At 66.5% G+C, this 66103-nt stretch overlaps 4 protein-coding genes across 5 annotated transcripts; 1 reads left to right on the top strand and 3 right to left on the bottom strand.

Moving 5' to 3' along the window:
- Positions 1-8803: 8803 nt before the first annotated feature.
- On the bottom strand, positions 8804-18762 carry ADAM8 (ADAM metallopeptidase domain 8). Its single transcript, XM_054584907.1, has 24 exons — positions 18678-18762; positions 17787-17890; positions 16796-16872; positions 16607-16685; positions 16449-16525; positions 16002-16185; positions 15672-15734; positions 15522-15590; positions 15073-15242; positions 14871-14952; positions 14486-14631; positions 14211-14388; positions 13904-13993; positions 13572-13761; positions 13405-13489; positions 12955-13105; positions 12512-12589; positions 11960-12044; positions 11597-11711; positions 10979-11171; positions 10570-10635; positions 10325-10375; positions 9185-9262; positions 8804-8854 (listed from the first exon to the last, which is right to left on the bottom strand). The coding sequence occupies exons 1-24, from the start codon at positions 18760-18762 to the stop codon at positions 8804-8806; spliced, it is 2547 nt and encodes an 848-aa protein (XP_054440882.1).
- Positions 18763-20350: 1588 nt separating this feature from the next.
- On the bottom strand, positions 20351-36455 carry TUBGCP2 (tubulin gamma complex component 2). Its single transcript, XM_054584986.1, has 18 exons — positions 36395-36455; positions 34729-34914; positions 33543-33671; positions 32740-32916; positions 31361-31520; positions 30356-30563; positions 29986-30185; positions 29518-29707; positions 28843-28988; positions 27704-27884; positions 27317-27497; positions 24149-24321; positions 23783-23911; positions 23285-23405; positions 22711-22854; positions 22190-22307; positions 21465-21651; positions 20351-20899 (listed from the first exon to the last, which is right to left on the bottom strand). The coding sequence occupies exons 2-18, from the start codon at positions 34876-34878 to the stop codon at positions 20764-20766; spliced, it is 2730 nt and encodes a 909-aa protein (XP_054440961.1). The 5' UTR covers positions 34879-34914; positions 36395-36455; the 3' UTR covers positions 20351-20763.
- An 80-nt stretch (positions 36456-36535) lies between these two features.
- ZNF511 (zinc finger protein 511) lies at positions 36536-40321 on the top strand. Of its 2 annotated transcripts, XM_054584887.1 has the most exons (6): positions 36536-36697; positions 36909-36982; positions 37274-37475; positions 37611-37735; positions 39076-39225; positions 39882-40321. In XM_054584887.1, the coding sequence occupies exons 1-6, from the start codon at positions 36545-36547 to the stop codon at positions 39958-39960; spliced, it is 783 nt and encodes a 260-aa protein (XP_054440862.1). In that variant the 5' UTR covers positions 36536-36544; the 3' UTR covers positions 39961-40321. The 2 variants fall into 2 exon arrangements, with proteins under 2 accessions (XP_054440862.1, XP_054440870.1); XM_054584895.1 differs by lacking the exon at positions 39076-39225.
- Positions 40322-46249: 5928 nt separating this feature from the next.
- VENTX (VENT homeobox) lies at positions 46250-47485 on the bottom strand. The gene is made up of 2 exons (XM_054584875.1): positions 47272-47485; positions 46250-46662 (listed from the first exon to the last, which is right to left on the bottom strand). Exons 1-2 carry the CDS (start codon positions 47483-47485, stop codon positions 46250-46252), a joined length of 627 nt encoding a protein of 208 aa, XP_054440850.1.
- Between the last annotated feature and the right edge of the window lie 18618 nt (positions 47486-66103).

Genomic DNA, 66103 nt, shown 5'->3' with positions numbered 1-66103 from the left:
GGGAGACAAAGACCTCTGAGAACGGGGGGGAGGGCTGGGGGGGCTGGGCCTGGGGCCCCCAGCCTCCCTGGGATGAGGCCCCAGCCAGGGCTCTGGGCCAGTGGTTCCGATCTTCCTGGGGGTGTGAGCTGGCCCTGAGGCGGTGGGTCCGCCTCAACCCCTAGGTCTGACCCTGGAGGAGCGTCTCTCTCCCGAGTGCAGGTCCTCCAGGCGCCCGAGAGGCGGGCGCGGCGAACCGCCCCGCAGGCCGGTGGGGCGGGAGCGGGGGCTGCCCAGGCTGGCGCAGCGCGGTCCGGCTTCCCCAGCCGCAGAAGAGCGAGGCGCTGCTAAGTCGGGAATCACAAACGATAGATACAGGGAGGAAAGGACCCCTCTGCCCCCTGTTAACCGTTCGGTTTCCCGTCCACCTGTTCCCGGCGCCCTTTCACCCCTGTCCACACAGGCCTGAGTGGCCGGGCGGCCCGCGAGGCTGTGACAGGGCCGCATGGGGCGCCCTCTGCGGCGGCTGCTCCGCGGGCCCGCGGGCCTGCGAAGCATCAGGTGCTGCCCATTCTTAGAAGAGGCGTGATTTTTACACTGGCCACACGGGGTCGCCCTTGGGCCAGGCTGCCGGGGCTCTGAGGGCCAGGCAGGTGCCGCTGGGCCCACCCTGGCCAGGCAGCAGTGGCCACCCTGCGGCACTTTCCTTCCCCATTTCTCAAATGAGGAAGTGGGTTCCGGAAACCCAGGCTTGCCCCAGACCTTGGGTCAGCGGGGGGGGGGGGAGGCTGCTGGCTCGCACGCTTGGCTCGGGGCGGGGGGATGTGCGTATCTGATCACTGTCTCCGTCCACGCCTGTGTGCACCCTGATGTCCCCTTCAAGAGTTGCTCAGTTATGAAATATTAAACACGGGGCAAAAACACCCCCCTCCCCTCTGAAGAGCCGCCTCCCCACCCGCTGTCTGGGCTGTGCGGTCGGTGCGGGGCCGCCAGGCCCGGGGGCGGGGGTGGGGGCGTCGCTGTGGGGTGGGTGCCAGGGAGGAGGGCAGGAGAGGGCTTCTCCGTTCCCCTGGGACCCCATCAGCTTGGCTGTGGGGCAAACCAGCTGCCTTTTCAAAAAACCAATCACCTTCCCAAGTTGTCACGGCTTTTGATACGCTCCCCTGGGGAGGCTCAGCGCTGCGGTGCCCTGGGGTGTGGAGCGCCAGCCCCCGGTGAAGCAAACACACGCTCCCCGGGTTATTAAACTCAATGACCAATTCCCTTTGTTCTGCTTTTTTATTAATAATTAGCTTTTATTAATAATCACCTATGGTAACACAGGCACCTTATGCTCAGCACCTGTCCCCAGGTTCCCGCCAGGGCCACACGTCCCCCCAGCAATTCCCACGCTCTGTCCCCTTCAGGGCCTGGGGGGCAGGTGCTGGGTGGAGGAGGGGGCGTGCGTCCCCCTAGGCCGCGGCTCCCGCCTCCTCCCTGCGGCCCCGGGGCTCCCTGCCGTGCCTCAGCCCACCCTGGGCACCCCCAGAGCACACAGGCACACCCAGCAGCTGCTGCTCCGCAACAGGCTTGCTGTGACCCTCCTGCTTCCACACGGACGTGCACGTGTGTCTGCATGTCTGGGCCCTGGAGGCACCAGGGAGAGCACGAGCCGCCCCCACCGCGTCCTGCCTCCCTGCCTGCCTGGGGGCCGAAGCCGTCTGGGCCTGCCCTGACTCAGGCTCTGCTGTTTCCTGCCCCAGGCCCAGCGGCCACAGTGCGTGTGTGAGCTGTGAGCTGTGGGCGCCCCCTCCCGTGTCTCCGGGTGGGTCTTTCTGCTCTAGACTTGGACCAGCGGGTGCTGCCTGTAGCCTGGACCCCCACAACCAGCGGGCTCTGACCCCCTGCTGAGGCTGGCCCCCCCACGCCACCCACCCACTGAGCCAGTGGGAGCCCTCCTGACCCCCGAGGCTCCAGGCTGGACGACCGGGTCGTCTGCCTCCAACCCCCTCAGCGAGCACCTGGGGCCCGGGCAGCTCCGGCCAGGGCTGGGGAGGGCAGTGGCCGCTCTGGGGCCGCCGACACCTCTGACTCAGGGTGCACACGAGCTGTGTGACTCAGGCTGAAACCCCGACGGATGCTGACGGTGCTCCTGGTGCCGCCTCCCGTACTGTGCGGGGGCGGGGCGGCGCTCGGCCTGGAGCGTGGGGGATGGGCGCGGAGGCCAGGAGGCCGGGAACAGAGCCAAGGCTGGGTAGCCCTCAGCGCCCACTCTCAGCGTGGGAGCCAGAGGGAAGCCTGGACGCCAGGAGCGAGGGCCCCGCACCGGCCCTCGGCCAGCGGCCAGCCTCTGCATCCGGGGCAGCCTGGCCACCCCGGCACTGCCCTGGGGCCCCAGCCCAGGGCCAGGGCCGCGCTGCCGGGCACTGCCTGCCCACCCCCCGGGCAGGGCCCAAGGCAGCTCCTCCCTGGGGTCAGGGACCCCACGCAGACTGGGGGGCCCACTGGGCAGGCTCAGCTCCACACTGACCCCCAGAACCGCAGAGCACAGCAGGGAGTCCCGCCATCTCAAGGGATCGCAGTGAGGGCAGCCAGCTCCGCCCAAGGACGTCGCTTCCCCGTCCCCTGGGCCTGAGAGTCCCAGGCCGAGGGGACTTCCCGGGGGTGGGAGCAGGTTCCCCAGCAGGACTTCAGATTGGGGACCCACGGTGCTGCCAGCTGGGCCGGCGGGGACAGGGGGCAGTTCCGGGCTCACAGACACAGCGATGACAAGAGGTCCCTGCAGGGGCCCGCGTCTTCACTCCCCCGCAGCCGCTCCCCGGTGCCCCCCGGCCTTCGTTCAGGCGTCGCCCGGCCGGCCGCCCAGCTGGTCTGGCGGAAGTCCACGTGGGCTCGGACTCAGGGTCCGGCTGACTTGGCACCCTTACTCTTTGGCCTCTCGCTCACCGGGGCTCCAGCCTGGCCACCATCACCCACAAACCCCTCAAGAAAACACACGTGCCTGAGAGGCTTCAGCAGGGCCGGACGCCCTGGGCGGGCAGTTTGCAGTCCCCAGGCTGAGTGTCCGGTCAGCCCTATGGCAAGGCCGCACGGCCGGAAGTCGGACCCCTGGTCACAAGCAGGCTACCCCGAGGGGAGACGGACTCCGGCCGCGGCGAGTTCCTGCCGCCTGCGCAGGCCCTGCAGTTGGACAGTGTGAGCTAGGTCACTTCTGAGACTTAACCGTCAAGGAGACCTGAACGCGCAGACCATTTGTTGTAGAATTGTATGCGTGGAACCTTTATAATTTTATTGACCCATGTCAGCCCAGTAAAGTCAATTTTTAGAAAATGGCCCCAGCCGGGTTGCTCGGTTGGGCAGAGCATCATCCCGACGCGCCCGGGCGGCTGGCCCGCTCGCTGGTCAGGGCGCGTTCAAGCAGCAGCAAGCGACCGTGAGCACAGGTCAGCGGAGCAACAAGCCCACGTTCCTCTCTCTCTCTCCTTTTCCCCCTCTCTCTGAAATCAATAAGTTAAAAAAGGATGTTTTAAGATTTTATTTATGTTTAGACAGAGGGGCAGGGAAGGAGAGAGACACATCCCTGTGCGGCCGCCTCTCGCGCGTCCCCTGCTGGGGACCTGGCCGCCAACCCAGGCCTGGGCCCCGACCCGGATCCAGCGGGCGTCCCTGGGGTTCACAGGCCGGCTCTCAGTCCACGGAGCCGCACCAGCCAGGGCCAATAAGTAAAATGTTAAAAAATAAAATAGATCCAGTTTTATCAGGAAAAAACAAACGGAACGTTTTCGTGAAGGAGGACGGCCCAGCCTCCTCCTGCAGGGACGGCCGTGCACTCGCCTCCGCCCCAGACCCGCCACAGGCCCGCAGGCGAGAAAAGCAGACAAGGGGGGTTGAAGAGCTCATCTGCCCCCAACGCCACGGCCACAACGAGGTCAACAGCGTGACAGCCCACACTCCAGCCAAGGACAGGCCGCTGCCGCTGGCCGACAAAGGGACTCGGGGTCTCAGCCCGCACATCCCTGCCCTGAACCCTGCGGGGTGTGGGTCCACCCCTCCCGCATCTCGGCAACGAGCCGTGAAGGGTGGGGGCCGCCCACTGCGCAGCTTCCTCCTGGGCCAACACAACACAGGCCGCCCGCCCCGGCCCTCGGCGGCTGCCCCTGGCAGCCCCTGGGTGCCTGTCATCCCCCCTGAAACGTCCACGGCAGTGACAATCACTGAACAACAGGTAGAGTTGCTTTCCCCCCTGGATTTCAGAAACTGAATAGCCCCTGCTGGTGTGGCTCAGTGGACTGGGCGCCAGCCTGCGAATTGAAGGGTCGCCGGTTCGATCCCCAGTCAGGCCACAGGCCTGGGCCACAGGCCTGGGTCACAGGCCAGGTCCCCAGCTGGGGGCGCAGGAGAGGCAGCCACCCATGGATGTTTCTCTCTTTCTCCCTCCCTTCCCCTCTCTCTAGAAAAATTAGTAATATCTTTTAAAAAATTTGATAGCTGAGATTAATCCACTCTGTTGGCACAGGGCCCAGGGCCTGGGCATGGGAGGCTTTGACAAGCCTCGCGAGCCGAGTGCCGTGTCTCCTCATCACTTCCTCCCTGCAGTCCCTCGGCACAGGCAAACCGCAGGGTGACATCACTTTCCTGCTTTCTCAAGAAATAGATCATCAAGACCACAGCGCTCACCCGGGAACAACCCGCTCGTCCCAGTTCCTGCCCTTTGAGCTGAGCTGACGGGAGAGGTCTGGGCACCCGCTCCGTCCCCGCTGCCTCCACCGGAGCTGCAGCCTGGGCCCCGGGGCATGGCCCTCCTCTGGCAGCCAGCCAGCGAGCGGGCGGGGCGCTTCCTGAGCGCGGGGCTGCCGCAGACCCCAGCGAAGCAGCACAGTGTCAGGCACGCAGCTTCAGAGCCAGGCGTGGGCCCTCAGCCCCAGGCATGGGCCTTGGGGACTGTCCTCCCTCCTTTGCGGCCCCCCCGCCCCCGGCTTGGACCCCTGGCCCTGGGCCTGCTGTCCAGTGCTCCTGGGTGCCGGTGACTGCCTGCAGCCCCGGAACATGGGCCCTGGAGGTTGGGAGCTCGGGAGGCTGGGCTGTGAGTTCCTGGGGGGAGGGGCGCCCTAGACTGCTCTGTGCTTCTGGGTGTGTTTAGAATATTCCATAGTTGAATTGCTTTTCTATACTCAAACGAAATATGGGTTCTCCGTGGTCAGAGACTCTGTGAGCCCCACACCCGCATACCCCTGCTGGGCCCGAGCTCCGTGGAAGAGAAGGCAGCGCCTCCCTGTAACGCCTGCGACCAGCCCCTCTCCCCGGGACGCGGCTGTGGACGCGGAGCGGCCCCCGGGCGCCGGAGCTGCACCGTCTCCTGCAGAATGGCCAACGCCTGCTCCTTCTCTTCCAGCAGCTGCTGCAGCCCTGGGTCCGGGAGCCCCCAAGGCCCAGCAGCTGGGTCTTGACTGAAGAGCAAGTACCTGGCCACGAGCCGGTCGGGGCCGCAAAGGGAGGCTGGGCTGCGGTGACAGAGGGTTCGAGAGACAGGGCCCACCCTCTGTGCACACCGCGCCTGCAAAGGGCCTTCACCCCAGAGAGCACGGTGGGGGGGCTCGGGCCTGCGGGGCAGGTCCCGCCTCCGAGAGGAGCAGGCCTGCGGCAGCACCGGGGGCAGGTGGGGGGTGTGCAGAGCCCACACACCCGGGCCACCCGCCTGCGGCCCCCGTGCAGTGCTGCCTGGAGGCCTCCCAAAGCTGCCGGCCCCCGGGCCCTGTGCCCCTGAGCACGCCCCCTCCCTTGCGGCCCCTACAGGAGGCCATGTCCCGCGCCCCAGTGGGGGTGGGGTGGACTCAGGCCCCACCCGCAGCCCAACCAGCGTCCTGCAGAGATTTCAGAGGCAGGACCTGAGAGTCTGCCCCGCAGGGCTCCCACCGGACCCATCACAGAGGGGAGGGGTGCGGAGAGGGGGCGGGGCCTGTGCTGGGCTGGGAACAGCGGGTTTTCTCTGTCCCAGACAGGCGGGCGGGGGGGGGGGGGGGGACCGGGGGCTTCATCACCACCTATTTCCTGGTTTCACTGTCTCGTTGGCCCATCATGAGACCACGTCCCCACGTGACAGACAGTGGCTTCAAAGGCGGCACCTACAGCCACACCAGCCGTGCAGCTGCGCTGGGTGGGCCCTTGGGGACAGCGCCTGCCACCACCCTTTCCCTCCGCGTGCCCAGGATCGGCTCGACGGCCCCAGGCATGCTGGCCACCGGCGTTCGGCTGTCGGCCTCTGAGACACAGACACGCAGCTTGCAAACGACTTTCCTGAGGAGGAAGCGGAGGTGGGGGTGCACCCCGCAGAGCTGTGGGGCCTGGCCACCCTCGGCGGCCCTGCCCCGGCGGCGGAGGCCCGGGGGCCCTCCCACCGGGGCGCGGAGTCCTGCGGGCCCGTGCGGTCCGGCCTGGTGTTCCCGGCCTGGGCTACCATGTCCCTGATACGTGTCCCGGGGACACTGCCCGGCAGAAGGCGCCTTCCTGCCTGGGTAACCGCGCTCTGAGGGGGTCCTGCTGGCTCGCTGCCCCCCCCGCCCCCAAATCGGACCTCTCGCCCCAGCTATGCCTGCCGGCAGCCGCCGCCTCCCCTCAGAGCCCTCAGCCCCGAGGTGCCCTGGGCCCCAGGCTGGGAGCGGGGTCCTCCGCGTGGTCGCCCGGTGGCTGCGAGCGTTCTCCCCACCCAGCTGCGACCCTTCGGTTCTCACAAGGGCGCGGGACTCTGCTCCCTGCTCCCTGCTCCCTGCTGCGGCCCGTCCCAGCCGCAGGCCGCCCACGTCTCTGCTCTGCCAGTGGCCCGGGAGCCCCGGCTCGCCCTCGACGGCACCCTTCCCGCCGGCGCAGCCCCTCCCCTGCCTTCCCTCCGGGCTCTCAGCCCCTGGAGGCCGGGGTTCCCACCCCCGGGGTTGCTGTCGAGTGAGCGGGAGGCGCCGTCCGCCCGGGCTGGGCAGGTCTCAGTGAGCGGTGCTGCCCTCTCGGCGGGGAACCCCCAGGAGCCCCAGGCTGCTGGTGAGATTCCCACGCACAGGAGCAGGGATGGGCACTGACAGGGCGTCAGGGAAACCCAGCAGCCTGGGCGCCCAGGAAGGTGGGGGCAGCCCAGCCAGAGCGGCCTCAGAGGACTGGGCCCCCCACAGGGAGAGGCGGGGAGGCCGGGAGCCTGCCTGCTGAGGACGCTCCGGCTGCTGAGCGTCTGGTCCGTGTTGAAGGTGGGCACGTAGTTGTGCAGGTCCAACGGCCGGGGAGGGCGGCGCAGAAATGCTTTACAATCTCCTCCAGCAACACTGGGGGTGGGGTGAGGGTGCGCAAGGTGAGCCTGGTGCACCCGGCCAGGAACCTCTATTGTCTTCTATCATAGTCTCCATGGCCCCGAGGCGGGCCAGCACAGAGAACGGAGTGGGGGAGGGGCAACCGCCGCGGCCAGGGTGTGCGTGCCCCAGGGGCCGGGTTGTGGGAGGCGGGCTGGGGTCAGAGGTGCTGGAGGGAACCCCGAGTCTGCGCCGCCAGCCCCAGACAATGCCGGCGGAGGGGAGCTGTGGAGTGACGGTGCTGAAGGCACAGCGCGGCCTGCCCCGCTGCCACCCCCTCCTCCCGACCTCGGCGCCCCTACATTGCCTCTCCCTCTTTCTCGCGTCCTGCGCATCCCTCCCGGGGCGCCCCTCACGCCCTGCTCTGGGGCTCTCAGCACTTTGCTGGGAGCCTGGGAAGCTGGGACACTTCGAGACACCGGCCCTTGCCCAGCCGTCGCGTCCAGCCGGCCAGGTCCCTCTCCCTCGCCGCCCTCGCTCAAGTCCTGGGCCAGGTGGCGCCTGGGGCGGCTGAGCGGGGCGGCTGAGCGGGAGCGCGTCCCCAGGCGTGGAGGCCGCCGCGGCGGGGCCAGGGCGCAAGGTTCTGCGGCGCCCAGGCTGGCGCAGAACTGAGTGCTGGGGCCGTTGCCGGGAGACGGCGCCGGACGGGCTGGTGTTTCGCAGGTGCGGGTGGAGTTCCACCTGCAGCTGGGGCTGGGGCTGGGGCTGGGGCTGGGGCTGGGGCCCCACCGGTGCTCCTGGGGCGGGGCACCGGTCTGCTCGACTTAGGGGGTTTATGATGAAGTCGGAGAGCGAAGTACGTGTAAAGTGGCCGCCCTCGTACAGGGCACGTTTTATTTTAACAAGCATTAGACGCTTAAATCTTACAAACTGATTTCCACCTGTAGGACTTGTGCCAAACTCCATCCATCTAATAAAAATTTCCCGTCATTGAGAAGTCGATCAATAATTTAATAGTAAAAACCGGCTTTTTCTTCTTAAATATCAAGGAAACAAGAAAATAAGCTCCGGAGAGGTAGGGGCTTGCAGCCTGAGAGCGCTAACCTGCGGGCCGGCCGGCGGCCGGGCTGGGGGCGGGGGGGGCGGGTCTTCCTGAATGCGCGCGCACAAGGACGCACACGCCGGCCGCCCGCCTGCAGGGGCCGGGGGCAGCGGGCAGCGAGGGGTCCGCAGCGAGGCGCGGCAGGCCTGCAGGAGCCTCCCCCGCGCTGGGGGAGGCCATGGCCGTCGGGAGACGCGTGCACAGGCCATGGCGCTGACCCCTGCGCGTCGGCCCCTCTAAGTGTGGCCGACAAGGCGGGCGGTCAGGGACCGCAGAGCAGCCCCGACCCAGAGGCCCCGGGCGTGACCCCGGGGTGCTGCAGCGCGACCCTGGTTCGAGGAGGTGGCTCTTCTGCCGGGACTTCCCACAGTGGGCGGAGCCCGGACGGGCACGAAGGGCGTGGCACAGGGCTCTTGGAACAGGAACAATTGCACACAGATGCGAGAATGCGCCCAAGGCGCTGCGAGCTCGGCTGTCACCGCCTCTGGACAGGGGGCTTCAGAGCAACCTTTGGGCCAACAGCTCCCTTGGAGGAAGAAAAAAGAAACAAATACTGCTGAATGTTACTTCCTGTTACACTTCCAAACACTCAGAGTCTCAATCCCTCCGACGATAGGGCGGCCCGTGCACACGGCGGTAACAGCGGCAGCCCCAGCCCAGCTAACGTCGCGTGAAGGGCCGACTTCCGCCCTTGGTCGAGCAGGTGAAGACAAACTAACAGCCGGCCACCCCCCGAAAGCCGTCGGGCAGAGCACAGAGCGGGGCTTACAATCACCTGCAGCCACGCTCCTGTCCCCAGGCAGCGCCATCCCGGCCGCTGCCCGTGGGCACGGCCCTGGGGGAGGGGCTCGCTCACCTCAGTGGCTCCAGCGTTGGCCCCTTGAGCCCTGGGCTTGACCGGTGGCTTGGGGGGCACGCAGGTCGGCCTGACCACCTGGGAGGAAGCAGACACAGCGCCGGTGGGCGCCCCGCGTCCCGGCTCCGGCAGAGCTCCGTCCGGCCGAGGGCTTGCCCTGCCACAGGCTGCGGGCTGCTCTGTGGAGCTCTCCACGGAAAAGCCCCCCATCCTCCCTCCCCCGTGGCCGCCTGCAGAATGAAACCCACGCGGCCCCGCCACGCTACCCTCTCCCCGAGGCCCCGCACCACCTCAGCTTTACCGACAAAAAGCTTTTAAACTGCCAGGACATGGGTCCTGGAAATTCAAAACCAAGGGTTAACGAGACTCAGGACGGAGGTGGAAGGTTGACCCGGCCTGGCCTGGTCCCGCTCAGCCCTGCCCTGGCGCACGCTGTGGTGCCCCAGGCGCCTGGGTGGGGCCCGGGGTGCCCGGAAGGGCCCTGCTGGGGGCCGGTCCCTCGCCGCCTCTGCCTGGCTGCCTCCACCTCCTTTGGGCCAGAAAGTTCTCTGCCCGCCTGGCCCCCAACTGGCCTGTCAAAACCCCCTTTTAGACCATTTCTTGCAACTTTCAGTAAGTCAAAAGTCAGTGCTAAAAGAAGTTGAGGAGGAAAGCAGCAGAGGATGCCCTTCGAGCGAGGACCACAGCGAAGGTCGCAGCAGGGGGCCGATGTGGACCCGGTGGAAAAGGAGGGGGCGCACCTCGGAGCACCTCCGAGGCCGCAGGGAGAAACCCGCGGGCATCGCATCAGCGGTGACCGAGACCGGCGGGCAGGCGTCAGGAGCCCGCGGGGGGCCCGGGGGCAGAGCCTGCCCCGAGGGGCGACGGGGGGCGGGAGCGGGGCCCTGTTCTCCCCGCCTGCGGGAGTGGCCTGGGTTCAGGGCTGCAGTGGGCAGTGAGCAGGCCCAGGAGGAGGAGCCCACCAGGACCGACCCCGTGTTCCGCAGAAGGGACTCCGGGTGGCCCCGAAGGTGGCCGGGCCGGCAGGGGAGCACCCCACCCAGCCTGCGGGGTCTGGGTTGCAGGGGAAGCCCGGGGTCTGGCCTGAGGGAAGGGCACGGGCACAGCCAAGGGGTCTCCTGCGTGGCCAGGTCCTCTCACCTGCGTGGGCTTCAGCTCTGGGAGAGGCTTGGTGGGAGGAGCAGGTCGGAGCTGGAGGGAGGGGCACAGTCAGGAGCCGAGGCCCAGGGCGTGCGTCCTCCCCGGGCCTGCGATCGGCCGTCCGGGAGCGCGGTGGCTGCACCCCGAGGTCCCCAGCCCACCCAGTCTGGCGCCTGGGCCTTCCACCTCCCGGGACCCGACTTTTGCCCCGGAGGCTGCCTGGACCAGGCCGCAGCGCAGCTCACCTGTGCTGGGGGTCGCTGGGTGTACACGGGGACTGGGAAGGGCGGGTGGGACGTGGGGGCCGGAGGCTGCAGGGAGCGGGGTCGTGAGCCTGGACCACACCGGGCAGTGTCTCCAGGGGCGCCCCCCACACCCCCAGCTCGGGACCCCATGTCCCTGCCCCTCCCAGAGGGAGGACAAAGCTCGCCCCCCCAGCAGGGCCCCAGCCGGGCCACGCCCCCCACGCCCCCTTCCCTCGGCCGTGGGGACAGTCTGGGGTGTGGCCTGGACCTCAGAACTGTCCTCGGTCCCTGCCGAGGCCTCGAGCCTCAGACGCAGGTTCAGCCCCCAGCCCCGTCCCCGTGCACGGGGGCCCTCAGGCTCCCTCCTGCCCCGAACGGCCCCATGGCCGGGGGAGCGGCCGGTGCTTACGGGAGGCGGTGGCCGCTTCGAGGTCACCGCGGAAGCCGTGGGCCTGGGGGGCTGGCCGGGGCCGGTGTGCGTGGCGGCGACCGGCCCGGGGGGGCCCACGGTGGGAGCCGCAGCCCCGCCCTCCGCGGGCCGGCTGCCCTCCTCGGGGAACAGGGGGTTGGACCGCCCCAGGCTGGTCTTGGGCGCCACGTGCCTGCTGGGAAAGCCAGATGAGTCAGGCCTCTGGGCCTCAGGGTCCACCCAGGACTTTGGGGGCCCCCGAGTATGGGGTCCCCTGGCTTGGCCGGGGCACCCCAAAGCTGCAGTGCCTGCCAGCCCGCACACGGCATGCCCGTCACGCCATCCGAAAAGAGCAGCCTCGAGCGCACTGGGCAGTGCTGGCACGGGGTCGGGGCTCTCCCAGGGGCGCCGGCCGGGGGCGGGGGCGGTCACCCCGAGAGAGCTGAGGCCCACCGGGGCTCCCGCGGCGCCGCCTGGTCCGCGAAGCCCCGCGCCACCCGGCGAGAAGCCCGCTGCGGGCCCTCTTCCTCCTCCGGCGGCGCTGGGGCCGTTGCCCAACAGGGCGAGGAGGGGACGTGCCTCTTGCAGACACGGACGTTGTGCAACGCGTCCGCTCACCTCCGTCGCACGCGGCCCCCGGCCTTGCGGCGCACGGCCACAGCGGCCAGGGCGAGGCCCAGGGCCACCAGGAGCAGCACAGGCAGCAGCACGGCCAGCAGGAGGCTCCGGGACGCTGCGGGCACACGAGGCCGGGCGTCAGGCGGGCGCACCCCTCGCAGCGCCGTGCCCACCTGCGGGCCCTTCTGCGGGGACGGGGGGTCGGAGGTCCTGGGGCAGCAGGTCCAAATCTTTACGGGAACGATTCCCAGCGGCCTGGGCGCCCAGGGCCCCCTTCCCACCCCCGAGCCGGTGGCCCCCACGGTCCCGTCGTGGGACCCACCTGGCCGGGGGAGGGAGGGAGGCCCGGGGCGCCGGCCCTACCTGTGCGCACTTCTGCCAGCAGCTCCGAACAGTGCGGTGGGGCCCAGCCCGGGAGGCAGTGGCACTTCCCCTTGTGGTTGCACACCTGGGGGCAGCGGGCGTCAGGGGGCGCCCTGGGGACCCCGCCCGGGCCTGCGCGGGGCTCGGCCAGGGCCCCTGCCGACGGGCGGGCTCCTGCGTCCAGGGCCCCAGGGCTGCCACACAGGCCGGCGGCAGCCCCTCGCCCGGACCGGACGGCAGAGGGCTCTCTAAGCAGAGCAAGCGGGTGAGGGCGCGCGCTCTCAGGCGAGCGGAGCCCCAGCCCCTGGTTTCAAGCTCCCGGCGCCTCCCTCCGCCCTCCACGTCACAGACGCGTCACCAAGAACGGAGCCCTCCCTCCCCTCTCAGGACAGAGCAGCCCCCGCCCCCGTGTCCACAGGCACCACGGTGGCCGGGGCCTCGGGGCGCCCCTGGGGCCCACAGACGCCCGCCCGCTCCAGGCCCCCGCCCTCTGTACCCCGGGGCCCGGCCTGAGCAAGGCCCGCAAGCGCCCTTCACCCAAGGCCCGCATACCCCGTGGCCGCTGCACTGGGCGGAGCAGTTCTCAGATCGGTACACGTGGAGGCCCTGGCACTGCCCTCTCCAGCAAACCTGGGGGGCAGGGGCCTCATCAGGCACGGCCCCAACCCCGTCCCCCGCTGCCCCCAGCGCCGAAGCCGACGCGACACCTGCAGTGAGTGTTGGGGGCACCCGTGGCCGCCACAGCCAGGGCGGCCGTGTCGGCAGGTCCCACCCGTCCCGTCCCCAGGGGCGACCGGCCAGCGGGAAGGTCTTCGCGCCACGTTGGCCGAGAACGGGCCTTCCCGGCACCTCCGCACGCGCCGCCCGAGCTTCCGCGGAGGACAGCAGTCCGTCCGCCCGGCCCCCGCCACCCACGCCCTGCCTCAGACCCTGGGAGCCCACGGGCGGGACGCGCGGCCCCGGGCGCACGTCCGGGCTCGGGCCTGGTCACTCACCCTCCCGTCGCCGCACTGGGTGCCCTCGAGCACACGCTCGTACCCGGAGCCGCCGTCCAGGAAAAGGGCCTGACAAGCTCCTGAGATGGTGCAGTAGCTCCGCCCCGAAGGCACCTGCCCACCCTCACAGAACAGGACGTCGCACGGGGCCCTGTGGACAGAGGGCCTCGCTGTGGGGCCCGCTCGGCTGGGCCGCCCACCCCGCGCACGCCGGCGCGGGGGGCACCACGGGCGCTGCCGGGACACGGGGCCCGGGCCCTGGACGGGCCGTGGGGCCTACTGAGGGGGCATCCACACCCCCGCGCCAGTGGCCCACCCTCCCCGCCGTGAGGGCCTGGGGTCCGGGAGGCAGGGTGGGCCCCTGCTCCTCGGTGCAGAGGACTCCCGGGGGCGGCCCAGCGACGGGGGCGGCCCAGGAGCCAGGCGGCCCAGGGCTGGCCGGACGCTCACCTCTGGGCCCTGTGGAGGGCGGTGCCGCCGTTGCAGTCGGGCAGGAGGCTGTAGGCGTAGCACCTCTCCGCCGCGGTCCTGCTGCCTGCAGGCCAGCAGCAGGTCAGTCCTCGGCCCGGGGCTGGAGGCCGTCCTCGGGCCCACGGGCCGCTGGCCGCCCGCCTTACCTGGCCCCCACAGGTCCCGGCACCGCTGGGCCCGCGTGGGGCAGGCCCCATTGTAGCAGTAGCCGCCCCCGCAGGGCGTGCCGTTCTCCTGGAAGGCGTCCTCCGGGCAGGCCGGCTGGCGGCCGTCGCAGCGCTCCTCCAGGTCACAGGCGTCCTTCGGGGGGCGGCACAGCTGGCCCGCAGGCCGCACCTGGCCCACAGAGCGAAGTTCAGCGCGGGAACGGCCGGCTCCAAGCAGACGCGCGCCTGCGGCCGGTCTCCGCCGCCCCGGGGCCCTGCCGGCCGGCCAACGGGGGCGCGGCTGGGCTAGGGCGGGCGGGGTCCGGGCTCACCTTGCACTCGTGGCAGCAGGCGCCGTGGGCGCACTCGGCCCCCTCGGCCAGCCGGCAGGTGGTGGCGTTGCAGCAGCGGTTCTGACAGTCCTGGGGGCCGGGGCGCTGCTGAGGGTCTGGGTGGCCCGGGTCCCCCCGAGACCCGCCCTCGCTTGGGCTGGGGCTTTCCCAGGGGTTCCCCCCGGGTCGCTGTGGGTGTCAGAGGGCAAGGGTGTGTACCCGCCGTGGCCGTGGACACGCAGGGCGCCCGGTGGGCCCGCAGCGGACGTCCCGACCGGCGGCGCAGAGGGGGCGGCGCTGGGCCTACCTGGGGCTGGCCGCAGTCACATTGCTCCCCACGCTCCACAAACCCGTTCCCGCACTTGGGGCCGCCCACCAGGCGGTCGAGGTCCGGCGCGTTGGCCAGGCAGGTTGTTGGGAGCTTTTCCACGAACATCTGCAGGTCGGCCCGGCTGCAGTGGCTGAACATTTGGGGATACGGGGACCTGAGGGGAGAGGGGTCTTCAGGGGGCAGGCCGGCCGCACCCCAGGACGCCCGCGCCGCACGCGCCCGCCGTCCGGCGGAACCGGGCCTGCCCGCACCTGATGCTGGCCGCCATGACGCACTGGCGAGACGGGGCCGCGGGGCAGTAGCAGCCCTGGACGTTGTCGTCGTGGTTCATGCCCAGGTTGTGGCCCATCTCGTGGGCCATGGTGCACGCCACGCCGACGGAGTCCCCGCTGTGGTCCTGCAGGGCGAGGCGGTCCTGACGGGCGCCGCCCACTCGGCCCGAGCAAGGCCGGCGCCCCTTCCCGCCGACACTCCGCGAAGCACAGAGCGCCTTCCCGGAGAGGCGGCCGACCGGCTGCTGAGGGGCGCAGCCTGGGGACCGGCGGGCGGACCGGAGTCCCGAGGTCCCCGCCCCCCGCCCTCGCATGCGTCCCACCTCCAGCTCGGGCTGGTCCGGCCCGGGCCAGCCCTCCGCACCTGGTTCACAGCCCCTGAGTGCCGGGAGCACATGGTGGACACCTTGGCCAGCCCCACGGTCTGGCCGCTGAAGTCGACCCCACTGGGAACGAGAGCAGTGTCTGTGGTGGTTGCCCCCAAGATGGCCACGCCCCCGTGCCCCCCCCCACCCCTCCCACCCCGTCCCCAGCCCTTCCTGCTGCCACCGCCCCGCGCCACTCACGTGAGGAGCTGTGCGTTGTCGTGGGCGTGCCGGCCGACCAGGTGCTTCGTCCGCCAGGCCAGGAAGTTCTCCAGCGTGAGACTGGGGTTGGAGCTGACCACAATCTTGTCCCCGCCGTCCCAGATGTCCAGGCCCACGAGGACCACACGGAACCCGAGCTCCTGGTACAGCTGCAGGAAGATGGGGCCACGGGTCAGGCTCCCGAGCAGCGAGGCCAGGCGCCCGCCTGGAGAGGCAGGGCCCGGGCGGGGGAGGCGTGTCCGCTGACAGCGGGCCTGGCTGAGCGGCCGCCGCGCCGCTGGTGGCTCCGCGGCCCGTGCCCCCCGCCCCCGCCCCTCAACAACCGAGCTTCTCTCAGGCTGGGGGACTCCTGCTCCCGCAGGGACCTGTGTTGCTGGGAGTCCTGGAAGCCCCTGCTGGGGGCTCCCCCAGGGCGAAACGGCCCCCACCTTGTCCACGTGGTTCACCACTTCCAGCACCCGACTGCGCACAGCGTCTCTGCTCTTCAGCCGCTGGAACTGGAGGAGAGCAGCCGCTCAGCCAGACGCCCACGGGTGGCGCCCCACCCGCCCGCCCACCCGCCAGCCCTCAAGGAGCACCTCTGCGTAGTCTGCAACCACATACAGCTCCACGTAGCGGGGCTCTTGGGACCGCGGCCAGTTCTGTGCGATGGCAAGAAGCAGCCGGTCAGCGGCCCCAGCCACGGCCCTCCCGATCTTAGCCCGGTCTCCACACCGGCCACCTCTGGGGACCCCTCTCGCTCAGGGTCGGCGGCCTGTTCGCCAGTGCCAGCCGCCTGCGCGGCTGCTGGACAGAGCCAGGCCCACAGACCACAGGGCCGGCGGGCAGCACCTGCCCTCCGCTGTGGGCACCGGGAGCCGGGGGGCGCGCGGCCGCCAGGACAGGGGAGCGCGGGGCGGGGCCCTCACCCGGGGCCGGAAGGCTGCCGAGGTCCGCAGGCCCAGGAGGCTGTCCAGGCTGGCGTTGCTGACCCCGCAGGTCCCGGCCTCCGGCCGCAGGTGCTGGGCCTCATAGAGCGCGTGCGGCCCCTCCTCCCCGCCTCCATGCAGAGGCTCGATCAGCCGGACGGCGGAGCCCACCTGGAAGAAGCCCCTGTGGGCAGCGGGGCAGGGGGTCAGAGTCAACGCCCTGCCCCGTGCAAGCTGCCCAGGGAGGGGCGGGAGGCCTGGGAGGACAGGAGGCCCCTACTCTGCTCGGGGACGTGCTGGGGACAGTGTCCAGGGCCCTTGGGAGCCTCGTGCGTCAGGAGCCTGTGACTTGTAAGAGGAGCCTGGACACCCAGGCGCGGGTCTGGCCCTGCCCCCGGCACAGGTCGCTTCTCTGGCGGGCGGGGCCGTGCCGAGTGCCCCTCTCACCTGAGGCCGTCACAGGTGCTGAGGCTGGCGGCAGAGAGTGGGTGCCCCTCCACGTGGCCCTGGTAGAAGCAGTGGTCCTGCGGAGGGTGCGCGTGAGGGCCCTGTGGGCCTTGCTCCCGGGGCCCCACCTCCACCGTGGGAGGGCCACCCGGGCGTACCTGCCCCTGCAGCGGCTCGGTCACCTGGGAGCCGTTGGCAGCCGAGTAGGTCTCTGTGTACCGCGAGGCCAGCAGGTCCCTAGGAAAGAGCCGCCGTGGGGCCTGGGCCCGCCTGCCACCCCCCAGAGGAGGCCCCAGGAGCCGGGCGCCCGGGACACGGTGCTGGGGGCGGCCCCAGGCCCTGCTCACCTGTTCTTCCGCAGGTGCAGGGTGAAGTTCTGTCCTCGGGCCCCGATCACGTAGCTCACACTCTCCGGGTACAGGCTCTGAGCCAGTAGAGCAAAAGGGGTCCGGAGTCAAGGGCCCACCCCAGGCCTCCACCTGAAAGCCATTCAGGGGACCCTGGGGGGTGCCCGGCATCAGGCTGGCGAGGGCAGCAGGGGTCCCAGGCAGGCCTCAGGCCTCAGCTTCCCCACCTGTCCACACGAGGACGAGGACCAGGGCGCCTCTTCCCCAGGACGTGAGGGGACAGGGTGGTAGCCCACCAGGCAGCACAGGACGGGGGTGGGGAGCCCCCCCCCCAGGCGTCCTGCCCCCAAGAGGGCCGGCCCTCCCCTGCCCCTCACCAGGGACAGTGCGCACCTCGCCCTCCCAGTGGGGTGAGGGTCGGGGGTCAGGGGCTCGGGGCTCTTCCTGGACAAGGAGGCCGGGACGGGGCTCCCCCACACATGGCAGGCACAGCCTCCCTCTCTCTCTCTCTCTCTCTCACACACACACACACACACACCCTGCTCCAGGAGTGACCCCGCAGCTCCGGGAAATCCCAGCCCAACCCCAAAAGCCCCGGAAAGGTGCGTCTCTACCCCTGGCAGCCAGGGACCCGCCCGCCCTCCAGCCCAAGGAGGAACTCGGCTTCTCACGCCAAGTGAAACTGGGGAGTGGCCCGGGCCGGGGCGGGGCCTGGGCCCGCGGGGCTCAGGCAGCCACAGGGCGAGGCAGAGGCAGGAGAGCCAGGGCCTGGGGGGAGGCCGGGCCAAGCAGAGCGCGCCCCGTGGGCAGGGGCCCCTCAGGCGTCGGCCCCCAATTGGCCCAGAAGCCCACCTGGCGCTCGGGCCCGAGGGTGACCCCTTGCGCCCGGCCGGGCCACCCAGGAGCTACAACCCTTTAACAGCAGGGCTCTGCGGGGTCAGGGAGGGACTCCCCCACGCGGCTCCCAGGCCCCTTTCCCGCCAAGACTCACCGAGCCGGACGGCAGAGCTCGGCGGACCCGGGGTCCTGGCAGGCGCTGGGGCCGCACCTCCTCGTACTGCGCCACGTGGGGCAGGGGTCCGCGGCGGGCGGCCGCTGTGGGAGACGGTGGGCATGCAGAGCACCTGCCTCCTGAGCCAGGAGCGACCGCCCCAGGCGGGGCAGCGTGGGGCCTGGCATCGAAAGGACCACGGGCCGCCGCCCCAGGCCCCTGGACCCTCCCAGACGCCCCCACCCCGGTCGGACGGGAGCACACACACAGACCCGGGCGGGAGGCCGGCTGCCCTGCCCTTTCCGTCTCGGTGGCCTGGGGGCCCGGCCCACCCCTCTGGTGCCTGGAAGCTCCCACGTGCCCGATGCAGACGGCCGGGCAGGCCGAGTTTGGGCCCCGAAGGCCAGCTGCCCAGAGACCCTGCCCTCGGCCTTCTAATGTGTCTCTGGAATCAGGGCCTTGTGAACCTCCAGAGGAGGCGGCCCTGGGAGCCCCCGGGCCCTGACTCGGCTGCCTCCAGCCCCAGGCTGGGGCGCCTCAGAACCCCAGCCCAGGAGGCTCTGGGAGCCAGACCCGTCTGGTCAGCCAGCCCCCTGCTGAGCTCCAAGGCCCTGCTCCCCAGCAGCACCCCTGCCGTACTGGGGGTCCCAGCAGGAGTGGGCACTCACCCCAAGACTCGAGGATGACCTGCGCTCCCTCAGCCCCGGCCCCAGCCCCCGCTCCCCCTCAGTTCCCCCCTGAAGGTCAGTCTGTCCACCTCCAGGAGCCCCTGGCTGAGTGACCCCCCGGGACCAGCCCGGAGCACAGCTCGGGCGAGCGAGGTGCCCGCCCTCCCGGGGCAGCCGCCCGCGGTCCTGGCCGGAGCCCGCCCTGCACCCGCCCGGCACTCACCTTGCAGCCACAGTGCTCCGAGCAGCCAGAGCCCGAGGCGGCGCATGGCCCGCGCCGGGGCCGCAACCCGGGGCCCCGGGAGCATGGGTGGGCGTCTGGAACTTGGAGGCTGGGGTTCTGGGGGTTTGGGGTCCCGGGAGGGGGATCTGGGGACGGGAAGGGGGTGGGGCGCGGGTAGGGATCCTGGGTCTGAGGCCCTGGGACACAGATGGAGAAGATCTGGTGGTCGGGGCACGACGGTGGGGAGCCGGGCGTCGGGTCCGAGGGCGCGGACGGGAACCCAGGGACCAGGCGGCGCGCACGGGGCCGGGACCCAGGGTCTGTGCGGGCACCCGGCGGGGCTTCGCGCGCGGCAGGGCGGCCTCTGGCCGGGGCCCTGGGGCCCTGGGTTTTAAGGCTCCTTCCAGGCTGGCCCCGCCCCGGCCCCGCCCTCCCGCACGCCCGGCTGCCGGGGGCGGGGTCTCGGGCACCTGCGGGAGGCGCCCTGCCCTTCCATCCCGCCTGTCCGACCCTGTGGCTCCCGCGGCTGCCCGGTCCCCTGGGGGCCCCGGCCCAGTGCCCGCGGCCCCGCACACAGGCCTTTGCAGGCGTGGACCGGGTTAAGGCAGAGGGAGGGGGGCGAACCCGAGCTGTTCAGGCGAGGCTGGGCCTCGGCAGGGGAAGTGACTTGTGAAAGGCTCTCTGGAGGGAGGGGTGTCAGAAGGGCGAGCACCCTGACTTCCCAGGCCCTGGTCCTGGCCCACTGGCCCCGGAGGCTGCCCCGCTGGGGCACCTGGGGCTCTGGCCTCTTCACCTTCGCAGGGGCCCGAGCGTGGCCCCTCACAGTGGGCTTTTCCGGGGCTGGTCCAGGTGGGTCCGCCCCGGGAACCCAGCCTGCAGCTGAGCCCGGTGGGTGTGCCCCGCACTCTGGACACGCTCCCTGGGATGCTGAGCGACAGGCTGTGGTGTCCGCAGACCAGGAGACACGGTTCAGTGGCCCGTTATTTTGCCCTCGGGGCGCACCTGGCCGGTCCCTGCCCACCAGGGGCAGGTGCTGCCGCTGCCGTGGCAGGCACAGGGAGTTGGGGCCACCGGCTGGGCAGGAGGGCCTTGCCTGGAGCCAGCGGCTCGGTCTCCGCGCCGCACGGCGCCCTGACTGGCAGCCTGGGTGGCAGACGAGCCCGCGCGCTCACAGGGCGCAGCCTGCAGAGGAGGGGGCAGCCCTGGGCTCGCCCGGCCGTGGCTGTGGCCCAGCCTCACACACGCACGCCCTGTGGGTGACCTTGTCTCTGTGCCCGGTGGCCTCTGCGTCTCATTCCTTGTCTGCCATGGGGCGGCCTGCGGCAGGCAGCTTGGATTCCAAAGCGACACACGAGACCCCGCAGAGCACCCGGAGGGGCTCCCTGCAGAGCTGGGGCCGCGTGTCTGTGGGGTGGGGCCGGGGGGCCACACGCCCACCGCAGGCCCGAGGGGACGGAAGGCCCCGCCCCACCCTGCCCCAGGTGAGGAGCTGCTGCCCCCTAGTGCCAGGAGCGCGGCCCGGCCGGCGGCCCAGAGGGGTTCAGCCGACTCCAGGGAGCCCAGCCCCAGTCCTGCCCCCATGAGGCATCTTGGCAACTGTTTAAAAAATATTCTATTTATTTATTTTTTGAGAAAGGGAAGAAGAGGAAGAGAAACACCAGTGTGTGGTTGCCTCCCGCATGCCCCTATTGGGGACCTGGCCCGCACCCCAGGCCTGTGCCCTGACTGGGAACCAAACTGCCACCCTTGGGCTCGGAGGCCGGCGCTCAGTCCACTGAGCCCCCCACCAGCCAGGGCTTGGCAATTACCTTGATGTTGTTCAAATGCATTTTGTCTTTATTTGAAGCCAAAAAAACAACCCCCCGGGTGTGCCCCTGCCCTGCTCGAGTGCGCTCGCAGGTCGCACACGGTGGGCGCACCCTGAGCTGAGTGCAGGCGACACCCAGACTTTATGCTTAAACACAACAGCACACGCGACATGCTTGTTCCGGGAACATCTGATTCAAGACCCGGAACTCATCTAGCGGCACCGCACCCACTGGCCGCGCGTCCCTCTTCCGCCGTGGAGGCTGCGAGGCCCCAGGCCTCACTGCGCGGGGACGGCCACCCTGGGCGCTGGTGCCGGGGGCCCCCGCGGCACAGGCACTTGGGCGGCCACCTTCTGGCTCCTCTCTGCGGACAGGCGCTCCAGGCGCTCCGTGTAGAAGCCGTTGAAGTCGAGCCTGCAGGGTGAGGGCGGGGCTGGGGTTGCTCCTGCAGACGCCTGAGGTGGGGGCCGCCCCCTGCAGCGGCCGCCCAGGCCCCTTCCGCTCCCCACGGGGGAGGGGTGCCGCCAGCTCGCACACAGACACGTGCGGCCGCACTCACACCGGACCAGCCTCACCAGCTCAAGGCACATTGAGATTGGAACAAAAACACGTCGAGACTGAAAGCAAGACAACTGAGGCCTCCAGCCAGACACTCGAGGACCGAGGACCGTCGGCAGCAGAGGGCAGGTCCCCGGCCCAGCCCCCAGAGGCGGGGCTCTCGTCACCCAGCCCTGCCCCGCGGCAGGGGCCCGAGGGCGCCCCGGGCGGAGGGACTCGCCGAAGGCCCACCCTCCCCGGGCCACCCCGGCGCGGCCTCTCAGGAGCCGGGGGTGACACTGCCGCTGGGCGCACGGGTCAGGGGCGGGAGCGGCTCTCCCGGGGCCCTGGGCCCAGGGAGGCCAGCAGGGGCGGGGCCGACCTCAGCCCGAGGACGCGGCCGGACGCCCCCTGGGGCGCGCGCACCCGGGGCCAGGCGCACCTGGAGATGACGCTGGCCATGCCGTGCTCGCAGTCGCTGGTGCTGTAGAGGCTCAGGCGGGCCAGCAGGTCGAGGAGGTGCGCCGAGAAGTTCTTGTCGAACTTGCTGATGGTGGCCTCGAAGCTGGGGGCCAGCGGGGGCGCGTCCGTGGGCTCCGCCAGGTGCTGGAAGACAGGCCCCGCGTGCCCTCACCTCCCTCCTGCGTGTTCGCAGAGCGCGCACTTCGGGACGTTCCGAGGGACGAGGGGCGTGGCTCGGGCATGGGGCGCTCCCACGGCCGCAGGACAGCAGGGCAGCGCGGCACCCGGAGCCGGGCCTCCCCCCCACCCCGGGCTGCTCAGCGTCGGCGGCCTGTGCCCCGCCCTGGCGGCGCCTTCGAGAGGGCAGTGCGGAGACGCAGGACCGGGCGCCAGCTCCCCGACGGGCGGCTGAGGAGGGACTCTCACTGGACGGCCGAGCGCCAGGCCCTCCGGGGAGCCCCCAACTCCGCCCTAACCACCCCCCAGTCTGTGGGTACACCGGCCTCGCCTGGAGCACGGCCGCACTGGAGTTTGCGGGGGTTTTTAGCGGGGGGAGGGGTGGTTTCTAAGGCTGGCGTGTGGAACCTGATCCTAAGATGGCTGTCTTCCAGTCACGGGGAAGACAGAAATGAAGAGGTGGTAGCGGCTTTAGCTCCAGCGGTCAGGACCCGAACGCTGCCGGGCCCGCAGGGAAGGGGCGGCCACCCACCTTCCGGGCGCGCTCCTCCGCCCGCTCGGCCTCGGCGGGCGGCCGCTGCACGGCGCCGTGCTCCAGGGCCAGGCGGCCCAGATCGCCGTCCAGCTTCACGCTCTGTGTGAACCTCTTGGGGCCAGAAAACGCCGCCTTTATTACAACCGATTTGCTGCCAGCACCAACACCCCATGTGCCCGGGACGCTGGCAGGCTGGGGACCGCGGGCGCGCCCTTGGGAGGCTGCCTGGCTCTGGGCCTCCGGACTTCCGCCGGAAACAGGCGCTGTTCACGGGGTCCGCTTTGCAACCCATGGGGCTCCTGCGTGAGGGGCTGGCTCACGTGCTACGGACGCTCCACTCGGTCATCGGCCGCCACGTCCCGCGCCCCCAGCTCCCCCCCCTGCTCAGACGCCCCCGTGCCCTTGAGCCTGGCCACGCCCCACGCCACTCGTCCTACCCCGGCACGCACACCCTGTTCTACCGCTTGTGCCAAGTGCCCACGGCAGACGGACTCAGCCGGGGCTGCGGCCGCACCTGCATGCAGTTGGTGAACATGACGCACACAGACATGAGCTTGGAGAAGACCTTGAGCAGCTCGGGGTTGGTCAGCATGCAGTCCTTCAGGCAGGTGTCCAGGAAGCTCGTGTGGTGGCCCAGCACGTCGTCGATGTTGGAGGCCTGCGGAGCACGGTCTGAGCACGTGTGTGCCCGGGCCTCAGCACCGGCTTTGCACACTTCTGTTTTGTTTGTTTCTTACACGAACCCATGGTTTTTTGGGGGGAAACTTCAAAATACCACTAACAGGAATACTACTGAACATGCCCCCAAAGTCGAAGGTTTTGATTCCTAAAGGCAGGAAGCAAGAAGGAAGCCCGGCCACTGGCCACCTTCTGCTTCCGGGACCCGGTGAAGGGCGAGGAGCCTTATGGCGGAGAAGCCCCAGGAGGCCCAGGACCTGCCGGCGGGGCGGCCTGCGCGGCTCTCACGCTCCGGTGGAAGCAGGCGCCCCGACCCCAACCCCGAGCCGGCACCCTCCCCCGTGGAGACTCTACGCTGGGGGACACGTCCTGGCAGCTCCAGGGCTGCGGGTCATTAAGTTGGAACTCACAGATTTCAGGTTTTTCTCCAGGATGTGCCAGGTCGGCTCCATGACCTCAAACATCATGTAGTACTGAATGTTCTGAACGAAGTTAAGCATCCGCTGCCGCAGCGTGAAGGCACCGGCAAACCTGGGCGAGCAGGCGTCCAGGGACCCGCTGTGGAGCTGGCCCCTGCACAAGGCCTCCTGCCCCCCGGCCCCCCACGCCTGCAGGGGCACCTGCTCTGAACGGCATGTGTGACACGGTGCCGTGCGACACGGTGCCCGAGGCTCAGACCCAGGCGCAGGCCACGCCGGGGCCAGACCAGCAAGCAGCGCGCCTAGGCTCATGCCGGCGGGTACTGACCCTGGGAGCAGCTCCAGGTCCTCAGAGGGCCCCACCCAGAGAGGCGGCCGCCCGCAAGTTTGTGCGGTGGGGCCAGAGCGGCTGTGCTCATGGACGGCGACAGCCGTGCACACCCTGGGTGTGCGTCCTGGGACCGCTCCCTGCGGGGACACTGAACGTACCACCTGGCGGAATGCAGCGCGTGCTGCTTGGCGGCCTTGTTGCCGATCCAGACGTTGCAGAGCTGCCGCTCCACGTGCTTGCAGTAGAACATGTGTCGGAAGAGCATCTGGTAGCGTGTCAGGGCCTTCCTGCAGAAGGGGAGCACATGAGGGTCCCGCCGATGGCCCGCACAGCGCACGGGGCTCCGCTGGGACCGCGGACGGGCGGTTCGGCCACTGACACACAGTCCTGGGCTGGCCACCGCCACGGGGCGGCCCCCTAGCGCGCGCACGGCGGCAGAACGAGGCAATGGGCGGCGGGTCGGATCCCCCTCCCTGCCCCCCCGCACGCTGTCCCTGAAGCTGGTGTCTGGGCGAAGTGCGCACCTGTTAATGATCAGTGACAAGGGCCACTTGACCACGTAGTCAAAGGAGAAGGCCTCCAGGCCGCTCAGCGAGAGCTCGGTGGGGTCGGCCTGCACCATCGCCTTCTCCTGCTTGGTCTCAATGGCCAGAACCCGCAGAAGCTGCGTGATGAGGTCATGAGGCATCAGGTCGATCTGGGGGAGAAACAGGAGCATCAGCTGCGAGTCCTTCATCGGTGCCTATTGGTTTGGCCATAAGTCCGTTTAAATAAGAGCTTGTTCTGCAAAATGAAAGGCACTTTTTCATTTTCACCAATAGCTTTACTGGCTCAGGAACTGTGAGTACATCTGCTGTCTCCTGCATGGTATGATACTGATTGCTCTCAATTAATGTCTCTGTTTGACTCCTATCAACTTCGACTGGTCCACCCGACCGCAGAGCATCGTCCAGCGCGACATCTCCAGCACGAAACTTCCCAAACCACTTTGGCACGTCCGATCGTCACAGCACCTCCTCCGTGCACTGCACACGTCTTTTCTGCATTTCAACTGTATTTTTACTTTTCTTGAAATAATAAAACAAAACATGCCAAAAATGTTGTATATTTTCTTCTACCTTCAGTATTAAATTGGCTGCACAAAAATTCACCAACTTTAATGCTTTTTTTAATGTACACGGATGTGACAACCGTCACAATACAATTTAACAAAATCGTCTCAAATCCAGCTGAAGACAACAGGTGTCACTAGAGCCGCTGCACGGGAAAAACCAAGCGAGCCTCTTGGCCAACCCAGTCACCGTCTAAGCGCTGCGCCCTCACTTGAGAGCGGTGTGACAGTGCGTGGGGCTGTAATGGAGAAAAGTGTTTTAATCTTGTGTAACGGACCCTAAAAAAGGCATCACGCTGTGGCTCCCATTCCCGGCGCCCATCAGCTGGGAAAGCAACCGGGGCCGAGGTGCGTGCCTCTGCGTCTCGGAGGCCGGCTTAAAAACCCGCCATTCCGTAAAGGCTTCAAAACGGAAACCACGTCCCGTTGAAGTAGAAAAAGCAAACTGCAGACCAAGAGCTGCGTGAGCGAGGGCCCACAGGGCGCACACGGGCAAACCTGCCCCAGGCCCCGGCCGGCCAGGGCCCCTGAGGAAGGACAGCTGCTCCAGGCTGCGCTGTCCCCGGCTCAATTTACGCGGGTGTTTGTTAAGTGCCGACCGCCCGCGGGCGCAGTGAGAGCACCCCCGCCACCCGAGGGGCAGGGACGGAGAGCCGGGGGAGCCGGGGGAGAGCGAGGGCGGGGGGGGGGGGCGGGGGGGAGCCGGGGGAGTGCCGGGGGGGAGCCGGGGAGAGCCGGGGAGAGCCGGGCGAGAGCCAGCCCGCCACGCGGCCAGCAGAGGCGGCCGCAAGCGACCCGCCCTGCACCCAGGTCCACAGGCTGAGGTCGAAGATCAGCCTAGCATACCGGGGTGTGTGCTTCTTTTTTTAAAAAGATTTTATTTATTTATTTTTGGAGAGAGGGGAAGGGAGGGAGGAGGAGAGGGAGAGAAACATCACTCAGTTGCCTCTCACACGTCCCCAGCTGGGGACCCAGCCCGCAGCCCAGGCCTGCACCCCAACGGGGAACTGAGCCGGCGACCGCTCGCTCTGCGGGACGGAGCGCAGCCACGGAGCCCCCAGCCGCCGGGGCGCGAGGGCACAGACTTCAGTCTAACAGCTTCACTCCCAGTCCTACAAAAACACCCTCACACCCGAGCACAGACCCCGAACACCCAGGGCACGGACTGGAGACGTGAAAGGGCAAGCGCGACGGTCGCAGTGGAGACCCGACCCCCCGCGCCCGACGACGGACGGGCAACCAGGCGGCAGTCGGGCGGGGACAGACGGGCACGAGGGGAGTCACCGACGCGTGGAAGTCAAACCCCTTAAGACAAACAGGCCCAAGAGATGCCCGTGCAGATCAGACGACACCAGACCGAAACCCACGGGGCGCGGCACAGGCCGGGCGCAGAGGCAGCGCACGGCGGGGGGGGGGGGGGCGCGCCTACGCTGAGGACAGGAGCGGGCACGCCCACGGCCTAGCTTTGTGCTTCAGGGAAGGAGAAAGCCAAACCAAACCCAAAGCAGCAGAGAGACGGCAACGAGGACCCGCGCGAAGCACAGGGCGGCCCCGGCCGCCTCCCCTGGAGCCCCAGGGCCCTCCCTCCGCCTCGGAACGTGCTCCCTGAGCCGTGCCTTCCGCCTCTGTGACCTTCTAAGGGAGGTCTCTGCTCCGCAGCTTGGGTCTCGGCTCTGACCCCTTTCTCCACCGAGGCCGCTGAACGGAGGCCGGGCCGGGGCCGGCGCAGAGCTGCCACCCACAACGCTGCGGGGGGCGCTGAGGGACACCCCGCACGCCGCCCGGCGGTCGTTCCGCAGCCCCTGCTGCGGGAATCCTGCCTCCTCTGTCACTTGGGAGTCCCAGAACCCTCTGGAAGAAACGCCACCTGACAGGTCACTGGCCAAATCGTAAGGGCCCGAGAGTAGTCACAGACATGCAGACAGAGCACCGGAGAGGAAAACTTTAAAAAACAAAGCACATAAAAAACAGCAGAGAAAGAACCAATGAAACCCGAAGGTGATACTTTGAAAGGTCGATGAATGGGACAAACTTTTAGCCACGTTAACTGACAGCAGGGAGAGGAGACTGAAATGAGAAACTGAGACAAGAAAGTGGGGACGCCCCTGCCAGCCTCGCGGGCACGCGCAGGACCCCAACTCCCGGTCTAGGCGCCCCAGCGCCCGCACGGACGCGGGAAGGGCGAGCCTGCCCAAACCTGGCGGGGGAGACCGAGGCGGCCTCGCGGGCGAGTCCCGCCGCACGCAGGGAACTGGCCCGGCCCCCCTGAAACCTCCTGAAACCAGGGAGGGGACGCCTCCCCGCCCCACCTACAGGGCCAGTGCTGCCTGGGAACCACGCCAGGACACATGTCCCCAAAAAGCAGGGACACAAAAGCCCTCGGCAAACACAGCGAGCCGGATGCAGCCGCACGGTGACAGGAGCACATGCCACGGCCCGGCGGGGCTCGCTCCCAGGACGCGAGGACAGCCCAGCACCCAGAAGCCCAGCCGGGGCCCGCGGGCGGGAAGCCGCCGGGTGCCGCGGCCGAGGCGGGAGACACCGCTGCCCCACGCTGGCCCCCGGCTCGGGCGGCACCCACCTTGAGGTCGTCCTTGAAGGGGTCGGTGTTTGCAGTACTCATGCGCAGGGCCAGCTCCAGCAGCGCCTCGAGGCGCGTGGGCGCGATGTCATCCACTGGCTTCCTCAGCTCCTCCTCCGTCAGGTCCATGAAGTGCACGAAGAAGTCCCCCTGGTCCATCAGGAAGTAGCGCTTGATGGACCTGGGAGAGGTGACCGGCGGGCGTCAGCAGGGCCCGGGGCGGGGGGTGTGGAGGGGTCGCCGGGGGTGCCCAGACAGGGAGCAAGGCTGGGGAGGAAGGGTCCACAGGCGTCCGGCAGTAAGGCCTGCAAACGACAGGTGGACTGCCGGAGCCCTGGGGCCTGGCTTGCCTCCGCAGGGCCCCCGCCACGTGCCGGGGACGCGCACCTCAGGTGGGCCACGAGCTCCTGCTCCTCCATCAGGAAGTCCAGCAGCACCTTGCTGGCGTAGTTGAACGCCTTCTCAATCTGTTCCACGTATGCCCGCTCCTTCAAGGTGTAGATGACCTCTTTGGCCACTGGGCAGGTGACGTCGTGACCGCACTCTCTGACCACGTTCAGATACTTCCCTGCAAGGACACAAAGGGCCGCAGCCCGGCCTCAAGCCACGCCCACAGGCCTCCCCGGCCCGGCCCGAGCGAGGTGGCCGTGGGTGGGGCTGGCTGGTGGCCGGTGTTCTCGGTGGCTTTTCTTGGAAGGTGTGTGACACCGTGAGATGACCACACGTTTGTTTTTTGTCCCAGTTTCCAGCACTGGGCCCCTAAAACCCCGGATGCCTGGTGATTCAGAAGCCCCCCACCACACTTGAGCTTATGCTAATGAGGGGACCGCTGGCCGCACCCAGCGAGCTTTAGGGCGAGGCTGGTGGTCGGGGACCAGCCTGGGCTGGGGCTGAGGTGACCGCCCAGGGCCGCAGGACAGGACTGCCACGAAACCCTCCAAAGGGGTTCGAAGAGCTTTTGGGCAGTTGGTGAACACGTCCACCCGCCAGGAGGGCGGCGCACCCCAACTCCTTGGGGCCCTCGCCCCACAGGCCACTCCCTGGACCCGACAACGCCCCCCGCGATACCCCGGCGGCCGGGGGGCAAGTGCTTCTAAGCCCCGTGAGCCGCCCTCGCGAGCTATTGGGCCTCAGGAGGGGTCCAGGGGGCCCCGGTTTGCAGTCCCCTTGGACAGGGGTGCCGGCGGCCTAGGGGCCCCAACGCTCACTGCTGTGCCTGAAGCAGGGCCCGCGCTGCGTCCGGGGCGCTGGCGGCAGGGCCCAGCCGCCGTCTGCGAGAACCGGGGCCCGGGCGCGGTGTGGGGACCCCCGTGCGCTATCAGTGCTGGGAGTGAAGCAAGTCCCCCTTCAAGAGTAGCAACAAGGTTCTAGGAAGCTGATGGTAAAGAGGGAGGAGAGACCCCTATTGAGACAACCTCCCAGGTTCGGGGAACAAAATGCGGCCAAGCAGAGCCCGAGCCCGAGCGAGGCCCCGCCAGGAACAGGGCACAGAGGGTGCCCGCCCGGGAGGTCGCCCTGGGCCTCACCCGTGCTGAGCACCTTGCCCGCCATCTTCTGCAGGAAGGACGGGATCTGCCGCTGCACCACGGTGTACCGCTGGTCCCAGTAGCGGTCGTTGTAGTCCTCCTGGATCTTCTCCTTCCGCAGCTCGTGCTCCTCGACCATGAACTCGCTGGAAGCACACAGGCCCGGTCATGGCCGCAGCCCCGCCTGCCCGCGCTGGTCGCCGGGCCTGCCACCCGCGCGGGGCAGCGAGGTGGCCCAGGGCCAGAGCCGGGGCAAGGGTGGCTCGTCCTTACTGTGGCCTGTGACGGGGCCCCGCACGGCTGTCCACACGCGTGGGCAACAGGACACGCCTGGGACGCAGGCCCGTCCACCAGAACCCACGCCGCCCACCCCGCCTCGGCTGTGCCCTCAGCTCAGGACCTCGAGCGGCACCCCTTACCCAGCCTGTCGTGCCAGCTTGTTACTCGGGTCGTTCGTAGACAAATACTATTCCTGCACCACAAGCTCACTAAGTAGTTTGAAAAATAAACCTCAAACAGCAGAACGCCACGAGCTGACGTGTTTCATCTTATGCGCCTCAACTCGTCCCACGGAGGAGCCCACGCCAAGGAGGCTGAGGGGCCGAGGACAGCCCTCCTGCCCTCCACAGCCCGGACAGCACTGAAGGGCCCCCCGCCCGACGCCCCCAGCCCCACCTGTACGGGTCGTTGATGATGCCCCTGTAGATCCACTTCTCCAGGATCTCGAAGTAGGGCACGCTGGCGGCCTTGGTCAGGTAGAGGCACAGCTCCTGCGCCTGGCTGTCCCCCGTGTAGTTGAAGCTCCGGTCGTGCAGGAGGCTCAGGGTGGCCCCCCCGATACACTCGCCTTTATCCACGGAGGTGGCTGTGAGGGGAGGAGACACTCAGTGCCGAGCAAGCGGGAGCCGTGCTGAGCCCCACCCCCGACCCCTGCAGGGCAGGAGCTTCTTCAGGGGGTGCACCCCCACTACGCAGTGGTAGCTGCGCATAAAGTTCACAAGTAAGAGCTTCCAGTTTTCTCTCCCAAGTTAGCAAAACACGAAGCGACACTGCTCCGGCCTCACGACCGGGGGGGCCAACAGCCAGGCAGGGACGGCCCCCGCCCTGCGCCAAGGCCCTCTGGCCGCGGAGACGGTGACGCACCGAGGGAGGCCAGGACGTCCACAGTGCGCAGGGCGGGTTGCACGTGGAACCAGAGCTTCGGCAATGACAGCAGGCCCCGCCGCTGCAGCTGCTCCAGCTGCGAGACCAGCGTCAGGTGCTCCTTCACCAGCGTCCGCATGGCGGCTGCCAGCGCCTGGTTCACCTGCCCGTACTCGAAGGAGGACTTCTCCTCGATGAACCTGCAAGGACAGGCGGTGGTGGTGCCTCTGAGAAGCGGCAGCTACGTTCTCAGGGGAGGCCAGACGTTCCGTGTCTGGCGCCGACGCCCCGCTCATGCTTTTGCGCCGGGGTAACCTGGGGTGACAGGTGCCTGAGCCGAGTGTGTCCGCGGCCGGCGCCCCGCACCCACCTGGTCACGGTGGAGTAGCTGGCAGCCACAGGGAGGATTCTGTTCACCAGCTCCCTGACGGACAGGTCCAGGTTGGGGTCCACCAGGAAGGCCCGGCTCTGCCTCCCGGCGAGGGGCTGGGCGGTGATGTACCTGCCGTCCACGCCCACCAGCACGTAGAGCAGGTCCTCCACGATGGCCGCCTCCTGGGAGGCCAGGGGCAGCGAGCCTGCGGGCCGCAGACGCCGCTGGAGCCGCTCGCCTCGCCTCGGGGCTCCCGCCCCCAACATCCCACCCACAGAAGGTCACGCTCTCACTCGTTTTCCATGAGTGACTGTGCACGTGAGACCTGGGTGTTCGCTCGGCTTCGACCGACCCCACCGGGGCACCCACAGCTCAGAGTTCAAGACCCCCGGGAGGAAGAGCAGGCCCCGGCGGGCCAGGGCGCCCGGACCAGCCCAGCGGGGCCTGAAAGCACTAGGCAGGCAGAGCCCTTACACGCAGGGAGGTGCCTGGCACGAGGACGTCGACAGGGGCCTGAAAAGTGCCTGTGACGGAGCCGTGTGCACCGTGCTTACATGTTGTTCTGGCGTAAAGGGGAGCTTTTCTTTACCGGCTTTAAAATGCAGACAGTTTCTGTCGTGAACATACAGCTTCACAACCACCCAGGAGACTTGCGGAAGGTCACAGGACACTGAGCAGGGCTGCCACCCAATGCCTAGGGCCAGCCCCCCGTTCCTGGCCGTGCACCTGCTCGGACAGACGGCCGTGCGGGGCAGCTGGAGGCAGCCCCAGGAGAAAGCCGTCCCCGAGGATCGCGCCTGCTGCCCAGCGCGGGCCACCCCCGGGCCACGAGACCACGGCCTGGCAGCATGGCAGCACAGCACCGCGCCCCGCAGGTCCGGGCCGCGGCAGCACCAGCTGCACAGCCCCCACCTGCCTGAGGGTGCGGGACGGGCCCCGAGCCCAGCAGCCGCCGTCCCACAGGCCACCAGGCAGGCGGCCAGAGGCGCCCGCTTCACCTACCTATGGGCACAGTGGTGTCGGTGCTTAAGCCCGAGCCGGTGAGGAAGTCCCCAGCCAGCGTGGGCCTCTCGTACACCCACGCCGGGAAGACGGGGAGGCGCTGGCCCGAGTTTTTTTTGTTCTGCTTGTCGCGGAGCATTTTTCTTGTAAGTTCTAGAGACTGGTGAGAACATTTTTAAAAACAAAAGCAAAGACAGACTTTCAGTACGAATAGTTAAGGCCAACGTCAACGGCGTTGAAAAGGCCGATCGCTGAGCCCGTGAGGGTTCAGTAGGTACGTGCAGAAACTCGAGAGACGGGAGGGGCCCGGGCCCTCAACAGGCGCCACGGGCCAGGCAGGGGCACCGGCAGCGAGGGCACCTCGCCAGCGCAGGCCGGCTCTCGTGACCCCGCACCCCCTCCTGTGGCTCAACGCAGACGCGACCCACCTCCTGTGGTGAGGACGCAGCCCCAGCCAGAGACGGTGGGCGAAAGGGGGCGCCCACCCAAGCCCCTCAGGGACAAGGGACAGACGGAGAGCCCCGCCCAGGGCCGTCGGGGTGGTCTGGCCCTCAGGCGCGTCGGCTCAGGTGCCGTGAGAGGGGCACATGCAAACTCGGTTCCTGCATCTCTCACGGGCCGTCGGCGTGAGGGCGTTGTGAGGCACGGTGCACAGGACACGCCCCACCAGTGCTGGCTGCTGTCCTGGTCCCAGCCGCTGCGCTCAACAAGCACCTGCTAAGTTCAGACCCTCGCAGGGACACAGCTCTGCGGGGCTCGAAGGCCAGAGGCAACTCCACGAGCAGTTGTGCACCAAGAGAACAGGGCAGGACATGAATCCAAAAGTAAAAAAAAGCAGCAAGTATAGGAGAAAAAGGGCGATCTAGAGAAAATTGTAAAGTATGATTTCAAAAAGACAAACTGTACCCCTGGCGGGCGTGGCTCAGTGGACTAGGCGCTGGCCTGCAAACCAAAGGGTCGCTGGTTCGATTCCCAGTCCGATGCCTGGGTTGCGGGCCACATCCCCCAGTTGGGGGCGCATGAGAGGCAGCCACACAGGGACGTTTCTCCCCCTCTTTCTCCCTCCCTCCTACTCTCTAAAAATAAATAAATAAAGCCTTAAAAAATAATGAAAGTAATAAAAAATAAAGAGACAAGTTCTGAGAGACACACAGGAAATGGGGAAGAACGTGGGCTCGCAGGGTGTGCTCGCGGATTGCGCGCGACCGCCCAGCAGCAGACGGGCCGACGGCCCGTGGCAGGAACCCCCCCAGACCCCCACCCACACACAGCGAGTCTTGCTCCACATCCACATCCAGATCTGTCCTCAGCCGACGACAGCGAGATGCGCCCCCCCTCCCACGGCAGCACGTGGACCTCTGGGTGGCGGGTCGCAGTACCTGCTGCCACGTGGAGCCTGCAGCCACGCTGCCCAGCTGCTTCCTCAGCTCCTCGAGCTCCTGCAGGGAGATCCTGGCGGCTGGGGCCGGGGCGCCGAGGCTGGTGGTGCTGCTGGCGGCGGCCGCGGCTGCCAGCTCAGCTCTCTCCTTCGCATTCTGCTGTAGGTACTGCAGCGTCTGCACACACAGAGCCCTGCGTGACACGGGGCCGCACACGTGTGTGCTCGGCCCAGGAGGGCCACCCCACCCCCTTTTCCCAGCCCCAGGACCCGGCAGAGGGCGGGAGCACAGGCTCCGGCCTGGCCTCGAGCTCCCCGCCCCTGGCGCCGCGCCCTCCACGCACCGCGGCCCCAGGCCTTTCTCGCCACTGGACCGCCCCACCGCGTTCCCGGCACTGGGGGCCAGCACCCGCCCGCTGCGCCTCGGCTGCCGGATGGGCCCGCGCCTCGGGCCGCAGGAGGGAGGGCCCACGAGCCCCTGGGTGCTGACATGCGCTCTTCTCTGTATCACACGCGTCTCGCATGTGGCTTCAAACTAACAAAAAGGCGTGAGACAACAACAGATATAGAGCCGCCCAGAGGCAACAGCTCTCAGCACCTCCTGCATTCGTCACGAGCTATTTTCATTCTGATGCGACAGGTAGGCAGAGTGGCAGGCAGAGGCACCAGTGGCAGCGGACTCGCCAGGTGTCGCCTCTGCTGCACAAGCCCGTGGGCTTCAACCGCGCACGGGAACCGCCCCCCAGGGCACGCTGCCCATGGGGCACACGCCACGCAGGCCGGGCCGAGCGCGGCAGCCACTACCTCTTTGTCCTCCGCGAGCTTTGACAGCAGGTACACCAGCGGGTCAAGGGTCCGTGTGTTTTTAGATTTCAGTTCATCGTATTTCTTTAGAAAGTCTTCTGGAGTACGAGAAAATTCCGCTATTTTAACCTCAAAAGCACAAACACAAGTGATTTAGTAGTGATAATGAAGAACTGTAAAAACATCTTGCAGAATATTAAACACAAACACCCACACACAGTGGAATTAGGCTGATCACTGAAACAGAAGGAGGAAGCCTCGTCCAACACCTTGTGAAAGCCCATCTCCCTCCGAGGCGCCCCTCGCGTTCCATGCCCCACGCCCTGCGCACAGTAACCACGGACTCTTCCCGTGGTAACTCACACACTCACTTTACTCTGTTCCCTCTGAAACGGGTTATCACATGCAGGCTCAAGGCTTGTATTTCCTAATTTTTTAAAAGACTTACTCATGTATTTTTAGAGAAAAGGGAAGGTAGGGAGAAAGAGAGAAACAGCGATGTGAGAGAGAAGCACCCATTGGTTGCCTCTCGCATGCCCCCAGCTGGGAGCGAACCTGCAACCCAGGCCTGGGCCCTGACCTGGCATTGGCCGGCGACCCTTCAGTTTGCAGGACAACGTCCGCCCTGCTGGTCAGAGCCATTGATTGATTGATTTTAGAGAAGACAAAGGCGGGGGGGAGGAGAGAGAAACACTTGTCTGTAGTTCCATTTATTGATACTTCAATTCTTGCATGTGCCCTGGCCAGGGATCGAACCTGCGTACCAGGACATATTAAGACAACAGTCTAATGACCGAGCGACCTGGTCAGGGCAAGTGAATTACATGTTTTTTGAACAAAGAAAAATAATTCACTCGAAAGAGAGTTCAGTGCGGTCACCACCAAGAGCTCCCTCTTCTGTCGGGGAAACGTCTGTGTCATGATGTGACTACAAGAGACACACACGTGCCCCTTGTCACAGGTATCGGGGGCGCGGTGAAGGGGCTGGGCTCCCGGAGCTTCCGTCGACTCCTCTGTCTGGGCTGAGGGGCAGAACCACCGTGGGGCCCACAGCGAGGCTTCCCTGGGCTCCCTGACATCGTCGCCCGCACGGCCAGGGCTGCCCAGCAGGGACGGCAGACTCTAAGCACAGCACAGGGACCGGCCACAGCGGGCGGCGGCGGCGCACGGCAGGGCGGGCACTCACCTTGGCACTGTGCGCAGACACGGTGGTGGTGACGTATGGGGTCCGGTTCTTCTGCAGCAGGTCGATGTAAACCTCGGCCCCCTCCCCTCCACGCACGCGCAGCAGGCTGAGCAGCTCGTTGACATCATGGTGGATCCGAAATTCACTCATTGTTCTGGCTCTGAGACAGCATCACCATGTGTCCTCCTAAAGGGAAGAGGGAAGCTATTTCTAGAAACAAAACCCTATTGATATAAAAAATTTAGAGCAGTCAAATTTGGCCAACGTCAGACCTTGGATAAACCAAGCCATCCTGTGGGCCCCATGATGCCCCTCCAGGATGCCACCCTAGCTGACTCTCACCCCGTGGGGCGGGTTCCTGGGGCGAGCCCTCCCCTGCCTGCAGGCGGTGCCCCTGGAGTAGACTGTCATTTCTCGCTGGGCACCGTCCCCAGTGGACGTGCGACCTTTGGGGATCCACTGTGTCAGCCAGCTTCCAGGTCATGCCTCAGCCTGAGAACCTGTAGGCTGGGTCCACCTACACCCTGGGCCCGGGGCAGGCAACACAGCGGTCCTGTTGGGGGCCCTGGGTCTACCCAGGGACCTCCGCACAGGCCGAGGCCACGGACCCCCGTCCCAGCACAGGCGTTTAAACCCCAGCCCCGGCCCACGAGGCCCACACCTGGCTCGGATGCTGCACTGCTCAGGTTTGTGTTCTCTGCATGGTGGGACCTGGGGCGTTTCCTTCTTTTGCCCAAACTTGGCTACATCTGCGGGTGCTTTTCATAAAACTGCTACATGTTCCCTGTGCATTCGCTTCCATCTCCGCTCAGTCGGCCCTGCCGACCGGACGTCCCAGGGTCTCACCACTAGATACAGAGCCCTCTGGCATCGACGCCAAGGCTGAGATGTGCCCAAGGGGACGGTAGTGGCCGGCACCGGGCTTTGGTCCTGCCGATGACGGCAGCCCATCAGCCACCACCATCAACAGAACTGATCACAGGGAGACGCGCACGGGCGATGAGCTGGATTCGAGAAGCGAGGAGCCGCCAACCTACACACTTCTCCAAGGCTCTGTGACCCCAAGCGGGTCGGGACCACTGCGCTGACTGCGGCGGAGACGACTGGGCACACACTCCGCAACTAATTCCGCACGGATCTTAACGGTAACTGTGATCTCGGCGGGTGGGGAAACGAGTCCTCCGGACGCAACTGCAGTTCACGGTGCCCAAACCTCAAACACCGACTCCGAGCGGAAGGACAGAGGCAGCGGCAAGGACTAGTGCCCGGTTGCCAGCTCAGGGGCTGATGCTACCGGGGGGCGCTGACAGGATCCCGCCGCAGCCGCGGGCGCCTGGGAGCACCGGGCCCGCCCGCCCCAGTGAGTCTCGAGCGCCCTGGGGGCCCCTACGCGTCGCCTGTCACACTTCAGTCGGGGAATTGCCTCCGACTTCTGCGCCGTGAGCACCGGGCACGGCGCCCTGCGCGGCTCGGGCGCGGAACGCAGGGCCCGACCGCCGGGGCTGGGGCGCCACCGACGGGCTGTGGGCAGAGAAGGCGTGCAGAAAGCCCGGGCTTCTCGAGAACCGTGAGCGGCCCGGAGCGGGGCGCGAGCCTCGGCAGGAGGGACCCTGCACCACCGGGTCCGGGAACGACCCCGCGTTCCCGCCGCAGTCGCCGCACTCACCGCCCGCGCCGCCCCACCTCCGGAGCCCGCCGAAACCCGCCGCACTGCCCGCGCCGGGAGCGGAAGTGGTTCTCGACGTCACGTCCGGCCCCGCCCCGCCGGCTCAAGGACGGTGGCCGGGAGGCGTGGCTGCCCGAGTCGCGGAGGACGATGCAGCTGCCGCCCGCGCTGCACGCCCGCCTGGTGGCGGGCCCCGGGGCGGCGGAGCCGCTGCCCGTGGAGCGGGACCAGACCGCCGGGGCCGCGCCCTTCCGCTTCGCGGCGCGCTTGGTGCGCTTCCCGCGGGAGCACGAGTTCTTCGAGGTGCGGGGTTGAGGGAAAGGATAGTCGTTGAGGGGCGCGGCCTGGAGCCTTGGGGCCGGGGTCTGGGCGGGGTCTCCGGCTGGGGGCGGGACCAGTGGATATTGGGGCGGGGCCTAAGACTGGCGGGCGGGGCTAAGGCGGGGGCGGGCCCGGTGGCTGGAATCTCTAGCTGTGCGCCGCCCCGCCCCCCCCCCCCGCGCGTGTCGTGCAGGACGGGGACGTGCAGCGACACCTCTACCTCCAGGACGTGCTCACGCAGGTGGCCGAGGCGCCCGAGAGGCCCAGGTGAGCTGCTCTGCGCCCCGCGCCGTCCCTCGTCGCTCCCCACCTCACCCCTTCCCAGGCCCCCCGCCCCCCGCGCCTGCCCCTCCCTGGTGGCGCGTCGCGCGCCCTCCGCCTGGACCACTGTCCAGGCCCCGCCTTGTTTTGGCCTCGTCGCCACTTGACTGTAGAAATTTCATCCTTAGAAAACTATGCTTTGGAATTGCAAAGGAACAGCCTAAGCCTTATCAGAGTGCTTAAAGGGACGTTGTCGACAGCCCAACGGCCTCTGTCAGCGGCGGTTTCCTTCGCCAGGGTGCCCGAGTTCACCTGTCAGGTGGCGGGCTGCTCCCAGGCCTTCGACACCCTGGAGGACTATGAGCACCACTACCACACCCTGCACAGGAACACGTGTTCCTTTTGCAAGCGGGCCTTCCCCTCGGGGCACCTGCTGGACATCCACATCCTGGAGTGGCACGACTCCTTGTTCCAGCTCCTGTCCGAGAGGCAGGACATGGTGGGTGACCCAGCGCCCGCGGGGGGCTGGGGCCGGAGGTGGCTGCTGAGGGTCAGCTCCCAGCTCCGGGGTCGGGGCAAGGCCGGCAGGCACCTCCCCAGCCCCGGGGCGGAGGGAACACCGTTTCCGTTTCAGTACCAGTGCTTGGTGGAAGGCTGTGCGGAGAAGTTCAGGACCAGCAAAGACAGGAAGGACCACCTGGTGAGGCGTCACCTCTACCCCGCGGACTTCCGCTTTGACAAGCCCAGGAAAAGCAGAGGGTACGTGCGGCGCTGTGCGCTCTCCCTGCGGCGCGCAGGGACGCCTTTGAGTCCGCGGACACCGGCGCCAGCACCTGGGTCCCTTGCTGTCGTGCTGGGCTGCGGTGGACAGAAAGCCTGACCGGCCGTAGCTGCCAGCGGTGGGGGTTAAGTAGATACAGGCCAAGCCCCCTGCCAGAGGGAGGGCCGCGGGGACAGCCTGGCTTCCCAGCTCTGCAGGGACTCTCTGGGAGCCGTCGCAGAGTCTCCCCGGGGTGCTGGCGTGGAGGACGCCTCCGTTGTCAGCACTCTCCCCTCGCGAGGTGGTGTCTGGCCTGCGCCTGCCCCTCGGCCCCGCTCTCACATCGCCCGCTCCGTGGGCCTCTGGGATCCGCCCCAGCCCCGTGAGCCCCTCTGACTGTCCGTGCGCCCCGTTGGTGCGTTGATGAGGTTGACAACAGCCATTTATTACGCGTGACTGTTTAGGGTGCACTGTGGGGAGACACCCCTGGAAACAACTCTTGAGTTTGTACTACGTCTTTTTGCCTCTTTTTAAAACTGATTCTTTCAGGTAAACCTTCATAACCATCTAAAAGTTACACTGAAAGTCGGATTTTCAGACAAACTTGTTTTCCCCGAACAGGACTTTGGTGTTTAAAACCATTGCCAAAGCCCTCTGCAGGGCGGGAGGCTTCTGCGCGGGCCTTGAGGATAAGGGAGCTGCCTCCGCGCCGGGGGGTCATTTTAGGACAAAAACCCGCTGCTGGGTCGGGACCTCGGTGTTGGGAGGAGACTCTCAACATTGTGCAGTTAATTTTAGCAAATTTCTCACTAATTGGCATGAAAAGACGTTTGTTGCTGTTCGTTGTCACTTACCACCTGGCACCATAAAAACACATTTCTTTCTTTAGCTTTTTTTTAAAGATTGTATTTCTTCTTAGAGATGGGAAGGGAGCAAGAGAGGGAGAGGGGCGTCCATGTGTGGTTGCCTCTCGTGCACCGCCCACTGGTGACCTGGCCCACAACCCAGGCCTGGGCTCTGCCTGGGAATCGAACCGGCAACCCCTTGGTTTGCAGGCTGGTGCTCCAGCCTTAAGCCATTCCAGCCAGGGCTAAAAATACATTCCTGAAGGCAAAGTGTCATTGTTATACTTAAACTAATAAAACGTTCTCTTTACCATGTCGGCGTTTATATTCAACCTTGTAATTGTCGTTCTCATCTGGGTAGCCTGGAAATTACATGATGCCAAAATAGTTATAAAATGTCCTTTCAGGAAAAAATAGTCTCTTCCTGGGGAGTTTGTTTCTGGGGTAGATGCACTCACCACGCTGGAGCCCCGCTCACCCCCTGCCTTCTGCAGCCCAGCGACGCCCACGGCCTTGCGGCAGGTGTCCGCAGAAGCCCCGGGGGACAACAGGGAGCAGTCCGAGGGGGAGGCCATGGAAGTCTGCCCGGAGCCCGCGCCACCCGCCGCAGAGCCCACGGGGGAGAGGCGGACCTGCGGCCGCAGGTCAGCGGCTGACGTTGCTGAGGCTCTGAACGTGGGGAACTGTGGGTCTGACCCTGGGAGGAGCGGGCGCTGGCTCGAGTGCGGCCGCAGCGGCGGCTGGAAGCCGGCTGTTGACGGTCGCAAGGACGGCTGTGTCTCTCCGGCGCTGCTTCCAGAAGCCCTGCTGTGGGCAGGGAGAAGCTCGGTTGCAGTTGTTCTAGTTACAGCCTGGGAGTGCATGTTTCTAGTCTCTCTGGTATTGATGGTGCTTTTATGGGGTTAAACTTGAGTTTACATCTAGTGTTGGGGGAAATTTTGGACAAATGAAAAAATCGCCAATGAATCCAAACTGACAGGAAGGCCCCTTCACGCAGCTGCTCGTACTTTGGCCAGCGAGGAGATCCCGGTGCCAGTGGGCAGTTAGGGCTTCGGGGGGTGGGGGGGCGGTGACAGGAAGTCGCCCTGGCGAGCCCGCCGGGAGTGGGTCTGAAGTCAGGGAGCTGGCCCAGGGCCGCGGAGCAGGGCCTGCAGAAGGAAGAGCCTCCTTCAGGAATGTCCGTGAGTGAGAGCGTGTCCTGGAACAAGAGGAAAACGCACGCAGGCCTGTCCCCGGAACTGGGCTGTGCGTTGGCCAAAGGTGTGACTCTTTAGCGTGAAGTTTTTTCTTTCTGTTTCAGGATACCGTCTACCATCTGCTTTGGTCAAGGCGCATCCCGAGGATTTAAAAGCACCAAGAAAAGAAATAAGCACCCGTGACGCCTGAGACCGAGGGAGAGGCTCGTGGGAGGCGGGACGGGCGCCCCCGTGGACGCGGTGTCCGTGGTGAGCTTGGTCTCCTGCCTCCTCGTGTGGCCGCCCAGGACTGGGCCTTTGCCACCTCTGTCGCCGCCCCTGAGGGACCGGCCGGATGGCGCCAGCAGCCAGCGTCGGCGGCGAGGGACCGCGGGTTCCGGGGCGACCCGTGCCCTGGCCCGCCTCCCTCTGTGGGGGCCGCCCTGCAGACGCCCTTTTTAAAGCTAATACTTTTCACAAATGGTCTCTAGTCATCTCTGTGTTGAAGTAGGCAGAGGAACGGGCGGTAATCACACGCGAGCACTTTGTTTCCAGCGTCCAGTTGTCAGGGAGATGTACGAAGCTTGGCACCGCTGGGAGCTGAGCGGGCGCGGTGCCGGCTGCTGGACAGGGCCGGGCCAGCCTGCCCCGCGGTGGCCTGGGGCGGGCAGCCAGGGCTGGAGGAGTGCCAGCCGCGGCGCCTCCCTGGCGGGCGTGGAGCAGGGCCCAAGGCAGCAGCCCCTCACCGGCGGGGCGGTCGCCAGGCGGCTGCGGGGAGCACGCGGGGGGCGGGGGGGGGCACGTGAGCGGAAAACAACAGGCCCGCGCTGTTCAGACCAGCACCGCCGGCCGAGGCCCCCAGAGTAGGGCCCCGGCGGGGCCTCTCCCCAGACGCCTTGTGCCTCGCAGCGGGCGCCTGGGGTGCTTCTGCGCTGGCGTTGCCCCCACCTCAGGCAGGGCCCTGGGTTGGCCCAAGGCAGCTGTGCATCTCTGACAGTCACGCCCAAAGCCTCGGGGACCTGGAGGGAGTCTCAGATGGTGTCACCTCACGCAGCAACTTCACACTCTGAAACTCCTGCCGGCTGCCAGGTGCGCAGGGAGAAGGGGTGAAACCCCAGGTACAGGTCCTGGTCCTTTGAAGACCCGATGGGCCCCTTTCCTGATGGACGCTGGCCGGCGCCGAGGGGCGCGCGGGCCCACCCGGCCGCCCAGAGGGGGCGGCTCCCCACAGAAGCCCACTCGCCTGCCCGTCCCCGAGACCCGCTGTCCTGCGGCCCCGCGCGTCTGTGGGCGCGAGCTCTCTGCAGGCTGCGCACCCTGCCCCAGCTCTCCTGTGCGCATGGGCCACCCCGGGGCACCCTCAGCCCTGGCCTCACCCTAGAAAGCAGCTTGTTTTTGTCTCAGTTTTCCTCCTGAAGCAGGGAATTTGAAGCTTCGGTGTGAAGAGTGTTGCTGACGAATGGGAAAGCCGCCGCCCACAGCGAATTGTGAGGAGGTGCCGGTGTTCCTGCTGCCGGTCCCAGGGCCAAGGGGAGACGAGCGTTTACCAGCAGCCGCGGGAGCCAGAGCCACACTCCAGGTCCCCAAGCCTGCCGGAGGCGCTTGTGGCGGGAACTGTGACAGTCTCTTTCGGTTTTGCACGAAAGAAGGAGGTTTCCTTCCTCGAGCGACCAGAACCGCTGGGTGACCGGACTTTCCCGGCAGCTGCCGTGCGGAGTCACGTGAGGGGCAGGACGCGGCGCCGTCACGCCTGGACCCCGCGCGTCCGGTGCCTGCGCGTCCTCCAGAGCCCGTGGGCGGACGCGCGGCCCCTCGTCCTGCCGCCTCCCTTTTCTCCCTTTCGTGCCTCGTTCCGGACGAAGGGGGCTTCCCACACTCCTACGGGGGCAGGTGGACGCCCTCTAGGTGCCCTGCGGGTAGTTACTCCCGCGGTTTCACTGCGAGTCCTTCGCTCGTTCAGGTCGGAGACTGATCGCTGCCTCGTCCCTTCCCCCAGCAGGACAAGGACTGCAGACTCTCGCCCTCCGCCCTCCTGTGCCATGTCGGGCCGGCCTGACCCTGCGGGGCGTCGGGCTGTGGGTCCGGCGGTGGGTGTGTGGAGATGCCCCGCGGTCACTGCCCTCCGGGCCCCTCTGCCGGGCAGCTGTTGCCAGGACCCCCTTCCGCAGCCTTCCGTGAGGGTCAGCGGTGGCCGATCCGGTTCGCCTGAAAGGGCTTTAGTGCTCTTGCCCTGGAAGGGTGCTTTGGCTGGGGCGCAGCACCTGGCCGTCCCCGCGGCTCGTCGGGCGTGTCCCACGGGCCGGTCGCGGGTCGTCCTGCCAGGGCGCAGCCGTCAGCCGGCAGTTCCCTCGAAGGCAGTGTGTCTTCTGTGTCTGGTGTCCACTCAGGTGCTTTGGGTGAAGACACCTGCCTCATTGCTCTCCATTGGGTTTGGTTTTGTTTTTAAGATTTCATTCATTTATTTTTAGGGGAACAGAGGGAGAGAAACATGCCTGTGTGGTGGCCTCTTGCGCGCCCCGTGCTGGGGACCTGGCCACCACCCAGGCCTGTGCCCTGACTGGGAATCGAACCGGCGACCCTTTGGTTTGCAGGCTGGTGCCCAGTCCACTGAGCCGGGGCCTCATTGGGTTTCTTTGAACCTACAGTTTTTCTCTCTCCAGATTCTGCCTCCACCCCCTTCTGTCCTTTCTCCTTCTAAACATCCAACTGAATGTGTGTGAGGCGTTGTCACTATCTTCCATGTTTCTTAACAGCTCTTGTATCTTCTAGTCCTTTTCTGTCTGTGCTACATTTTAGATCTTCAGACCCACTTGTCCGTTCACTGATTTTCTCATCCGCTGTATCAAGTGTGCACTGGAGCCTCCAGCCAGCCCAGCGGGACAGGGGCTCGGCAGAAGTCTGTGCCACGGGGTTTAGCTTCAGCCCCGTTTAACAGAAGACCCACATAATGACCGGAATGCGGCCTCCCCAGCCCCTTGAACCCAGGGCCCTGTCTGGGGTGCTGCACTCGGCACTCAAGCTGGAAAAACAGGCTCACTGGGGGCAGGGGCAAGAAAGTACAAAGTACAACCTGGAAAAAAAATCATCCCTTGAATGTTTAAAGGAATAATATAGCTGTTCGCTGTGGTTTTTAAAACAGCTGCTTAGAGCGTTGTCCTGATAGGCCACGGTTGCAGGTTCGACCCCAGTCAGGGCGCATGCCAGAATCAGCCCGTGAAAGTACCAGCACGTGGGACGGTGGATGTGTGTGTGTTCTTTCCTCTCTTTCTCTAAAATCAAATACATTTTTTTAAACCCTCATAGTTCATACATGATGATTCAGTCTCTCTGCATTTTGCCACCTCTGAAATCGAGCAGCTCACCGCCACTGGCTGGGTCAGCTTGATTAGCCACGTGGCCGTTTTCCGAAACGGTCCCCTAGCCGATGCCCGGGACGCAGCGCGGAACGTCCGAAACCACGGCGGCTGCAGTCAGGTGCGCGGGGCAGCACTCCGGGCGTTGGAAGTGCCAGGCCTCCCCGCGTCTGGGTAGCGTCCTGTGCCGTGGTGCCAGGGAAGCCCCGTGGGGCCCGCTATCTGGAGACGCTTCCTGGGAACGCTCCGGGATTTGGGGCGGGTGGGAGCAGACCCGGGACGCAGCGGTGGGGATCACGCCGCTTCCTTACCAGTCCCTCGGACAAAGTGCCGCCCTGTCGGGTTTTGCCGTTACAAAGTATTTCACACGCCCAAACGTTGCAAAGTCGCGTGTCCCTGTCGGGAGAGCAGGGGCTGCAGCCCCACCCCCGGGCTTAAGACGCCCCCAGCGCTGCATTTTTAGAAGTTTCACGAGGAATTCTCTGACCCCCAGACAACGGCTGCTGTATGACCATCCACGATCTGCAGTCGGGTCTGGGAGTCCGACCCCCGAGAAATCCTGAAACTGACCGACCCAGCCCCGCCTCAGCGTGGCCCACAGCTCGGGGCCCACGGCCCGGGGTCCGTGCCAGGGTGGCCTAAGAGCGGCACCCCGGACGCGGCAGGCACGGCTGGCGCAGGGGCCCCCGACAGGCTCTGAGCGCCAGCAGTGCCCAGGAGGGAGCCGGGGCCCAACCAGACCCTCCCACAGCAACCACAGTGATGCGCCTGCCTCCTTCCCTGAGGTGACGCTGAGGGGCGGCTGGTGCGAGCTCTGGTCCCCCAGACCCACGAGGCCCGTTTGTTAGACCTCGTTTAAGGAGCCCAGAGAGACACCCCGGCTCGGCAGGCAGGGCTGCCCCCCCCCGGCTCCACCCAGTGTCACCCACGCTGCGCAGCTCCGGCCGCTCCTGGGCCCCCGAGCGCTGGCCTCCGTGTCCCAGATGTCGCCTGCCCTGAACGCCTGACCCCTCGTCCAGGTGGCCTCCCAAGGGCAGGACGGCATCTCCAGACCCCCCAGCAGCACATGGCAGGGCCCAGATGGGACGGGGGACCAGGACCTGGGTTGGGGGTTTCTGTCCTGGGGTGAGGGCCCTGGGGCTCGCAGACGCCTCAGCGCCTGGGGACCACCCACGCCGGCTGCAGGAGGTGCCAGGCAGGCCCACGGCCCCGGGGACTGGCGCAGGAGGGTCAGGGCCACGTCCCCCGGGGGAGGGGGCGGCAGCCGAGGTCCAGGGGGAGGGTCCCGTCTGGGTGAGGTTGCTCCAGCCCCGCCCAGCAGCAGGGCGCTCAGCGGGGGCTCTCCGGTGTCTCAGTCCCCTCCAGCGGTCGAGTGGCTCCGTGGAGGGGCCTGGGCAGGGAGCCTCTCCACGCAGGTGTGCTGGTCAGAGATGGCGGATTCAGCAAATTGCCCCGCCAGCCCCAACCGCCTTGCCTGCGACCCAGGACGGCAGGGGCCCCGCTGCTCCGCGATGACACCGCTGTCCTGTGGGGAACAGGGGGGGGGGGGCCAGGCGCGCCTTTCCCCCTGGGCTGGAGTCCCTGCTGCCTTTGCCTGCGACTTCCTCGTACCGTGACCATTCTCACGCCGCTGGCAGTGTGGGCACTGCCGTCCTGGTCCCCAGCTTCCGGGGCCTCTCTCAGAAACCTCAGGCGTGAGAAGGGGGCCAGGGCGCTGAATGGCCTCAGAAAGTAACAGCTGTGCGCTGGCAGGGGAGAGGGGCCCACGGCCCCTCGGCGCCTGGGGGCTGGGTCTGTGCCCTTGGAGACCCCGAGTGGCGCTGGGCTCCGAGTTTAAACCGCGCAGCTCAGGCCGCGCAGCACACGCCTGGGCCGATGGGCAGCGGGGTTGCCTCCTGCCCCCCGCCCCCCTTTATTCCAGCAGCTTGCGCTTCGAGAGCTGCGTTCGCTTCCATTTAAAATCCGCTGTGAATGTTCATTTTTCCAGGAAACACAGGGAGAACACGGATGGTAACGCACAATCTAACGCAACAGCCACACAACCCGGGACGTCTCTGTGGCCATTTCCTGGGAACAGCTCCTCCGCCGTGCGGAGCGGGGCTCGCCGGGCAGCCAGACCAGCCCGCAGCACCGACTGGAGCCTGCTGGGAGCGGGGGCGCGCAGCCCGGGTTCTGGCTGCCGCTCGGGGGCTGGGCGAGGGAGGGGCGGGGCCGCCCACAGCCGGAGCAGGCTGAGCGGCCGCGTGGGCTTCTGTCCGCCGGCCCTGTGACCGGCCCGGCCCGGCCCGAGTCCAGCGGGAGCGCCGAGGGAGCGGGCGACACCGTGTGGAGGGACCCCAGCCTGGCAGTGCCGGCCTCCTGCGGGCGCGCCAGCAGCTCTCCCTCCTTCCCAGCCCCAGCCCGCGCGCCCGGCCGCCCGGCGGGGTCCCCAGCGGGGACTGACCACCACGGTGCTCCCCGTGCCCATCCGAGACCACCTGGCCTCTCTGTGTGGACTCCCTGTGTGCCCACACGTACACAGACACATGCCCCACAGACAGCATCCTGGCTCTGGCTGCCAGATATTCTTTAGTAGAATAAATACAGGGAAAAAATCCCCAACGCAAGCGTGAGAGTTTCCATCCCGCCAGGAAGCGACACCCCAGGCAGTGCCCGGCAGCGGGCGCTTCCTTTCGGCGGTCCCCACTGAGTTGTTTTCGTTTCTTTGTTCTGGGACCAGCTTCTTGCCTCTGGAGACAGTCCGGCGACTCCTTCCGAGCAGAGCTGGTTCCCGAAGCGAGGGCCGCGGAGGGAGGCCCGACAGAGCGAACGTCAGGAGGCTTTATCGGCTGCCTTGGACAGAGGACGCTCTACCCCTGAGGACACGGTGTGACACTCTGTTACTGTCTTTCAGGGAAGTTTGTCTAGAACCAACGCGGTATTTAAGAAGTTTTTAAACAGCTGTAAGATGCGCACAAATAGGCTTGATGCCTCGATTGGAACATTATATCAACAAGAAACTGAAAGAGAAAAAAAGACCGTTGGGAGGCGGGGACATCAGTTTCCCCGCGAGGACGGGAGCGAGCGCACCTCCGTGCCCTGCGCGCACCCTCCCCCGCGGACCCTCAGTCACGACCAGGCAGAGCCGCTGTCCAGGCCGCCTAGGAGAGGTAGTACAGGCCGTAGGCAGTGACGGGCGTGGCGAGGAGTCCCGGCACCTGCGGCAGGTTGCCTGTCGCCGCGCCGTAAGCGCCCGGGGCGCCTTGCAAGTGGGCGCCCAGGGGGAAGGGCAGGGCGAACGCGGGCAGCAGCGGCTTGGGCACCAGCTTCAGCTTCTCCAGCTCGGCCTCCTGCAGCCGCTTGGCCTTGGCCCGGCGGTTCTGAAACCAGATCTTCACCTGCGTCTCGGTGAGGCTCAGGCTGCCGGAGAACTCGGCGCGCTCTGCGATGGACAGGTACTGCTTCTGGCGGAACTTGCGCTCCAGCGCCAGCAGCTGCGCGGTGGTGAAGGGCGTCCGCGGTTTTCGGTTGTTCTTGTGTTTTCGGAGGGTGCAGGGCGGGGGGCTGGGGGCGCCTGGAGGAAAGAGAAGCACAGGCTGGGTGCTTGGATGCCGACAGTCACCCCCCTTTCTGGAACCCTGGGTACCCTTCCCGCCCCGGGATCGTGCCTCCAAAACCACAGGGGAAAAAGAGGCAAGGCCCCGGGGAGACGGTGCACGTGCGGCCAGGCTGCTGTGGACTCGGTCTCTGCTCCCCAAAGCCGCGGCCCGCACCCCAGGGAGGCGGGGAGCTCTGCCCACTCGGAGAAGCGAGAAGCTTGGGCTGGAGGCTGCCGCCAAGAGCTGAGAGCAGAGAGAGGGTTTGGCGGCACAGAAGCTCCCCTTCGCGGGGATGGACGGGGTGGGGGTGGGGGCGGATGCAGGGGCACCCAGACTGCGGGCCGCGGGTTCCGACCCTGCTCCCGGGGAGGGCGGAAGCCTGGTTGGGGGACGCGGGAGGGGCTGCAGGGCTGGCGCGCACCCCAGGGCTCGGGTGGGTGGCTTCCCCCTTCGTACTCAGGCCGGACGGGCAGGGGCTGGTTATTTGGCTAAGTTTCGAGGGACAGAGCCCCTCCCGCCCTGGTCTTCCTGACTCGGGCCAGGCGGGCTCGCCCGCGCGCGGCGCCGTGCGCCAGGGCACTTACGTGGGGAGGGCGAGCGGGCGGCTGGTGGGAGCCAGGCCCGGGGCTCCGGGGCTCCCCGCGGCCTCTCCTCCCCGGGCTCCGCGGGCTCGGGGCCGCGCCGGCGCTGCGCTTCCAGGAGGGACTCGACACTGAAGGGCAGCGCGCCGGGCCCCGCACGGTCCCCGCCAAAAGTCCCGCGCCCAGCGGGGTTCATGGTGAGCGACGCCGGGGCCATGCGCGAGCCGGCGGGCGCGAGGCTGCAGGGACCCGCAGGCGCGAGGTAGGGGCCGCGCGCCTGGCGACCGCTGGGAACTTGGAGGCGACCCGGCCCTCCTTGCCCTATAAAAAGGCGGCGTCCCTTTCATGAGCTGCTGTCCAATCGCCGCAGCCGCTGTCGCGTGGGCCTAGGCGTCCATTGGCTTTGCTGCCCCGGGATCGGATGGGGGCGGGGCCGTGGCCTGGCACCCGGCACCCGTCGCTGGCCCCGGCCCTCCTGGCGCGCCCCTGTCCGTCGCCCGGAGCGCCGGGGGCCCGGCCCGCGCTCCTCCCGTCCAGGAGGCCGCTGGGACCCCCGGGGAGCGCGCGGCGCTGGCCCCAGCCTCCCCGCCGGAGGAGCCGACGGCGCGCGCGGCCCGAGCACCCGCCCTTGACGGCGCGCGGATCCCGCCCGCCGCCCCTCCATCGCTGGCCGGCTGTTCCTCCTGCGGCGCCCCAACCCCGGGCCGGACCCCGAGGCGCGCGCCCCCTCTGGCCCCGGCGCTCTCCCAGAACCCGGGGGCCCCAGATGGTGGCGCTGCACCTGGACTGGACACCGGGACTCCATCTCCTGGAAGTGGGCCTGCGGGGCTCGCGGCTTTTCAGGGACCAGAGCTTCCTCGGGGCAGGGCCGCCCTCCCGCTGGCTGGGGGTGCCCTGCCGGGGCCGCGGGGAAGTCGACACAGCCCGGCCTCCTCCCGCCTCGGACACCGGGCCTGGGGCTCGGGGACGGGGGGGCACCTCCGGCGCCCCCGGCCAGGAACGCGGAGTCCGTGGCCAGTGTTGGCCTCGCCGCCCGCCCCCTCGGCTCCGCGCTTGCTTGGAAATTGTCGTGGGACCCGGGACCTGGGAGACCCGTCGGCGGGGCTGCGCCGGGAGGCGCCCGCGGGAGGGGGAGCGGCCGAGGCCCCGGGAGCCCTGTGCTCATGCCGAGCCTTTCTCCAAAACTGGACCCGTCTGTGCTTTGCAACCTTCCTGGGCGCTGCAGACAAGGGGTGCTCCGCAGTCTCCCCTTGACTTCCAGAGTAAATCACGAGGCTGGTTTGCGGGTTAGGACTGCATGTCTTGTGAATATCCCTGAGCACAGGAACGCAACCTAAACCGATTTATGTTTATTCTTGAAAAAACAAAGCTGCTTCAATGAAATCCAGCTTCGGGGATGGTTTAACCCCCAGCTCGGCCAGAAAAATTCAATTAGAAAGTTTTCTCTCCATGCAAATTGAGAAGCAGGGCTGCGAGGGGCCTCGGGGCGGCTCCAGGGCCGAGCTGGTGTCTGGGCGGCAGCGGCCCTTTCTGTGTTCCAAGATGGATTGCCCCTTTCTAATGTAATAAAGATGTTCTGAGTTGATTGAAGATAATTGCATCATTAAAGCATTTTCTTTGAAGGTCCCTCTCCTGGTAGTTTATCTTCAGCAGGCCACTCAGGGCAGTGTTTGAAGAAGAATTTTAATAAGGATGACAGCCAGCTGCCTCAGCCTGCCCCACATCCGGGAAGGTGGTGTTTGGGTGGGTGCGCTGTGGCCTGGCTGGCGCAGGGAAGGATGGGGCGCTGGGCCGGGCCTGGGTGCCCCCTTCGGCCAGCCTCACCCTCGCACGTGGGTGTCTGAATTAACGCCTGCCCGTCCTGCCGAGACTGAGGCTGGGCCGGCGCTGACCAGGCCCCTCCCTGGCAGGCACCAGCATGGGCCGAGGAGGGAGGGGATGCCGGTGGGGCAGAGGCCGCGCAGTCGGCCGTGAGAGCACACCCAGCGCCCAGCGCCACCTCCAGCCCAGCGACATCTCAGCCCCCACAGGGCGCGGGCCGGAAGCGGCCTGAGATGGGAGGGCGTGGCGGGGTGAGAAGGAACCCCACTTCTATCACGTTGTGGCATTGGGCCCAGAAACCTGTGTCCCATGTGCGAAGGGAGCCTAGACTGTCTCTGGCCCCAGGAGGGACAAAGATGCTTGCAGCACTTGGCCTTGGGGCCCAGGCGTGCGCCGCCCGCTGTGCTACGCGGACAGAGCCTGGGGGCGGCCGGTCCTTGTCGGGGCCGGGAGGTGCTCAGGCCCTGCTCCCCTGTCCCGTCCCAGTGCGCCCCTGAAGAGATGGCAAAGCCCCGAAGACCACCCTGCTCACCCCACACATCGGCAGGTGCTGGCCCCAGTGAGAGTGGCTTCGTTTCCCACGATGACCTGCTGTTGCTCGGAGTCGTGAGGGCACGGAAGGTTGGCAAAGCCCAGATACTTCCCTGCGCCTCCTTCTGGCGCTGCCTTTGCCGGGAGAGCACACGCCCTTCGCTTTTGGAAAGACAGGCTGACTTTCTGGAGGGATGAGAATCTGGGGCTTAAGCCCCAGTTGCTCTCCTCATGTCCTCTAGGTCTTTTTTCTTTCTTTTTCTTTTTTTTTTTTTTTGATATTTTTATTTTATTTTAGAGAGAGGGAGTGGAGGAAGAAAGGCCGGGAGAGAAATGCGGACCTGGCCGTCTGCCTCTGGCAAGCGTCTGGACCTGGGACGGAGCGCGGAGCCCGAGAGCCAGGCTTGGGCCGGGATTCGCACCAGCCACCTCTCAGAGAGCGGGACACTGCTCCAGCGACTGAGCCCCACCGGCCAGAACTATGTCCCCTTATTCTTTTCTTCATGCCCCAAGGGGCTTGGGCCTGAGGCTGACCCCTGGCTGGGCAGTTCAGAGCTGCCCCCCAGCCACCTCTACCCCTGGGGCGATGCCCGGCCCCGCTTGGAGCCCAGGTACCCTGGCCTCTGAAGGCAGAGGCCTGCCCCCACTCCGCCTCCTGCCCCACAGAGCTGGGTGTGCCGTTCCCCGGGGGGCCCGGCGGGAGGGGTCCTACCGCAGAGGCTGGGCGGGGCTCTGGGGCCTGTGTGGGCACGAGGGCAGCAGCGGGCCGGCTGAGGCGCGGGGCATGGCCGAGGGCCCTCGGGGAGAGGGGCTGCCGCGCCACCCAGACGCGGGCCCCAGGGCGCGGGCCGGGGAGAAGAGCAGCAAGCTGCCGGTGTTCGCAGGGCGCTCTTCCGGCACCGCACGTGGGAACCGTTTGTTGTATTTGAGGATTATCAACTTTTCTTGGGGGATGCTTAAAACACAAGTGGGGCAGGCACGCCGGACGGCATCCCGCCAAAGAAAACAGGACGAGGCCAGGCCAGGCCGGCTGTGGAGACAGGCGGCCACGCTGCGCCCGGCCCCGCCTGAGGGGGCGGGAGGCAGGCCGGGCACTGGCCCGCACAGGGCTGGGGGGGAGGTGGGCCGAGAGCCCCCTTCGGGGCAGCCCGAGGCGGGGCGGTGCCGTGGGGCTCCAGAGACCCGCCCCAGGTACCTTGGCACTTGTACCTGCTTTCTACTTTCAGTGACTTCCACTGCGCTTTTTATTGGCTTTTGCCTTCTGCTTAGTTTGGGTTCTGTTTGCACTTCGTCTTCGGGTTCCTTAGTGTGGAAGCCGAGTCACGGACGCTCCGACCTCCCCTCTTTTCCAGTGTGGCGTCCGGTGCCGTGACCCCCCCCCCACGCTGCTCCCATGACGTCCCACGGGTCTAGTGTGTTCACTTTCACTCAGTTCCAAATAGCAATTTCCCTTTCGATCTCTTCTTTGGTTCTGGGTCAAAGTGGGTTTAACCTCCATGTCCTTGAGGATTTTCCAGGAACGTTTCTGTACTGATTTTCAGTTTACTTCGGTCAGAGAACATATTTTGCCTTGCACGAGTCCTTTTATGTTTCCTGAGGCTTGTGTGACGGCCCCAGATATGGACTTTCTTGATCCGTGTTCTGTTGTCTTTGCAAAAATGTAGGTTCTTCCGTGGCTGGGGGGGGCGGTCAGTAAGTGTCAGCTGGTCACGCGGGTTGGCATGCACTCCCACTGCGTCACGGTTGGCCTGCCGCCTGCTTGTTTGATCAGCTATTGAGAGGGTATTGAAATCTTTAGCAGTGACTGTGAGTTCATCCATTCCTCTTTATGGTTCTATCTGTTCTTACTTCATATATTTTGAAGCTGTCTTACTAGGTTCATAAATGGTTAAGAATGTTACATCCTCTTGATAAATTGACTCTTTTATCAACATGCAATAACTTTCATTCCTGTAATTTTTTGGTTTTATAGTCAACTTTATCTAATATCAGAATAGAGACTCCAGCCCTGGCTGGTGTGGCTCAATGCATTGAGCGCCGGCCTGCAGACCAAAGGGTCGCCGGTTTGATTCCCAATCAAGGCACCTGCCTGGGTCGCTGGCCAGGCCTCCAGCAGGGGGTGCACGAGAGGCAACCACATGTGGATGCTCCTCTCTCTCTCCCTCCCTTCCCCTCTCTCTAAAAGTAAATAAATAAACCTTTAAAAAAAGGATAGAGACTTCAGCTTCCTTTTGAGCATATTGGTATGGTGTACCTTTTCCATGTCTTTAAACATAGTTGTGTCTTTTTAGATTTTTTTAATTTTATTTTTTAGAGAGATAAGAGGGGAACGGAGGGAGGAGAGGGAGAGAAATAGTGATGTTTCTCTTGCATTGACTGGTTGCCTCTCGCACGCCCCCAACCGGGGACCTGGCCCGCAACCCAGGCCTGGGCCCTGACCGGAATAAACTGGGGACCTTTCAGTTCGCAGGCTGGCGCTCAGTCCACTGAGCCACGCCAGCAGGGACGTGTCCTTAAGGAGGGCTCCCTGTCTGCTGCAGGCGGTCGGGCCTGGCTCCTTGCTCCTCGACCCACCCTGGCAACCTCTTCCTTTGCACTTGGTGTGCCTGTTGGTGCGGCTGGGTTTAGCTCCAGGACCTTACTAATTACTTCATAAATCCCCAGCTGTTGTTTGTTAGGCTCTTCTTTCTTTCTGATCGATGGGATTTTTTTTTACCATTTCAACATATCTCCTCTGTTAACTCATTTATATGCTTTTACTGGCCTTGTCGTGGGTGCCTTGGGTTGACAGTGCGCCTCTTCCAAGTCCCGCCACGTGCCTGCCGGGGACGCCATCGCTGTGTGTAGACGCAGGAGCGCGCAGTGGGGCCTCGTAGCTCCACTTCTCCCTGCAGCGCGTGGCGCTATTGTCAGACCTTTTACTTATGTGTGTTATAAACCTCACACTGAGTGTGTCATTTGTTTAAATGCTCATTTATCTTTTAAAGAGATTTAAATAATATGAAAAAAGTCTTTTCTAGTTCTCCATGTAGTTACAATTTTTGGTGCGTCTGCACCACTCAGAGCAGAAGCCACAGGGAGGCAGCAGGCAGTGCTGAGGGTGCGCGGGGGCGTTGGCTGGGGAGGGGGCGGGGAGGCGGGAGCAGAGGCCCAGAGCGAGCCAGGTGGGAGCTGGGGAGCTGGGGCGGCTCCCCCCAGCGTGCTCCTGGGAGCGAAAGGGCCCAGCCAGGGTCTAGGGGACGAAAGAGCATGTGTCGTCCTGGTCCCTTTCGGAACATGAAGTGGAAGGTGTCTCTGGGAAGAGCTTCCTGGGGCCCTCTGGCTGGGGGACGAGGCCCGTGTGGGAGGTGGGCGTTGGGGCAAGGGCTTTATCTGGGAGCACGTGGAGGGGCTGCTGTGCCCTGGGGTTCCTCTTGCCTCCACGTCACCTGCCATCTGACGGAGCCACACCAGTCAGGGCATCGTGGCTTTTCTTGGTGCTGCAGGAAGAAGTGGCCCAAGCCACCTGCAGCCGGGTGCCGGCCTTTCCCCGTCCACCGCCCAGGTGAGGGCTGTCCCGGGTCGGGGGGGGGATGGGCAGCTGCCCCCGCGGGGAAGAGTCGTGTGGGTGGGTAGTGGCTGCCCTGCCCCCACACGCAGCCCCTCACTGTTGAAGCCACCCCACGTGAGCCCCCAGGGACCATGGACAGAATGTGCCAGGCTGGGGAAGCATGGGTGGGGAGGGAAGACACTCCAGGCCCCTCCCGAGGGAAGGACAGGGGGTGTTTGCGGGGCACGTGCTCCCCACCCTAAGGCCTCCCCCCGCTCTGCCCGCAGCACCCCAGAACCTCCACTGGAGAAGTTTGCCTCGCCGCCTCTCTCGTCCTGGCGGGATGCTTCTCCCAGGCTCGCCCACCATGTGGGAGGGGTGTTCAAAGGGCCTGCAGAAAGAAATGGTACCTCCGGGGACAATGGGCGGCCTGGTCTCCGGGCGGGGAAGGACCTGTGGAATCCGGCTGGCGGCCCAGGGGCGGCGCCTCGGCGGGGCAGCCTTGCGCTGGGTGGGCAGGGTCAATGAGCTGGAAAATACAAACGGGCTTTGCAGGCTGTGAAAGCCGCTCTGTGGCCGCGGACCACTTAGCTGCCCGGAGGATGGGCGCTGGCGTCCTTTGTCCCTGGGGCCAGCACACCCTCGCAGAGCCTGTGGCCAGGGGCTGGGCCTCCCCCGGGAAGACAGGACGGCGAAGGGCTCGGACCGGGCTAGGGGCACAGGAACGAGCAGGCGCCAAAAACAAACAATGCAGCCTCCGCCTTCCTCCTGCCTCTGTGTTTTCCACACGCCTTCTACCCCGCTCCCGCCTTTGAACACTGGAGTGGAAATACCCAAGGCCGGGCGTGTGGGGGGACAGCCCTGGGCCCCTGGGGTGGACGCTGCAGCCGGGCCCCTCCCACGGTGGGCATCTAGGCAGGTCCCCCCCACCCCCCGGCCGAAGGGTGGTCGCTCACCACGCCTCTGGGTTGCCGGACGCCACATTTGCTACCTAACGCATGTCCCGGGGGTGGGGTGGGGTGCTGCTCTGGACAAGTCGCGGGAAAGGTCCTTAGCCAGGTCACAGGGTCACGGACGGACATGTCACAGATTTCTGAGCAGGAAGTGCCTGACACTTGATGCTTCTTTTGCCCTGTCCTACAGGCTCGCCCCACATTCCGCTTTGGAAGTGTAAGAAGTGTTTGAGGGCTGGCTTTGGCGGATGAGCACATTCTGGAAAATAGTCCACCCTCAAGACTTGGACGGGGCCGCTGGCCGCAGGATTGTTGTTCTCTATTTTTAGAGGGAGGGGAAAGAAGGAAGAACGTGAGGGCAAGAAACACCCCTGCGAGAGAGAAGCCGATCGGCTGCCTCCCGCACGTGCTCCGTTCAGGCCGTGCCTGCGACCGTTCACTCTGCGGCAGGACGTCCCACTGGAATTCTTGCCACAGGCTTGCGAGTGGTCCGCGAGGACCCGGCCAGCCGGCGGGGCCCTGGGCGGGCGGGTGCGCGGCGCTGGGGAGGGGCTTCCCTTCTCCGCTGCAGAGCTGGCAGGCGCGGGGACCAGGCCTCCGAAGGCCCCCGAAGGCAGTGGCTCTGATCGTCAGGTAGAGTCCAGAGGATCTGTTGGTTATTTTCTGGTCGGGCCTGGGCGTCGGCGCTGAAAGCCTGGTTCCAGAGCCTCACTCCTGTGGTGTCCAGAAGCCCAGGGACACTCAACGTTGTGTGAGGAAGGCCTGCGAATGTGGGGGTGGGGGGCCGGGACAGAGGGGTGTGGAGGGTGCTGGCCTCGGCGGGGCGGGCCCTGGAGTCAGACACCGGAAGACAGTGCCTCCCCTCAGTGTCTGTGGCTCCGGGACGAGGAGAAACCCCACCACCTGAGGACTGACCCTTCCTTTGTCCTTTGCCGGACTCTCCTTGTTGCTGGCACATTGACTTTCAAAACCTTGTAGTTTCACAACAAATGCCACCTCAACTTGGCTAATTTCCGTTTCCTTCGAGGGTTTTCTCTTTCCTTCTTCCTGCATCCGGAGGGACGTTCTCCTTCCCCGTAATGAGAGCATCGGCTCGTTAGACTCCCGAGGCTGGGCAAGGCCCGGGGGCCCCGCACGGCGCAGCCTGTGCGCTCAGCGGCGGTGGCCGCCACGTGGGGCGCCTGGCCAGCCGGCCCTGCCCCTGGGACGGGAGGGCCGCGGGCGCTCGCGGCTGGGGCCTGTGGGCACCAGTGGGCGTGGCAGAGGGTGCTGGGTCTCACACGCCCTGCCCCGAGCGCCGCCCCCGCTTCGCCCAGCACCTGCTGCCTCCCCCACCCCCTGCATCTCAGCGCGGGGGACGGCGGGGTCGCACGGGGCGGGGGCGAGAAGGGGGGTCCGGGGCGACGCGCGCAGCCTCCAGACTTGCAGACCCCGGGCTGCATTCCCGGTTCCAGTCCTGGACCTGCTGAGGGGCTGTGATACATGACCTGCCACCTCTCTGCTCTTCAGTTTCCTGTTCACTCTCTGCCACAAAAGCAGAAGCAAACGTACAAAACAACCTATTTGCCTAGTCAGCAAGGCCCTGCATGCTTCCCTCCCACCGCTCCGGTCAGCCAGGCCCAGAGGCAGCAGGCGGGCTCACGCAGAAGCAGCGGGTGCCAGGCCACGGCGCTCCGGGGCTGGACGGTGCAGCCGCCCCCGGCCCGGCCCGGCACCCATGGTGCCGCCTGGCGACCGGGGCTCATGTGGGCACGGTGCCGACGGCCGGGCTTTGGGTCAGAGGCTGACAGCAGCCCCTCTGCCCACTGAGAGGTGGGGGTCTCCCTGACCCACCTTGCCGCGGGGATGCGCCCAGCCAGGACGGGCGGGGGTGGGGGGCGCTGCTCCAGCCGCTGAGCCTCCGTGGGAGGCTTGTAATCCTGCCTAATCCGGTCAGGCTGCGCTCCCTGCCAGCTGAGGGGGACCGCACACCGCGCCTCGGGATGATGGAGGCTGGCGCGGCCACAGTCAGGGCAGCGGTGCCCCTTGGCCCTGAGCCCCCGGGGGCCCTGGGGGCCGCGGGCCGGGACCCACAGGCGCAGGCGTCAAGCTGGCAGGCCGGCCTCGGCGGCTCCTGCTCAGCCGAACGCGGCCCAGAGCCGCCAGACTCCAGGGCTGGTGGGCAGGTCAGGGCCACGTGGGAACCCTTGAGGACCTTAGGGCTGTCCTGGCGCTTTGCTCGCACTGAACACAGACCCTGCCCCAGGAAGTGCATGAACGAGGGCGTGTCTCTGAGCCACGGTCTTGGCTTCTGAAAATGGCCAAGTTGGAGGCAGTCACTGGACGTGGGAACCCAACAGGCCCGCCCCTCACCTCCCGGACTCTGGCCTGGTCGGGAGCAGGGAGGCCTTGGCGCCCCGGGCCCTGTCCACCCCCCACAGAGGCGTCTCCAGGGACAGAGTGAATGGGAGCAGCGATGAGCGGACAGTCACGCCGGCTCGCTCTGCGTGCTCGGGGCACAGGCTAGGGTGGCGGACCCCCACGTGCGAAACGCGAGTGGGACTCTGACTCCAGGGGCGCCGTGGGGGCAGAGGCCAGGCTGGGGGGCTGCATGGCGGGGGAGAGGGAGGCTGGGGGGGACGGGGCCACGGCTCAGGAAAACCAGGGCCGGGCTGCAGGGTTTGTGCTGCGTGGGCGGGGTGGGGGCGGGGGTCCGCGGCCAGCCTGGTGCTGAGATCAGACACCCCCTCCCCCAGCTGCCGGACCCTCCTGTCCCGCCCCCTCCCTCCGGGGGTGGGGGCTGCAATCGGGGCTCTGCAGAGTCCAGGGGCCAATCAGGGCTGATGGGGTCCTGCGGAACCCCCGCGGATCAAAGGGAGCCCGCAGCCGTGTGCATCTGCAGATGGTTCCTGGCCCAAGCCAGGGATGTTCACAGTCAAGTATCTAATTTAATCCTGGTCTAAAGGACCACTTAGGACGAGCCGCTGAGGAGCCCTTCAGCGTGGGGCCTGCGCCCACTGCACTTCTTCCCGGTCCTGGGAGCCTGCTGGGCGGCAGCTGGGGACGTGCACCCTGGTGCTCCCAGGCCCCCGGGGCGACGGGGCGACAGGCACTCGGTCGGGGAGGCCGCCCGCCAGGTGGCACGGAGGGTGGCGCCTGCCCGCCCGGGGTCGAGGCCCCAGGAGCCGCACTGTGCCCCAGACCGCTGACCCCTGCGTGGTCCCAGCGCAGCACCTCGTGGGTGGGGCCCGTCATGGGCGGGCCTTGTCGAGAGCCTGGGGCCCAGGTCACTCTTCGCTGCCTTTGTGGCCCAGCCTGCGCAGGGGTCTCCTTCCCTTGTGCCCCTGGTAGGCTGCTGTCCCTGAGCCTGGCACCGAGCCGCCGGCCAACCCTGGGGCATGCGCGAGGCCCTGGAGGTGCGAGGCCAGCTGGAAGCTGGCAGGCGGGAGCCGGTTCGCAGGGCCGAGGCCGAGGGTCCCCGCGCTCTGAGGGGAGACGTGCTAGGTGGCAGGGGCAGGGGCGGCGCCCTCAGCCGGGGTCCGAGGAGGTTCGAAAAGGGGCCGAGCCCTAAGCTGAGGGGCGTCTCGGGCCTGAAGACTCCAAGGGCTGCGGCTCCTGCTGCCACACGGCTCTCGGTCGCCAAGGACGAGCCCGTCCCTCTCACCCGGCCAGGGCAGGGTGGTCCGCAGACACCCGTGACCCAAGGACGGACCCCGGTTCTTGCCTGGGAGGTATGCTGGGCCCCAGGAGGCAGGCAGCCTGGCCCTGTGCACCCCTGTGTTCACAAGGCTGAAAGGGCACCCCGTCTATCCAGGATGGGGTGGGGATGGGGCAGCGAGCCCAGCTCCAAGGGCCGGCTGAGCCTGGGTCCTGGGTCCCCGGGGAAAGAAGCCGACGTGAGTGTCCCTCCCTGGGGCCTTTCCCATGTCCCTCAGGGGGGACACTTTGGTGAGGAGCAATCCCACCGTACCGCCTCTCCCAGAGCCCCCACCACCAGCCGTCCTGTGCCTCCTCCACTGGGTGCGGGGTTGGGAGGCCGTGGGGCTGAGCTCTGGGAGGACCCAATGCAGGCAGGTCCTGCACCTGGGGGTCTACTATGTGCGCTGGCGGCTGGAGGTTGCTTCTCCCTCCCCCAGGCTCAGGGCGGAGAAGTTGGGCCTCGCTGGCGCCCAAGGGCAGCCTCAGGGGACAGAAGGAAAACCAGGCTTCCTGCTTCAGGGTGCTGTGGCCTCAAGGGCTCCCCCACTGCAAATTCTCCTCCGTGGTTACTGGACCAGCAGTTCTGGTTTGGGCCAAGACAGGGTGGGGGTGGGGGTGGGGGTGGGAACGGGAACGGACTCTGGAGCCGGACTGCACGGCCATGGCCCGGCGCTGGCTCTGCCTCCTTCCGCGGGGACCCTCGGCTCCCCGGCCGGAGCGCACGAGCGTGGGGCGAGAAGCACCCCGACAGGCCCGGGTGGCCGCCGGGCGCAGGGCCGGGCTCCACCTCGGCACGGAACCGCCACACTTGAGCGCTCCGCCGCCCGGCTGCGACTGTCGCCTCGCGGCCCGCGCCCGCGGCCCCTTTGTCATGCACATGAGGGCGCCGCGGCTGAGAAAGAGTCCCCTTCAAACCCTGAGTCGCCGATGAAGAGCACTTTTCTTTCCCAGCCGGCGGGCTTGGCACAAGCCTGCTGTTTCCAAGTGGCCTCTCATTCATTGTCCCCGTAGGTGCCCCGCCGACAGCCCCTGGCAGCTGCTGCGCTTTCAAAGGCTCAATAGAGCTTCTCCGCAGGTGAGCCCTCCCGCCGGGGGCTCCCCGTCAAAGGCCCTTTGAGACGTCACCGGGGAGCGGGCTCTGAGCGTGTCGCCGCTCGCAGCGCCGGCACAATGGCCGCGCCACTCAACGGGCGACCCGGCGCGCCCCGCCCGCGCCTGCTTCCGCGGGGAGGGCCGGCCGTCCCGGCGGAGAGCGCCGGGCCTCCCCGCGCGCCGCCGGCCTCCGCTCCCGCCGCCGGCCTCGCCCTCGCGCCCCTCCCCGCCCCGCCCCCCCGTCGCCCCGCCCCCCGGCCTCCCGCCGCCCGCGCCGCGTAATTGCTGCTTTGAAGTCCTGGCCGGCGTCGCGGCGCCCGGAGCACCCCCACCCTGCGCGCGGGGCTGCCGTCCGGCCGCTCGGTTTCAGCTCCTTTTCATCCTTTCCTTTTCAACTTTATTAAAACCAGCCCGGTGTCCGCGGCCGCAACTCCGCGCAGCTGGGGCTCCCGCCTGAGGGACGTGCGGAGCCGGGTAGGGGCGGAGCCGCCGGGCGGGCCGGGGCGGGGCCGGGGCGGGGTCAGGGCGGGCCGCTGCCACAGCTCTCCCGGGAAGCCCCACCCATCCCTGACCCCCAACCCCAGCCCGCGAGCTGGGGCGCAGCCTAGGGGCCCGAATGGGACCAGATAACCCTCCCAGCGCTCGCTGTCCGGAGCAGCGCGAGATCTCAGGGCTCTGATCCTCTCGGCTGTGTCGTTCTTGCTTCAGTGTTTGTTGAAAGAATGAGAGGGGAAGATGCGTCGGGAACGGTGCCACCAAGCCCCGCACCCCAATAGCCCTGGACGGGATCTAAGGCCCAGAAGTTGTGCTGGGCTCGTCTGGAGGGCGTGGGTGTGCAGGACCCCACAGCTCCTGCCCCTGGGACTCGAGCTGGTGGCCGAAGGGGAATTTTGGCTCCTCTTCCCCCAGCAGCCAGCTCTGTCCCCGGGTGAGGCCTGGTCTACGGACATGGGGTGAGGGGAGGTCGGAACGGCGGCGCTTGCTGTCCGCACACGCGCTCCTTCGAAGCCTGTTCACCTGGAACAAGTCAACTCTTCCCGCCAGGGCACTGAGAGTGCGCGGTGTAGAGTCTCAGCTTCATTCCGCTCCTTCCTTCATTAGCCAACAAACACCTGCAGGGGGCCCCCGCGGCAGCGCGGCCAGGCCCCGGAGCACAGCCATGCGCAGAGCGCTTGGCTCTGGCCCCCGGGAGCTGGGCAGTGGCTTTGCCCCCAGCCCCAGCTCTGCGTGGGGTTCCTGCCCTGGGATTTTGGGTTGGGGGCCAGTCTCAGGGGCCCTGGGCGCTCAGGTGCCACTATCCAGGGTCTGGGTCTTGTGGTGAAGCCCACCCCTGCCCCCTGAGCGGGCAGCTCAGGTGGTGATGGTGCAAACCAGCGGCCCCTTACATCCTCGCAGCTTCCCCAGCCAGATGAAAGCGCAGCACTGGTTTCTACGTACACCAGAAGCTGGTTTATTAAAAATTTATGTTTATAGACCTGGCTGGTGTGGCTCAGTGGATTGAGCACTGGCCTGCAAACCAGAGAGTCATTGGTTCGATTCCCAGTCGGGACACAGGCCTGGGCTGTGGGCCAGGTTCCCAGGAGGAGGCACTTGAGGGGCAGCCACACATGGATGTTCCTGTCCCTCTCTTTCTCCTTCCCTTCCCTCAGTCTAAAAATAAATAAATAAATAAATAAATAAATAATGATTACATTAGTTTTAAATGTTTTTTAAAATCCTCACCCAAAGATACACTTATTGATTTTAGAGAGAGTGGAAGGGGGAAAGAGAGAGAGAGAGAAAGAGAAACACTAAGGTGAGAAACAGCCGTTGGTTGACTCCTATATGTGCCCCATCCGGGGACTAAACCTGCAACCTAGGTATGTGCCCTGACTGGGAATCGAACTGGGGACCTTTCAGTGCACGGGACGACGTGCCCGCTTACGGAGCCACACCAGCCTGGACAATTTTTAGAGTAGTAGTATATACACAGGATGTTGTAAAGGCAGTAGAGAGTTCTGTGGATTCCTGTACACCCCACAGCTGTGAAATTTGCTTTTAAAGATAAATTCACGTATTCAAACTCAGAAACTCAACCTGGTCAGTACCAGCCTGCCCAGAAGTGAGTCAGGACAGTGCCGAAGCCCTCTGACAAGGAGCCGCTCACGGGCCCTCCTGCCCTCTGACCTCAGGGCCAGCCCTGGCCGCTCCCCTGCCAGCCCCTCGCTCTGTCACAGGCCCCTGGGGTGCCTGGGGCACCTCGGAAGGGCGGCAGACATCCTTGAACCCTTGGCGAGGCTTCCCCAGGAGGACAGACCAGGAGGCAGGGCGGAGAGGGAGGCTCCGCCCCACAGGCCTCTCCTGTTGCCCGGGGCTCTTCCTCTGCCCCCGAGGCTGGGGCTGGAGGACACCCACCCCCGAGTGACCCGACGACCTGGGCCACCCAGGCCCGGGCTGTGGGCGGCACACTCCACCCGCCCCTGGAGGTCAGCCCAATGCCCAGCGTCCCCGCTTGGCAGAAGGCTGCCGGTGCCGCCCCCCAGGAAGTGCCGGGCCCGTCCTGCCGCGGCCTTGAGGGCAGAGAGGCAGTGAGCGCGGGGCTCCCACAGCCAGAGCCTGGGCACCAGGAGGGAGAGGCAGCACCCAGGGCGGTGGGCGGGGGGCACGCTGGGGCGGACCCACAGACACTGCGTCCTCCCGCGGAGCCCCACCCGGCGGGGCCAGGGAGCTGGGGTGCAGCGCCCGCGCGCGGGACAGGGTGGGGTGCTGTGGGGCCTGACTCGGACGCTGACCCCGGGGTCTGGGAGCAGAGCGAGAAAGGGCACTGGCAGAGGGCACAGAGCCTGGGCAGAGCGATGGGCCTGGGGGCAGAGCAGCCCTTACCTTCCCGGGACGAAGCCCCAGGACCGGGAGGGTCTGACCTGCCCCCAGTCCATCCAGGCCCACAAAGCAGCAAAACCAGACAGGTGACCTGGCGTGGCTGCAGCCCTGGGCATAGGGGCTGGCGGGGCGGCGGGGGGAAGGGCAGGCCGGGGGCCTGGGAGCCCGAGGGGGCCCGTTCTGGGTCCCACACGCCGAGGGTCCTGCTACCACCACCCCCACCCCCGCCCAGTGCCTGTCCGTTGGCTGTCTGGACACTGTCCAAAGTGGCTCAGAGAGCAGCAGGCTGAGGCCGTTCAGTCCAGCCTTAACGACAGAAGAAGGAGAGGTGACCACCAACCTCAGGAGGGAGGGGTCAAACAGGGTTCAAGGCCGGGCTGGAGCGGGACACACAGGCTGGTAGGTGGGGGCCAAGCCTCTGGGGGGTTCCCAGATCCAGAGGGTCCCCAGCCCGGCCGAGGGGGAGCCCTCTTAGCTCCGCCTGGACAAAGCGCCCGCGGGCCCGGCCGGCCCTGCTCCCGCCGGGGCACCGCCTCTCCCTGGACCCCAGCGGCATCTGCGGGACCAGTGTCTCCGTGGTCACGCCTGTGACCAGAGGTGGCCCTCAGCCTCTGGCCACCAGTGGCCGGGCTCTGCGAACTTCTCTCTCATAGGCCATCTTGTTTTTTATCTTCAGTTGAGATGTAATACACATAAACTTTACTGTTTTAAAGTAAACATTTTAGTGCTTTTTAGTGCCTCTCTTGGCGACGGCAAGAAGGGCACCAGGAGTCAGACCGGCGAGGTCGGTCCTGACCTCCATTCAGCGGCCTCGGCACTCGAGCTCTGGCTGAGAAAGGACTCGGCCCTCGGGTGCGGCTCAGCGGACGGAGCGCCAGACCGTGAGCCAAAGGGTTGCGGTGTGATCCCCGTCGGGGCCCAGGCCTGGGTTCCGACCCGGGTCTCCCGTGAGGGGCGTGCAAAAGGCAACCACACACTGATGTTTCGCTCCATCTCTTTCTCTCTCTCTCTCAAAACAAATACATAAAATTTTTTTAAAAAAGAAAAAAGAAAGAAAGAATTCTGAGCCAAGGCTCAAACTATTTAAGAGAGAGTTTATTTAGAGGGTCGCGGAGGTAGAAGAAATGGGCTTATGGGACTTCAGAGAGAAAGGTACAGGTGAGGTGCCTGGGCGGGGGAGGGGAAGGCTCCCGTCCCCTCCTGGGAGGGAGGCCACTGGCCTAAGGGCAGGGATTTTAGGGGCAGTCCCGGGGGAGGACCTCAAGCGAATAGGCACCTGCTGCCCCCCGGGTGGCCCCTTCAGGCTCTGGTCCCCACTGATCGGCCAGTGCGGGGGTTAGTCATCCAGGTTGGTCATCCAGCTGCGGGGTCACTTGCCTGGTTTTGCTGCTTTGTGGGCCTGGATGGACTGGGGGCAGGTCAGACCCTCCCGGTCCTGGGGCTTTGTCCCGGGAAGGTAAGGGCTGCTCTCAGCCCCCTGCTTGTTCCCCGTCTACAGCACCCAGACCTCATGACCGGCAACGTGACGGGGGGCCAGCGCGACAGGCTGGGGAGAGACAAGCCGCGGGGCCACGGTCCCTGAGCCCAGCTGGGTGGGGCTGTCCGCCCTGGCGGCCTGCCCCTGCCCGCTGACCTCGCTGTGCTCCCGCCTGCCTACCTGCCCCCACGCCAACCGCGCTGTGTGGCCGCCTGGCAACCCGGTGCCAGGACATTTTTGTCATCCATGTTTAAGGCAGGTCTCTTGTAAACAGCTTGTCACTTAATTTGTTAGCCAATGAGAATCTCCGTGTTCTAACTGAGATATCAGATACATCTTGTATTTATTTTTTAAAACATATTTTACTTATTTCTAGAGAGAGGGGATGGGAGGGAGAAAAAGGGAAACAGTTGTGGTTGCCTCTTGCGCACCCCCTGCTGGGGGCCTGGGACATGACCCCGGCAGGTGCCCTGACTGGGAATTGAACTGGTGACCCTTTGGTTTGCAGGCCAGCGCTCGACCCACCGAGCCACACCAGCTGGAGCTCAAATATGTCTTATATTTGACATAGTCGCTTATGTTTTCGGATTTGGTTGTGTGACCTTTTCTCTGCTTTCTATCCACCCTACTTTGTCTTTGCTTCTTTCCCGCCTCCCTGATTTTCTTTAGAGAGCCTTAGTTTAAAAAAGTAATGATTTCCTCCCCTGTAGTTTGGGAATTGGACACTATTTCTAGTGTTTATTTCTGTCCGGAATGTGTTGTGTTTTTTGAAGGCACGGGTCAATTTTTTAAATCAGTTTTGGAATTAGCGTCGCTGGCTTTGCACCTCATGGAGCCATCGGCGCTGCCCACCCTGGGCCTGTGCGCTGCACCCCGGACTCCCGGCTCCGGGGCGCAGGTGAGGGGAGCGCAGGGCAGGGACGCCTGTCCCTGAATCTGCCCCTGCCCCCCACCCAGCATGCCTCCCTCCCTCCCTCCCTGCAGGTGCGACCCCGCCAGGCCCCTTCAGCCCCGCCTGAACCCGTGAGGAAACTGAGGCAGGGCCCAGAGAGACAGAGAGCCGGCCACTTGGGCTGCTGGGCAGAACCGGTGAAGGGGCCGGGGGCAGCTGTGAGTGGGTTTGGGGGAGCTGCTGCCTGCCTGTGGCCCAGAGTGTGGCCAGGCGGAGGGGTCACCCAGCGGCCAGGACCTTTCCTCCCACCCCAATCCCGGCCGCCCGGCCGGCCACACTGCCCCAGCCAGGGGCTCCGCCACTCCCCGCGGCCCTTCTGTTGTCGCCTCCCGCGGGAGAGACCCCAGCTCCGGGGCCCAGGGAGCGCCCAGCGCCCCCTGCAGACGGGCCCCCGCCGCTGCCGCTCGCGCCCTCTGCGTCTCCTGCCGTCGCTGCGCCGCTCCCTCCCCTTCCTCCCGGCACCCCCGCCCCCCGTCCGCTTTTGGTTTCATTTCCCGCTCCTTCCTCTCAGCAGGGGCAGCTCTGGACGGTGTGGCCCTGGGGGAGGGTCCCTGGCTGCCCCCAGCCCCTCGGGCGCTGCCGTGCCAGGTGGCCAGCGCTGCTGCCCGAGAGCCTGCGGCGTTTCGGCACTTGGTGCCCGACCCGGCGCGATCCGGTGAGAAGCCCGGGGGTCGGCGGGTCCCGGCGTGGAGGGCGCCCCCTCAGCCACTCAGAGGGTGCGGCGAGGCCCTGCCCCTCAGGGCTCGCTCACCTGCCGCCTCCGGGAAGGGCGGGGCGGGGCCGCGCCCCCCACCCGCCTGCCTGGGCGGTGAGGGGCTCGTTGGGGGGAAGGGTGGGGAGTGGCGGCCTCTTGCGAAGACCGCCGCTGGGCTGCGCTGGGTGGTCTCAGAAGGCGGCCCCCTCCTCACCCCCCACCTGTGCAGATGCCTCCCTCCCGGCCCTGGGGCTGGGGGACCCTGTGGAAGTGGGGAAGGGGCAGAGGGGCGTCCTCGTCTGGTCACTCGTGTAGCAGAGCAGCTGGCCCGGGGGCATGAGGACCTCCAGGGCTGGCGGACCCTCCCCTGACCCACCGCTCACCCAGGTGGGGAGGGTTCCCAGCCGGGGGCCACCAGGCAGAGTGAGGTCACGCCTGCTTTGCGTCTGCAGAGCTGGCCCTGAAGCCAGGACCACTTGCTGGGTCTGCAGCCGCTGGCCGGGGGCGCACGAGCACACTCCCGGCTGCGAGTCCTGGGGAGACAGGCGGACAGACCCCGACGGTGGCCGTGCACGCTCGGCCCTTTGCCCACAGGGCTGGAGCAGCAGGCTCTCTATGCTCGAGAGTCTTGAGCCATGTTGAGAAAGTTCTAGTGCTTTCTGGAAGGTGTGCATGCTCTTCCCAGAGCAGGGTCCCCATCAAGGGGCGCTCCGGCTCCCGACCCCCGCGGCGGGGGGGGGGGCTTCAGCAGCGCAGCCCCGTCTCTCCCGGTTCTGCAGGCTGGGGGCTGGGCGCCGGGCGCCGCAGCTCAGGTTCTGGGGACACTGGCCCCCGGCCCCCGGCGGCCGTGTCCTTGCGGGGAGGGGCACGGGGAGCTCCTGGGGCCCCTGAGGAGGGACACTAATCCCATGCGAGGGCCCCACCCCGCAACCTGACGTGGCGGACCCGGTCCCGGGGAGTCCCCCGCTTGACCGCGGATGAAATAACTGAAATAACGTTGTTCCAGACACCAAGGGCTGTCAAGAAAAGGGGAAGGTGATTCCCTCTCGCGGAGAAGGCCCCAGCTCTTCTCCGAGGCGGCTTCTGTAGAGACGGGTAAGGCCAGGACTGTACAGCAGACGTGCAAAGCTTCCGTACCAACGCCTAAAGGCTGTAGTTACAGGAAGCAGACAGAGGTCATGGATAACCAGGGAAGGAACACAGAGATCTGCCTCAGGTCGGGGTCTGTCGGACACGCTGAAGTCAGATG

The sequence above is a fragment of the Pteronotus mesoamericanus genome, unplaced genomic scaffold (assembly GCF_021234165.1).
Source record: "Pteronotus mesoamericanus isolate MK-2021 breed Mesoamerican mustached bat unplaced genomic scaffold, CSHL_Meso_final contig_1201, whole genome shotgun sequence".
Taxonomy (NCBI): Eukaryota; Metazoa; Chordata; class Mammalia; order Chiroptera; family Mormoopidae; genus Pteronotus; species Pteronotus mesoamericanus.
The sequence above is the reverse complement of the archived record's forward strand: the minus strand, read 5'-3'. Positions and strand labels throughout refer to the sequence as shown.

Excerpts from the sequence above, each read along its gene's own strand:
- ADAM8 (XM_054584907.1), bottom strand. The coding sequence starts at position 18,762 with ATGCTCCCGGGGCCCCGGGTTGCGGCCCCGGCGCGGGCCATGCGCCGC. Across the intron at positions 15,735-16,001 it reads CGGCAGCCTTCCGGCCCCGG|AACTGGCCGCGGTCCCAAGA; the intron begins GTGAGGGCCCCG and ends GCCATCGCACAG. Across the intron at positions 9,263-10,324 it reads CAGAGCTGAAGCCCACGCAG|GTGGTCAGGCCGACCTGCGT; the intron begins GTGAGAGGACCT and ends GCTTCCTCCCAG.
- ZNF511 (XM_054584887.1), top strand. The coding sequence starts at position 36,545 with ATGCAGCTGCCGCCCGCGCTGCACGCCCGCCTGGTGGCGGGCCCCGGG. Across the intron at positions 37,476-37,610 it reads TGTCCGAGAGGCAGGACATG|TACCAGTGCTTGGTGGAAGG; the intron begins GTGGGTGACCCA and ends TTTCCGTTTCAG. Across the intron at positions 37,736-39,075 it reads AAGCCCAGGAAAAGCAGAGG|CCCAGCGACGCCCACGGCCT; the intron begins GTACGTGCGGCG and ends TGCCTTCTGCAG.
- TUBGCP2 (XM_054584986.1), bottom strand. The coding sequence starts at position 34,878 with ATGAGTGAATTTCGGATCCACCATGATGTCAACGAGCTGCTCAGCCTG. Across the intron at positions 31,521-32,739 it reads CAGGCTCCACGTGGCAGCAG|TCTCTAGAACTTACAAGAAA; the intron begins GTACTGCGACCC and ends TGTTCTCACCAG. Across the intron at positions 30,186-30,355 it reads AGCTACTCCACCGTGACCAG|GTTCATCGAGGAGAAGTCCT; the intron begins GTGGGTGCGGGG and ends CTGTCCTTGCAG.
- VENTX (XM_054584875.1), bottom strand. The coding sequence starts at position 47,485 with ATGGCCCCGGCGTCGCTCACCATGAACCCCGCTGGGCGCGGGACTTTT. Across the intron at positions 46,663-47,271 it reads CGCCCGCTCGCCCTCCCCAC|GCGCCCCCAGCCCCCCGCCC; the intron begins GTAAGTGCCCTG and ends TCTTTCCTCCAG.